Consider the following 72,089-nt stretch of genomic DNA (forward strand, 5'->3'; position numbering starts at 1 on the left):
ATCTTAGATATGCAGATGATACAACTTTGATGGCTGAAAGTGAGGAGGAGCTGAGGAGCCTTCTAACCAAGGTGAAAGAAGAAATTGCAAAAGCTGGGTTGCAGTAAAACATAAAAAAAACCCCAAGATTATGGCAATCAGACTGATTGATAACTGGCAAACAGAGGGAGAAAATTTGGAGGCAGTAACAGATTTTGTATTTCTAGGTGCAAAGATTACTGCAGATGCAGACTGTGGCCAGGAAATCAGGAGACATTTCCTTTTTGGCATGAGAGCAATGACCAATCCCGATAAAATAGTGAAGAGTAGAGACATCACACTGGCAACAAAGATCTGCATAGCTAAAGCAATGGTATTTCCCATAGCAACCTATGGATGTGAGAACTGCACCATAGGGAAGGCTGAGCGAAGGAAGATAGATGCTTGGAGAAAAATTCTGAGAGTGCCAGGCCCGTAGCCAGGATTTCGTTTCGGGGGGGAGAGGGGGGCTGAATTTTTTTTCAGGGGGGGTTTCGGGGGGGGCTGAGTTTCGGGGGGGGGGGCTGAGTCTGAGTGAAAGAGGGTCTAGCCTAGCAAACCTTTTGTAACATTACCCCAATACCCCCATGCATATGGGATATATTGAGTATGGTGATAAGATCATGATAAGAATAAACATAACTGTCAGCTCACAACAGCCGTTCCCAATAATGACACAGGACTCCACTCCGTAATCAATCAGAAACTTGCTGGACATTCAGACACAAAGAAAGCCAGGATTGACTAGCAACCGCTGGTCAACCCTTATATACCTTCCCCCACATTTGAAATCCCCTTTCCCGCCAGCCAAAAGTCCCGCGCAACGTTCCCGCCAAATGCCAACTGCTCCCCCCCAAGGTCGCCAGCTGCACAGTTCTTATCAGCTCTGCATGTCAGGATCCTGGTTTTTAGCGCCAAAACCCAAGGCCTGGAAACCGGCTCCTGACACATAACAGTTTTCGGGGGGGGGGGATTTCGGGGGGGGAGGGTTAAGCCCCTCAAGCCCCCCCACTGGCTACATGCCTGGAGAGTGCCTTGGACCGCAAGAAGATCAAACCAATCCATACTACAGGAAATAAAGCCTGACTGCTCATTGGAGGGAAGGATAGTAGAGGCCAAGATGAAGTACTTTGGCCACATCATGAGAAGAAAGGAAAGCTTAGAGAAGACAATGATGCTGGGGAAAATGGAAGGAAAAAGGAAGAGGAGCCGACCAAGGGCAAGATGGATGGTATCCTTGAAGGGACTGTCTTGATCTCGAAGGAACGGGGGATGGCGACAACTGACAGGGAGCTCTGGCATGGGCTGGTGCCTGAGGTCATGAAGATTCAGAAATGTCTGAATGAATAAACAATTTATTTTTGAAATGCATAATTTAATTGAGCACCGGGATTGTGGCGCAGCTGGCTGAGTGTCAGCTGCATTAAGATCACTCTGACCAAAAGGTCATGAGTTCGAAGCCAGCCCGGGCTGGAGTGGGTGTCCAGCCATTGTGTAGCCCGTTGTCGACCTTTGCAACCCGAAAGACAGTTGCATCTGTCAAGTAGGAAAATAAGGGACCACCTTGTGTGGGAGGCTAAATTTAACTAATTTATGAGGCCATAAAGAAAGAAGACTCCGGGGAATGTGGAATGCGGAAGAACTTCATCGGTGTCGTTGATGGACAATGAAAAGCAGCAGCTCCCCTGGCGGCCAGAAAAAAAAAAGTTAAATAGCCTTTGTCTGTTAAATGTTGTTTGTTAAACTGGCATTGAATGTTTGCCATATATGTGTTTACTGTAATCCGCCCTGAGTCCCCTGTGGGGTGAGAAGGGCGGAATATAAGAACTGTAAATAAATAAATAAATAAATAATTCTAAAATGTGAATTTAGCAAAAACATCCTACATAGCAATTACATTCTGCTCATCATGAACATTTAAATTACAGCCTTAGTATAATCAAACCTCAATTTTTCTTTGTCTCAGACACAAGTACATGTGTGTGGATGTACACACACACACACAGCACACATACTATATTTTGCATGTCAGTACAGATTTCTTATCAAAGTGTTGAAGACAAATTAATTAGATGACTGACCGGGTTTAGTGATTTTACAGCACTTGTTGAACTGACCTTGTTGTAACAACCTTTCTTTAGCGATGCAGCCTGGAATATATTGATTATCTATGCTTATTACATGTCCATGCCAAGAAATTGCCCATGTCGAACTAAATGTGGATTGCAGTGGCTGTCTGGTGTGGAAGCAAATGTCGCTATCAGCTCAAGTTGTCTTGTATTAAGTCGCAGGTGATCTGATGTCTTTGATTCTCATTATTCTCTCCTGCTGCCCCGTGTTTTTGTTGCAGAACAAGGTCATTACTGAGAATGTTTATCACTGGGGAATTTTTGACACGGAGCAGATAGCAATCAATAGCCTGGAAACAGCACAAAATCCCTTACACAAAGACAATCCTTTAAAATCATGTAACGAAAAAAGCCCCACCTGAATATCCAATATTTAACAATTTCTAGCTTCATTGCCTGAGATGGAAAAGGTAAAGAAGGACAAATCTTTGAGGATGGGGAATGTGGGTGGGGATTTTAAGGACAAAAACTTTTCTAACCCCTGGATAGTAGGCAGGGAGGAGTGAATTATTTGCCCACACTGAACTATTCTTCTGTGAATTTATTTATTTACAATATTTATATACCGCCTTTGTCACCTGTCATGTATGCTTCCTTGAATGCTGGTTTCACTAAAATCTCTTGATTTATATTTTGCACATCTGCTGTCTTACACAATATTCAGTTCTTCCAGTATGTTTGCATGTTCTCTCTCACTTCTGTCTGATCATTGTAAATGTTAACATTGGTAAATCACTGAGAAAATGGTAAAAAAAGATGTAATCTTACATCCCATTCGGCTGGGACACTCTGCTATTGTGCTTTTTCCAACATGGTCTAGAATCCTGATGGGCACTGCACTGGCATAATGCCAGATTACTCGGGTGATCGTATTGTTTACATGCATAAATAAATATCTAGGATCCCCTTATGGAAGCTGACCATTCACTCTACAGTACAACAAGCTTAAAGGCTGTCTGTTCACAGACATACCTCTCCACCCTATGACCTGAAAGAGCCATGGGAATGACTCATAAAGGCCTATTGCAATATTGTCACAGCAGGTCATTTGCATAAGTACATTAGTGGAACTTTATAGCTCTCAACCGATGTTGAACAGACCCTTGGCCTTGTTTTTTAACCACGTTTAATTAATGAACAGGGAAGAGTTTCAGCTTTGGGAGCTGAGCACATGATCTGCATACAAAAGTTCCCAGGTTCTCACCCAAAATCTCTGGACTCAACAAGGAAAAACTCCTCTGTGAAATTCTAGAAAGACATTGCCAGATCAATGAATGCGGTCTTGAGCTAGTAGGCCTGGGTAACAACGGAAAAATTTGTTTCTAAAATCGATTCGTTTTCTGGGAGGTTTTGCGTTTCGATATTTAAAAGAATTCCGAAATTTTTCTTTTAAAAAGTTCGATATTTACGAAATTTCGTAAATGTAAAAAAAATTACGAAACATTAACGAAACAAATACGAAACAATAACGAATCGATTCGATAATGGCGGACGCGACCGCACAATATGCTAAAAAACCTCCAAATGGGACAGGAGGAACTTCTGAAGCTTCCCTCTCCCTCTGTTGTTGACCGTTGGTGTGATATTATATTTTTTTTTCACTAATTAAACAAAAAACAACTATAAAACTTGCCCCAGACATGCAGAAATAATAACGAAACAACCTCAAACCGATAACGAAACGAATACATAACGAATCCAAAGCATTTACGAAACGAATTTAAAAATTTGTTTCGTTTTTAAGTTGCTCCAGAATGGTTCGTTATCGCTTCGTTATAAAAAAAAATAACGAATTTTTAACGAATTACGAATTAACGAAACGAAACCGCCCAGCCCTATGAGCTAGCTAGAGCAATGATCCAACACAATATCACGTGCTCCACTCACGTGGACCACTGTAAGCAAATAATAATGAGGGTTGCAGTGTTTTTACAGCAAAGTTGTTGGCAGTAAAAATCCATCAGTCAGAGGAGAAGGAGGTGTCCCAAGCTGTAATCATACAGCAGTGCTCTCTAGAAAATTCAGAAAATAAAGACACGATTAAATAAATAAAATAATATTACCAATGTGCTAGTTCTGTTTTGAAAACAAGACCAAGCAATTTGAAACATGAAAATCTGAGGGGAAATTTAGATGAGGGTTGGTTCAGTGATCAACCCTCAATAATGAGCTAAAATCTCTCCTTCTTAACAAATAGCTTCTCATCCCCAAAACACAATAATCAAGATCTGTCAGATTCAAAACCATTCTGATCTTCTGAGAAGTTCCCAGAATGGAGTGTGGAGGAAAATCAGATCAGGAGCTGGGAACCTTGGTACTGCCAATACAAATGGGAAAATAAATAAATAAATAAATAATCTTTATTTATACCCCACCACCATCTTCCCCAACGGGGACTCGGGGCCAAGCCCAAACAACAAATTACAGCAAAATAAAACCAAGAACACAAGCAACAGCATAATAATTACATAGAAACATATGAATACAGTGAGCAATATAAAAATATATATACAAAATCACAATGACAATGGACGGGCCGCATGTACAGGATAAAATGTTAAAACTAAGAGTGAGATAAAAGAGGAGCAGGTTATTTGCGAAGGAGAGCTCATAAGACGGAGTTGTAAAACTAAACTTACCCACAAGAGGGGTATGTGTACTCCAGTGACAGAAACGTTGAGCGGAGCAATAGTGTGAGGTTGTGTGCATATTCACCAAAGGCGCAATGGAATAGCCAGGTTTTAAGGTTCTTTTTAAAGGTTTCTAAGGAAGGGGCTTTCCTAATCTCTCTGGGTAATGAGTTTCAGAGTTGAGGGGCCACAGAGGAGAAGGCTCTCTCCCTGTGAAACTGGCAGAAGCGAAAGAAGAGCCTCCCCCAAAGATTGAAGGCTGGTTCATGGAGGGAGATACAGTCTTTTGACATTTCATTGTGAATTCTTCTTTTCTGACTCTCACTGTAATGTTGTATTAGTTCCAACATTCTCTCTGTAGCTATAACCATACTGATGCCACTGGGAAGATCATATACAGATAAATATATTCCTGCTATGAAGGAAACAGGACTTCTTAGTATCCAGTACCTTATTTTCAGGTGCTTTATTGAGGTTCCATTTAGATTTGAAAAACAGCACTCTGTCTGAGAGAATTCGGTGATAAAGCATTGGTCCATCCTGGCTCTTTCATATATACAAGTCATCACTCAGTGTTGTGAGTACTGAAAGGAAGAACATTAATTGTTTTGTTCATTCCAAACATAGTCTCTTATCTGCACAAACCAGAAACAGGATTTTAGAATACAGTCTATTCTGTTTGTCTCCAAGGCCTGCTCTGTTCAGATTTTGCAATGTTGAAAAAGATCTCAAAAATCTATTATTATAAATTGTGTTTATTACATCAGGTAAATGAAAAGGTGAGTTGAACAAGCTCAAATTTGGAGACGACTTGGTACACAAAGGGAGAAAGTAGCGGAACCTCTGTTAGACCCATGGCTAATTGAAACAGTGGGTTGTGTGTTTATTTTGTTGGCTGAGAGTTCTCCTGGGATCAGTCAGAAATGCTGAAAGTTTCTGCACTTTTTAAAGCATATTTCTTAAGAATTTCAAAAGCAAACTACATCACTTTTCTACATACCATAGTCACCTATGTTTGCAATGCATTTTTCCAGTGCCATACCAATTTTTTAATGGCACTAAAAAACATGGTTTTGATTGAGTGCGTAGCTACTGTTGTACTGCTGCAAGTCAGTTCCATGGCTTTTTCTTAATTTCTTGTGTTCATAGCTGTTGTGATGGCGCGAGTGGCGCTACCTACGTATAGAACTGTTAGTTGCAAGATACTGTTGTATCATGCTTAATCCTGCCCCCTTTAGCCTGCTTATGTATAGTTGTATGGATTGGTTACTTATAGCTGTCAATCAGTACTGTTTGGCTCCACCTCTTCCTGCAGGAGGGGAGTGCTTCCTTTCTTTTCATTCTGCCATCAGAGTTCTTACCATATGGACATGAGTAAGAGACTTGACTCTAAAAGACCCTGATTTAAGTTACCTCTTAGCACCAGTTCTGAGGTTTTTTACCCTTGAGACTTGTGCTTCATGTTCAGACCAACCTGAACAACGTTGGAAGTCTCAAGCACCTTCAAACCAGTTCTTTTGGCACCAAAGGAAGATCCTGAGTCTTCAAAACATAGGCCATCTGAACTGGGGTTGTGGTTTGCTCCGGCATTCACAGCCACTGAGTAAAGAGGAAACTTGGTGAGGCTTCTCAGCTTCAAACACCTTGGACCCAGGACTAATTGAGACTGTAACGTATATTTTCCTTCACCCCTCTGAAGTTTCCAGCTTATTGCTTTAAGAAATAACTCTTTGTGATCAATAAAACTTATTTTGAGTTATTTTCAGTGTTTTGGGTTTTTAAGAGTTCCAGTTTCCTATAGGAGGGCAAAAAGCAATCCCTATGTATCATGGCACATCTTTTCACAAAAACCAACTGACAGAACTCTGTTCCTCTTTGGTGCAATTTATAAGTTCTACAGCTATCTTCACTACAAAGTGACTGCTCTTATACTATGCAGCAAGGTCAGTCAACTTGCCAGACAGACTAGTCATATGACACTAATCACAACCAAATACTACTCCTCCCGCCGTATTTCTAATAAAAATATAGAAGTGCTGAATCTTTTTAAAGACTCCTCATATAGAATACCAGCCAATATAAACATGGACTTCTGTGTTTCCCCTTAATTTTTTGGTGCCATCTTCTTGCACTGGATGAGTTTCTGGTTAACTTAGCAGGAAAAGATAAATTGGTCTGCATTAGGCTTGTGCATGGATCTGGTTTAGCCATTTTCCTTTGGCTAATCCAGCTTTTCGGCTTGGTTGGATGGCCATAATAGTAAAGGCCCAGCCGTCACGGTTTCCTGTCTATAAGAGGGCCATGTGGCAGCTGATCACAGCTCCTCCTCCCCTTTTTGGCAGCATACGGCACACAAAGAGGCCGCTGCCATGTGTTCTTCCTCAAGCAGGGTTTCCCTATGAGACCTCTCTGTTGGGCCAAATGGAGTAGAATGCCATGACATACATTGTCTATTTAATTTGTCTATTTAGTGGGGCGACCCCCTGCACTGCTGTTGTGGTTCAAACTGATTGCCTTACCTTGATGCTGCTCAGCTTCATTTTTTACCTTGGCCTCTCTATGGAATCTTTTTCGATTTTCCTTTTTAAAAAATCTTTTTATTTAGTGGGACTGACTGGGAGTTGTGAACGTGTGGGATGGGTGGACGCACATGCATTTGGAGACTTGGGAGAAAGAAAAAGCATCACTTTCCCTTTGCTCTTGTGGTGTGCATTTATTTAAAAATATTTGTGTGACTCTGAGAGCCTTGAGTCACCCTTTAGCTTTTCCCCCTCCCCTTCACTCCATCAGAAAATACTTCTAAAAGATAACAACAACAAAAAGAAAACCCTCATTCTGAGGAAACAACTACCTACCTACCACCTTCCTTTGCAAACTAGTTCTCCCTGTGCTGCTCATTTCTGCCTTCTGAATTTTCTAGTAAAATATAATAATAAGTATTGTCTGACTATTGCCACTTGCCAGTAGTACAAAGAACAACTACAACATTTAGTTGGGCTTAAGTCTGTAGAGAAACTTGGCCAGAATTCATTGTCTCCCCTCCTGTCCTTCAGAAAATACTTATAAAAGGTAATGATGATGATGATGATGATGATGATGATGATGATGATGATAATAATAATAATAATAATAGCCTTAGCACAGCAGGCTAAACTGCTTTGCTGCAGAAAAATCCTGCTAATTGTAAGGTCGACAGTTCAAACCCGGGTCAGGGTAAGCACACGTTGTTAGCACCAGCTCACCTGCCCACTTAGCAGAAATGCGAGTAGATAAAATAGGTACAGCTTTTAGCGAGGAAGTAATAAAGATGCCCTTAAGGATATTGATTGGCGGAAATCTCCTCAGCGTGGAAGATGAAGTGACAGCACTTCTCCCCTCCCATAGCCAGAGTTGAGCACAGCCTCCAAGATGCTGGAAATAACATGGGAAAAATAGATATTTTTTGTGGTGTTGATTGCCATGGCATATGCCTTTAGATAAAGCTATATTCAGTTTGACGCCACATGTGTTCTAGTCTCATATCTTCATTTGGTTCATCACTGCTAACTCCTTATAGAACCAAGGAGATGGTTTAGCTCTGCTACTTGAGAGGGGACATTCCAGGCGATCGTGTCGATTGTCCTAGTCATCTCCCTATTCCAGAGAATGAATATAGTATCAACAGGATCACCTACCCAGGCAGTGGGAAATTCCCCAAGAGCTGTTAGGAATCCATCCGGATCCATAAGCCTCCTGGGGCAGACCATTCTAATTGGTCCCTCCACTCCTGGAGACATGGCGGGGGGGGGGGGGGAGAGGCGCAGTAAGCCTAAACCTGATCAGATGATGGTCTGTCCATGGCAACAGAGCAATGGTCAGCTTCTCCACACCCCCACCTTCCTTCCATCCCTGGCAGAAGTCCAAGTCTAGTGTGTGCCCAGTTCTGTGGGCATGGCCAGATACCAGTTTGGACAGCCCCCATGGTGGCCATGGTGGCCATGAAGTCCTGTGCCACTCCTGACAGGTGGTCTCCACATGGACATTGAAGTCCCTCAGCACTACAAATCATTGGAACTCCAATGCCAGGTCTGAGATCACCCTGGTTAGTCCAGGTAAGGAGACTGTAGTGCAGCAGCGGGGTGGTTGGTACACTAGCAAAATCCCTATTCTGTCCCAGTCACCCAACCTTAAGTGGGCACACACAAATATGGTAGACTGTGAAATGGGACACCTGGTCAGGGAGATGGAATTTCTATAGCACACCGTGACTCTGCCTCCCTGCCCTCTAGCTCTTGGCTGGCACTGCACAGAGTAGCCTGGTGGGCAAAGCTGGGTAAGATTGGCTCATCCAGCCTCATTCAACCAGATCTCTGTTATACACCCCAGATCTGCATGCTCACCCATAATTAAATCCTGGATGACAGACCTGGCGTTCAACAGCACCATCTGGCTGCATGCCCAGTTTTGGGAGGCACGTGAAAACAGATATGGGGGTCTACCAGTATTTGGCCAGCAGAAATTGATTGAGGTTAATCCAAAATGCACAAGCCTAGTCTGCATGCTTAGGGGCTGTTGACTTCTTCCTAGCAATATTTATATCTTCTTTGTTGATAATTCCATGTCATTATTTATTTATTTATTTATTTATTTACAGCTTTTATATTCCGCCCTTCTCACCCTGCAGGGGACTCAGGGCGGATTTCAGTGTACACATATATGGCAAACATTCAATGCCAATTTTTGACATACAAACATATACAGACATACACAGAGGCTATTTAACTTTTTCCGGCCGCCAGGGGAGCTGTCGCTTTCATTGTCCATCTGCGACGCTGATGAAGCACTTCCGCATTCCCCACATGCTTCCCCACTGGAATGCTTTGCTGGAGTCTTCTTTATGGCCTCATAAATCAGTTAATTTTGCCTCCCCACACTTTAAGGTGGTACCTAATTTTCCTACTTGACAGATACAACTGTCTTTCGGGTTGCAAAGGTCGACAACAGGCTACACACAATTGGTTGGAAACCCACTCTCACCTGGGCTGACTTCGAACTCATGACCTTTTGGTCAGAGTGATCTTAATGCAGCTGACACTCAGCCAGCTGCACCATAATCCCTGTCATTTTGCCTTCCTAGTTTATTTGGCATTCTCTCACACAACATTTCCTTTCTTACTCTCTAATAACACATTCGTTGCTCACAACTTCTTAATAGAGGGTGACATAAGAAGAATCAAAGGGTGCTTGGGGAAGTTGACCATCTTTGAAATAGAACCTGAAAGTAAATAGATTACTCTTGCCTATCGCAGGAGCTACTAGAATGAAAGATACTACAGCTTTACTGTTTGTGAAATGAGACAGGGAGCTGTCATGTTCCCACATCAACATAGAATCATAGAATCAAAGAGTTGGAAGAGACCTCATGGGCCATCCAGTCCAACCCCCTGCCAAGAAGCAGGAATATTGCATTCAAATCACCCCTGACAAATGGCCATCCAGCCTCTGCTTAAAAGCTTCCAAAAAAGGAGCCTCCACCACACTCCAGGGCAGAGAGTTCCACTGCTGAACGGCTCTCACAGTCAGGAAGTTCTTCCTAATGTTCAGATGGAATCTCCTCTCTTGTAGTTTGAAGCCATTGTTCCGCGTCCTAGTCTCCAAGGAAGCAGAAAACAAGCTACCTCCCTCCTCCCTGTGGCTTCCTCACACATATTTATACATGGCTATCATTTCTCCTCTCAGCCTTCTCTTCTTCAGGCTAAACATGCCCAGCTCCTTAAGCCGCTCCTCATAGGGCTTGTTCTCCAGACCCTTGATCATTTTAGTCGCCCTCCTCTGGACACATTCCAGCTTGTCAATATCTCTCTTGAATTGTGGTGCCCAGAATTGGACACAATATTCCAGATGTGGTCTAACCAAAGCAGAATAGAGGGGTAGCATTACTTCCTTAGATCTAGACACTATGCTCCTATTGATGCAGGCCAAAATCCCATTGGCTTTTTTTGCCGCCACATCACATTGTTGGCTCATGTTTAACTTGTTGTCCACGAGGACTCCAAGATCTTTTTCACACGTACTGCTCTCGAGCCAGGCGTTACCCATTCTGTATCTTTGCATTTCATTTTTTCTGCCAAAGTGGAGTATCTTGCATTTGTCACTGTTGAACTTCATTTTGTTAGTTTTGGCCCATCTCTCTAATCTGTCAAGATAGTTTTGAATCCTGCTCCTGTCCTCTGGAGTATTGGCTATCCCTCCCAATTTGGTGTCGTCTGCAAACTTGATGATCATGCCTTCTAGCCCTTCATCTAGGTCATTAATAAAGATGTGCCGGTCTGTATATTAATGATATTTGGAGCATTCCTCCAGCAAACTATGGCTGGTGGACACTGGTGCTGTTGACATGGACACCTGGGACATGGCTGTCATCTTTTTCTCTGTCTCCCTCTCTCTGTATGTACATATAACACCTGGTATATGTACTAGAAAGCAGTTGAACACCTGGTATAATGGGTTTCAAGAGTAACCAGGTGGTTATCTAGCTCAGAACAAGGTTGTAATAGAAATCACGCCAATTAATCCTGCTCAAACTGTGTGGCAGTGCTGTACATGGGAACTAAATTAAATGTCTAAAGCAGTTCTCTAATCCAGTTTCACTATTCCTTATATAACAGTGCTCTGAACCATCACCATCCAACTTGTGAGGTAAAATATTTATTTTAATCCCCAGAGCAATTATCCTAGGTCTGGCTCCTCGCACCAAACAAAAACAGATTTTAAAGAGAAGGAATAATGGGGGGAGCATTTTAGCGAAGCTAACTGCTTGTAGCTTGTGAGGCTATCCATCAAATTATTTTAAGGTGTCAGTCACAATAAATTCAGTTCTTAGCAACACAACCATTGCCACAGAGATGCAGACCTCTTTTAAAATTGGCTTGAGGAATACACCTCCCTCTTTTTTTGCAGAGAGCAAAGGAATGAAGAAGATATATATCTATCCTTTGCAATTTCCTCTATTTGTGTTTTGTTACATATTGGCATGCATTTGCATCTCCTTTTCATATAAATAACTGGTGCACTTTACTGCAAAATACTGGACTCAATTGCTGCTCTTTGAAAAATACTGAGCCATACATTCTCCAGTTTTGCTTAATGATAGAAATAGGCAGTGTGAGGTCAACAAATATTTACTTTAAACACCACTTTTAAAAAAGATATCTTGTTCCACAATATTTTCTGACACACCTACTGATGTCTTCTCCTTAAATGACCAGTTGCTATAGAGCAGGGGTTTATTTATTTATTTATTATTTACTGTATATTAGGGCTGGGCAACCATGGAAAAAATTGTTTCTAAAATCGATTCGTTTTTTGGGGGTTTTTGCGTTTCGATTTTTAAAAGAATTCCGAAAGTTTTCTTTTAAAAAGTTCGATATTTACAAAATTTCGTAAATTACAAAACAATACGAAACAATTACGAAACAATTATGAATCGATTCGTTAATGGCGGACGCGACCGTGCAATACGCTAAAAAACCTCCAAATGCGACAGGGGGAACTTCTGAAGCTTCCCTCACCCTCTGTTGTTGACTGTTGGTGTGGTATTTATAATTTTTTTTCACTGATTAAACAAACAACAACTATAAAACTTGCCCCAGACATGCGGAAATAATAACGAAACGATTTCAAAACAATAACGAAATAAATACAAAACGAATTCGAAACAATTACGAAACGAATTTAAAAATTTGTTTCGTTTTTTAGTTGCTCCTGAATGGTTCGTTATCGCTTCGTTATAAAAAAAAATAACGAATTTTTAACGAATTACGAAATTACAAAACGAAACCGCCCAGCCCTACTGTATGTTTTATTGACTATTCTAAAGCCTTTGACTGTGTAGATCATAATAAATTGTGGCATGTTCTTGGTGGTATGGGGATACCAAATCACCTTGGCTCTCTCCTGAGGAATCTGTATAAGGATCAAGTAGCAACAGTAAGAACTGACCATGGAACAACAGACTGGTTCAAGATTGGTAAAAGCATACGGCAGGGTTGTATACTCTCACTCAACCTATTCAACTTGTATGCAGAACACACCATGCAATGTGCAGAGCCTGACGAATGCAAGGCTGGGGTGAAAATTGCTGGAAGAAACATTAACAACCTTAGATATGCAGATGACACCACTTTGATGGCTGAAAGTGAGGAGGAGCTGAGGAGCCTTCTAATCAAGGTGAAAAAAGAAAGCGCAAAAGCTGGGTTGCAGCTAAACATCAAAGAAACCAAGCTTATGGCAACAAGATTGATTGACAACTGGGAAATAGAGGGAGAAAATGTGGAGGCACATGACAGACTTTGTATTTCTAGGGGCAAAGATTATTGCAGATGCAGACTGCAGCCAGGAAATCAGGGGACACTTACTTCTTGGGAGGAGAGCAATGTCCAATCTCGATAAAATAGTAAAGAGTAGAGACATCACACTGGCAACCAAGATCTGCATAGTTAAAGCAATGGTATTCCCTGTAGTCACCTACGGATGTGAGAGCTGGACCTTAGGGAAGGCTGAGCGAAGGAAGATAGATGCTTTTGAACTGTGGTCTTGGAGGAAAGTTCTGAGAGTGCCTTGGACTGCGAGAAGATCCTACCAGTCCATACTTCAGGAAATAAAGCCCGAGTCCTCACTGGAGGGAAGGATAGCGGCAAAGATGAAGAACTTTGGCCACATCATGAGAAGAAAGGAAAGCTTAGAGAAGACAATGATGCTGGGGAAAATGGAAGGAAAAAGGAAGAGGGGCCAGCCAAGAGCAAGATGGATGGATGGGATCCTTGAAGTGACTGAATTGACGTTGAAGGAGCTGGGGGTGGTGATGGCCAACAGGGAGCTCTGGTGTGGGCTGGTCCATGAGGTCACGAAGAGTCGGCAATGACTAAATGAATGAACAACAAATATGTATACTGCCCCTCAGCCCTCAGGCGACTTGAGGCGGCTTACAAGGCAAAATTCAATGCCACAAAAGTACAAGCACAATTTATCATATCATATCATATTTAATTACTTATTAATCACCCTCCATCCGAGATGCTCTAGGCGATTTACAAGCTAAATTGTAAAACATTAACATAAGTAAAATAATAACAATAGCAATAAAACATTAGTCATTAATGAATCCTTATTAAAGACATTGTCCAGTGCCATCATAGAGTTGTTCCATTTTCCTACGTCAGCTACTCTGTATTTGCAAACGCTTGTTCGAAAAGCCATATCTTGAGTTTTTTTTAAATGTTAGAATGGAAGAAGCCAATCTGATATTCCTGGGGAGGATGTTCCATAGCTGAGGGGTCACCGCTGAAAAGGCCCTGTCTCTCGTCCCTGCCAGATGTCCTTGTGACGAAGGCGGGACCGAGAGCAGGGCTTCCTCAGACAATCTTAAAGTCTTTGATGGTTCATAAGCGGAGATGCGTTCAGACAGGTAAGTTGGGACAGAACTGTTTAGGGCTTTATAGACCAAAGCCAGCACTTGTGCCCAGTAGCAAAACAGCAGCCAGTGGAGCTGATGTAATATCAGAGTAACATCAGAGTTGTATGCTCCCTGAGAGCCATGCCTGTTAGCAACCTGGCTGCCATGGGTTCTCAAACTGTGCTCCATAGAGCCCTTGGTAGTGAGGAGCTCCATGACACCATGCTGCTTTCTATCTCCTCCTCTTTCCTCCTCCTGAGAAATGCAGGGAAATTAAAGTTTGGAGCTGCCAAAAAAGCAGCAGCAATGTCTTCCTGAGCCATGAACTCTTTCACCTCACCTACCTCAGACTCTTTTTCTCATCACCCAGATCCTCCCCTCCCTTGTTTGGTTGTTTTAAATCAGAAATGACTTGAAGACACAAAACAGCCACACTTTTAAAGTGATAGTTACATTCTGATGAGGGGTGACATGACTTACTTTCCTGCCTTCATTGTACCATGAGAGGGCTGCGAAGTGGAAAGGGATTATGGGAAGCAGAAAGAATGGTGTGGGGAAGGAGTATCATTCTGATAATATTTCTGTCAAGACCCAGAAGCCTCAATAACGCCAAACACAGTGTAAAAGGTCCAAACACAGATTTATTATACACAAAAAAGGCTTTAAGACACTTACTTCAGTGTCTTAAGCATGAACTAAGAGTTTGTAGCAAATGCAAAGTGAAAAAAAGCAACTGAAATATAATCCGGATTATCCTAGCATATAATCCGGTATAACAGAAACATGTAGCAATCCGCTTGAAATTCACAATGTCCAAAGAACGTACAAAAACAAGTTGGGTTGAAGCAAAAACAGTGTCCAAAGGCAGTCCATAGTCTAAGCACGTTTCAAACAAGATGAAATAGTCCAAAAGCGTAGTCGTCGTCAAACACAGTCCGGAGTCAAAACGGGAGAGTAGAAGTCGTGACTTACGGAGTTTCAAGAAGGAATCACAGAAACACGGAAATCTGTAGTCCAAGGACCCAAGCTCAAGAATAATGGCAGGAACAAAGATTCACACCCAAAAAGACACTTTGCCTTCTGCAAAGACCCATTGAAACCCAACTAACTTATATCCTAAAGTTCCTCATCAGAAGATGAGCTGCTCCCCACTCTTTCATCATTACTCTCAGCTGCCCCATTCCCATCTCTCCACCTTTGCCAGTGTCTGTCAAGACTTAGATCTTGCCAAGTGTTCCCAGATTGCCACTCTTCTGTAAACCCCTCAAACTTATCACTAGAGGTAGGTTGGGTACATATATCCCTAATCTCCTGTACACGGGTCCAGTCAAGATCATCCTCTCTCCCCCATGTCACTCTCAGACCCATCACTCATTTCAAAACCCATAAAGTCTTCATCCTCTGTTGGAGCGCTAAGTATATCACGGATACGCTTCCTTTGAATCTCCTCATCAGATTCTTGTTCATGGGTAGCCTGCTTGATTCCCCTGCTTTCCTCTCCTTCCCCCATTTCACAGTCTGAGAAATCCTCGAAGGATTCAGAATCAGTTGAGGCCATGAAGATATCTCTAATCCTCTTTCGCTGCTCCTCCTCCTCCAACACCTGCACAGCTCTCTTCTCCCTTCTACCAGTAGTAGTAACGTTACTATCACGCTGTACTACAACAATTTCTGGGAAAAATCAGCTCCCCCGGAAAAGCAAAATAGCATTTTCCAAGAGCTTTGGGATGGCTGGGTGATGAATATGTCCATCTGCCACAGGGAGTAGATTCAGAGTTTTCCCCATTCCCCATTTTATCTTTGACCCCAAATGCACTCCCTTTTCAAAATTTAAACAGACTACTCTTCAAGGGAAAAAATGGCTCAATTTTACTGAAAAAATGTACATAGATAAAAATTGCATGCTAAGTGCATCAGGGACCCAAGGACCTAAGTAGAGATAACTGAGAATTTAATTTGATTCATTTTCTGATAAGAACTTTACAAAATGCTAAATTCTGTATAAATGGGAGGGAAAGAAGCTTTAAAAATAGTGTGGAAAAATGCCAGATTTGCCAAACCCAGTCTGAAGCAGAAAGCTCATATTTTGTCACCCTAGAGCAATCATGAACACTATGGTGGTTCAGGAGCAGACTGGCATGCAATATGAAGTCCCTGGGTCGACCAAGCTATGTGAAAATGAAGGTGACTGGTCATTTGATAAAGACAGAAGTATTGACCATATGCTAAACCAAGTTTGGTCATATGGTCAAAACAGAGGTATTGACTACATGCTAAGGTCATTTGGTCAGAAGAGCAGTATTGACTATATGCTAAGCATTTGCAACCTTAGAAGTCTCAGATGGAGAGTGACTGCCCTCAGCGGAGAGCTGAAGGACATGGTGTATACTGGAAAGGGTAATAAAGCATGCCTTTCTTATTCGTGCATGATTTCACTTACCCATATAGCAAAACATATCCCCTCCCCTGAAGTATCTCTGGGCTTCTTTGGGTCCAACTGTATGCTATATTTCTGGTCCAGGTATAGTCAAAATATAGGGTTTGCTATTGTGTGTGATTTCAGTATCCATGGGAGATCTTGGAAGAATCCTCACTGGATTTGGAAATCATACTGTATAGTACTAATTTCTTTGAAACACTGAATTTCCGTTCCGAATTTCAACTACCATCGTATTAATGCTTCCTATTTCCCTATATCAATAGGAATGAGTTCTATAATTTTCTGTAAAACATACAGACAGCAAAAGTTGTTAATGATACAACAGCCCAACTAGAAACTAGAAACAGATGATTCTGGCCAAAGTGGTCCATGCCTTAATCACCTCTAGACTGGATTACTGCAATGCTCTCTATGTGGGTCTGCCCTTGAAAACGGCCTGAAAATTTCAGATGAGCCAACGGGCAACAGCCAGGTTGTTAACTGGGGCTCCTTACAGGGAGCGGTCATCCTTCCTGTTCAAGGAGCTCCACTGGCTGCCATTCATCTACCGGACCCAATTCAAGGCGCAGGTTCTTACCTACGAAGCCCTGAACGGTTTGGGACCCGCCTACCTGCGTGACTGCATCTCTGTATACGAACCCACGGGATCCCTTCGATCATCCGGAGAGGCCCTGCTCTCGATCCCACCAGCATCGCAGGCGCGATTGGTGGGGACGAGAGAGAGGGCCTTTTCGGTGGTGGCCCCTCGACTCTGGAACTCACTCCTAAAGACATCAGACAAGCTCCAACTCTGACAGTCTTCAGGAGGAACTTGAAGACGTGGCTGTTCCAGTGTGCCTTCCCAGAATAATGATCCCATAGCACTTTGTCCTTCAAAGCACTTTACATTTCTTTAGGTCTGCTCGTATGCCCTCCACAAACACCACTATCATCCATGTCCCAGCATTATTTCCAATTTAACTCTACATTTGGTCTTCCCACTGTTTTTAATTGTGTGTTGTCTTATTGATAATGTTGTATATTTTATTGTCTATGTTTTTTTTAATTGCTTGTATTGTTGTTATTATTACTTGTATTGTTGTGATTGGGCTCGGCCTCATGTAAGCCGCACCAAGTCCCTTGGGGAGATGATAGCGGGGTACAAATAAAGTGTTATTATTATTATTATTATTATTATTATTATTATTATTCTCCTACACAATTTTTTTGTTGTTGTTGTTCATTCGTTCAGTCGTCTCCGACTCTTCGTGACCTCATGGACCAGGCCACGCCAGAGCTCCCTGTCGGCCGTCACCACCCCCAGATCCTTCAAGGTCAGTCCAGTCACTTCAAGGATGCCATCCATCCATCTTGCCCTTGGTCGGCCCCTCTTCCTTTTTCCTTCCACTTTCCCCAGCATAATTGTCTTCTCTAGGCTTTCCTGTCTCCTCATGATGTGGCCAAAGTACTTCAACTTTGTCTCTAGTATCCTTCCCTCCAATGAGCAGTCGGGTTTTATTTCCTGGAGGACGGACTGGTTGGATCTTCTCGCAGTCCAAGGCACTCTCAGAACTTTCCTCCAGCACCACAGTTTAAAAGCATCTATCCTCCTTCGCTCAGCCTTCCCTAAGGTCCAGCTCTCACATCCGTAGGTGACTACAGGGAATACCATGGCTTTGACTAGGCGGATCTTTGTTGCCAGTCTGATGTCTCTGCTCTTTACTATTTTATCGAGACTGGACATTGCTCTCCTCCCAAGAAGTAAGCGTCTTCTGATTTCCTGGCTACAGTCTGCATCTGCAGTAATCTTTGCGCCTAGAAATACAAAGTCTGTTACGGCCTCCACATTTTCTCCCTCTATTTTCCAGTTGTCAATCATTCTTGTTGCCATAATCTTGGTGTTTTTGATGTTTAGCTGCAACCCGGCTGCAACCTACACAATAGGTTAACCTACACAAACGGCTCCTACACAATAGGTTCCACCAAAAGGGTGCAGTACAACATGCCACGAATCCATGAAATGGTATCAACGTTGTGGGTATGACCTACTTGCTTTTATGAAGTAGATCCCTTCTTAATAAAGAAACCTCCACATGAGTGGAATATACATGTAAATAACAAATACACATTATATTTTCAAACAATTCAACTAATTGATTATATTAAACACCTTAAGTTAGAACTACCAGAGATGGTATTAAAAATAAATCCCATATTATTTAGTGTGATATTAAGCATTAAAATACTGTAGCTACGCATTAATAATTTCCAAAAATATTAAGGAAGGAGGTGCAGATTGGCTTTCATGCTAACTTAAAGAAGCCAACATAATGTTGATTATTGGTTCAGTAATTAAAAGAAAGCTACTTACAAGACCCTTGTACATATCTGTTATGATCTTCTCCCCTGGGATGAATTAACTGAGTGTTCTGGACAGGCCAGACAACAAAAGACCAGTTCTTCTCTCCTCCTACAACCCTGTAAACATAATCCTCAATTGATTGGTCTCTAATTCATCAGACCTGAATGAAAAATTAATTAGTTTGGCTGTAGCCCCACACTGAGCACTTTAGCATCCTCTTGTTTTGTCCATTGGATCATTTGATTTATGGTTAAAGTGGAGGATATGGGGGGAGAGGATAGCAACTAGACATTCACAGGCTCCAAGCAGGTTTCCTTGCAATTAAAGGTGTGTAGGGGACTGATATGGAAACATGGTTTTCATAAATCAAAGAAATGATTTAGTAATACTAAATGGACATTTACAAGTTTTGATCTTGATCAACAAAATGGATAAATGGGATAATCTTTTAACAGGATGTCACTAAGGTCATTGGAGAAGACAGTGATTGCTGAATTCATTAGAAATGATCTGAGTCAAATCAAGATCACTGTAAGTAGTACTGAAAAGTTTATCAGCTCCTCGTAGATATTTTATCATGACTTCCTTTTCAGTACTACTGGTTGCACATCCCTTATCTGGAATTTCAAAATCTGAAATTCTCCAAAATCCAGATTGTCCATGTGAAAGGCTGACATATTTTCACTTTTGCATTCTGTTGACTTAATGTACTCAAACTTCATTTCATGCACAACATCATTCAAAAATATTGTATAAAATTATTGCCATGCTATGAGCATATGGTGTATATGAAACAGAAATGAATTTGGGTTTAAACCTGGGTCCCATCTTCAAGATATCTCATTATGTACATATATGCAAATACAGGTATTCCAAAGTACAAAATAACAACTTGAAATCTAAACCATTTCTATTTCCAAGCAGTACTCAGTTTAATGTATTGTCGAAGGCTTTCATGGCTGGAATCACTAGGTTCTTGTGGGTTTTTTCGGGCTATAGAGCCATGTTCTAGAGGCATTTCTCCTGACGTTTCACCTGCATCTATGGCAAGCATCCTCAGAGGTAGTGAGGTCTGTTGGAATTAGGACAATGGGTGTATATATCTGTGGAATGGCTGGGGTGGGGCAAGGAGCTCTTCCCTGCTGCAGTTAGGTGTGAATGTTTCAGCTGATCACCTTCATTAGCATTTGAAGGCCTGCCTGAGCCTGGGAAAATCTCTTGCTGGGAGGTGTTAATCTGTGCCTGGTTGTTTCCTCTCTGTTGTTTTGCTGTTGTAATTTTAGAGTTTTTTAATACTGGTAGCCAGATTTTGTTCAGTTTGTAAAAGCATAGCTCTCTTTCAATTCTGGGAGAGGGTTTTTTTTAATGCAAAACTATAAATCTGTTTAATTATTTTGCACCACTTCTTTTTCCATATAGCAACCACGGCAAGACTGGTATTGGCCAGAAAGTGGAAAAATAAAGAAATACCAACGGTAGAAGATTGGAAATTAAAATTAATGGATATAATGAACATGGACTCATTGATACAGCATATGAGATCTAAGCAGATGACCGGGGTAAGCAAGACCGACTGGTCTCCAATCAAGAGATACCTAGGAATCAGCTAACTATAGATATAGAAGAGTCGAGATAAGAAGACAGCTTTAGTAGAAGACAAAATCAACACTAACAATGCTATAAGGGACATAATTAGTAAATAAGAATACTAACACTCCACGTCTCACTTTCCAATCCCCACACAACCCTCCTCTCCCCCTTATTTATTTATTTATTTATTTTATTCCTTTCGTGGCAGATACTCGCCTCCCATATCCATCATACCCTCGTCCTCTCTTTTATTATAATAATAGATATGCCAATGATTAACACCCTTTTGATGTATCTCCAAGGCAAAAACTTCAATAAAAATTATACAAAAAAATATTTTGCACCACTCCCCTGGAATGGGATTAAAGGTGGCTATTTTAATTGTTTTAATTGACCAATTAGATATTGCTGAAATAATTTATATTGGCATATTTGTTTATATCATCAATATAAAATGTTCTTTAGTGAACCAACCTCCATGTCACTGGTATGGTGATTCCCCTCTAGGTTTCAATTCACACTTTAAACGAGTTGTGCAAAGCATTAAACGTTATCTTTCAAATAGGTTCAGTACTTTGGATAACTAATTTAATGTTAAGGTGAAAACCCCAGAGTAGATTCACCACATCACTATTTTGGAATCCACCTGTTACCAAAGACAAGGGCTGTATCCATGTTGAAACTAATGAAAACAAATAATAGAATCATAGACTCAAAGAGTTGGAAGAGACCTCATGGGCCATCCAGTCCAACCCCCTGCCAAGAAGCAGGAATATTGCATTCAAAGCACCACTGACAGATGGCCATCCAGCCAAGCTTCCAAAGAAGGAGCCTCCACCACACTCCGGGGCAGAGAGTTCCACTGCTGAACGGTTCTCACAGTCAGGAAGTTCTTTGTAATTTTCACTGAATGATACAAATTCCACAATGCATTGCAGTATTTTCTATTTAAAAAAACCCAGTAGATTGGGTTAGGATTGTCAACCATCTAGTATTTCTAAAAACTTTTATGGGCAGCCTTTCTGTTCCATGGAAAGGATCGTATTGTTATGTTGCCATCAAGTAGATGGTAACCTGAACAGAGAAGCCTAGATGTAGCTCAATCCAGAGGGATCTCTTAATTTCTTTGAACTTGATATTCAGAACATATATACACGAAGTACTAAATCCTGACTAAGAACCTTTCTAAACTGACTATACAATGCAGTTTGAAGATGATTTGAGGCTTGGCCTTAAATTGGTTCCAGGCATGGCAATCCGATTTCCCATTGAACAAAACCAGTTCCTCCCAAACTGGTTCACAGATTATTCACAATGTCTGTGTAGAAGCGCCTGAAAAGAGGAAAGTACTCAGGCAGGAAGAAAAAAGATTAAGTGAGGGGAGGAGTCTTTGTGTGATCTCTATACGGCTCCGGCCCAGTGTACCTGTCCAAACGTATCTCTTTCTATGCCCCACCTCGGAGTTTAAGATCTTCTGGGGAGGCACTGCTCTCAGTCCCGCCTCTATCACAAGTGAGGTTGGTGGGGATGAGGGACAGGGCCTTCTCAGTGGTGGCCCCTCGCCCGTGGTTTCACTCCCCGGGGAAATTAGGTCATCAACATCCCTCCTCTTCTTCAGAAGGAAGCTGAAAACATGGATATGGGACCAGTCTTTTGGGTAATCTGGCAGACTGACAAGGTAATGACGACCAGAATTTGGAAAGGACTATGGAAATGCTGAATGGACTTACGGATTTTAGAACTCAGTGAACGTTGGCCACTAGATTGGCGTTTTAGTTGTTATTGTATTAATTGAATGTTTTAATTATTGTGGTTATTGCTGTCATGTATTTTATCTGATGAATTGTTGGCACCGAATTGTGCCGGTTGTAAGCCGCCCTGAGTCCCCCCTAGGGGGTTGAGAAGGGTGGAGTAGAAGTGCCCGAAATAAATAAATAAATAAATCTCAGACACCTAGAAGTTCCTGGGGTTACATGTAAAGGTTGTTTAGATAGATGTATTGATGATAGTCATATACTGTATTATAACTGGTGGTAGAGCAAATGGGGAAATCTTGAAAGGGAGAATAAATGCACTTGAACCACGCAGGAAAGTCCTATTGTCTAAAATTGCCATCGTTCTAATAGCAAATGGGAGAAAGGGGTATAAAAAGCATATTTGATTGAGCCACATTTTTCTAAAAGAACTGAAGAAAAACCTCTTCCTAACATAAAGGAAGTTCAGGTCTTAATTTCCTACTCCCAGCTCTCTACAGTTTTACATAGTATTTATGTCAAATGTGCCATCTGGAATTAAAATAAAGAAATAAAGGCACTTCTCACTTTGCATGGTACATTATTTGTGAAACATTCTTCTTCCAGCTGCAAGTTACTATGATCAAATGCTCTTGCTCATGACCCAATTAAGATTTAAATTCAATTCATGAGAGGTAAATGATACTGATTGACTCATTAGATAACCATGTGTCCTTGAAACAAACTGACTTGTTATTTTTGGGCAGGGAATCCTTTCCTTTCAATCTGGTAGTGATTACTGCTGGATCTAAGTTGATACCAATTTAGTTTTCTTATGTAAGTGAGCATTTTTTTCTTTCTTCCAGCCAGTCATATGGCAATGAAATCAACTCGCTTGAGATTGATAAAAGCAGGTGGTCATAAATGAAGCAAAAATACACCAGTAATCTGTATTTCACAGCCTTTTCTCTGCTGATTTGCAACTGCAAAGTTGCTGATACAGAACAGAGAACATATATGAGTGTGCATGAGTGTGTATTCTTAGATGAGGCAGAAAAGAGAAAAAATAGCAATGTGTTCCCCATATCTTTAAAGGAAGCAAATCTTAATATTCTGACCAGTTTAGATTAAAAAGCCTAATTGTGTGTGTGGACAATTCTCAGTTTAATACAGGCGGATCCCTTATCTGGAGTGCTTAGGACTAGAAGAGTTTTGGATATTACAATTTTTTGTTGATATTGAAATGTGTGTGTGTATATATATATATATATATATATATATATATATATCAGGCCCCCGGTGGCGCAGTGTGTTAAAGCACTGAGCTGCTGAGCTTGTTGATCGAAAGGTCGCAGGTTCGATTCCGGGGAGCGGCGTGAGCTTCCACTGTCAGCTCTAGCTTCTGCCAGCCTAGCAGTTCGAAAACATGCAAATGTGAGTAGATCAATAGGTACCACTCCGGCGGGAAGGTAATGGTGCTCCATGCAGTCATGCCAGCCACATGACCTTGGAGGTGTCTACGGACAACGCTGGCTCTTCGGCTTAGAAATGGAGATGAGCACCACACCCCAGAGTCAGACATGACTGGACTTAATGTCAGGGGACTACCTTTACCTTACATATATATATATATATATATATATATATATATATATATAGTCATGTCAGGAGCAACCACTCCTGTTGTGAGAGAATTGGCCATCTGCAAGGACGTTGCCCAGGAGACGCCCGGATGATTTTTGATGTTTTATCATCCTTGTGGGAGGCTTCTCTCATGTCCCCGCATGAGGAGCTGGAGCTGATAGAGGGAGCTCATCCGCCTCTCCCCGGATTCAAACCTGCGACCTGTCGGTCTTCAGTCCTGCCGGCACAGGGGTTTAACCCACTGGGCCACCGGGGGCTCCATTTTAATATATGTACATTATATATACATAGCCTATAGATGATTGTTGAACTCATCAGATTCAGAGAGAGGAGTGTCTTCTCTCCGCTGCCACAACTGAATCTCATGGACCCCATCACATGACGCAGGGCAACTTCCAGTGGGACAGAAGCAGAACCCAGAGTGCCCCTGGAGGAGGACTCTTAATTGAAGAAAGTTAAGAAAAGTGGAGAAAGACTGATCTTGTGGAGTCCCTCAGTACTGTCCCCAATGTTATTTAAAATATACATGAAGCCGCTGGGGGAGATCATCGGAGTTTTGGAGTACGATGTTATCTGTATGCAGATGACGTCCAAATCTGTCACTCCTTCCCACCTGTTACTAAGGAGGCTGTTCAGAACTTGAATCAGTGATTGGCTGCTGTGTCGGACTGGATGAAGGCTAGCAAATTGAAACTAAATCCAGACAAGTCAGAGGTCCTCCTGGTCAGTCGAAAGGCTGAACAGGGCATAGGGTTACAGCCTGTGTTGGATGGGGTTACACTCCCTCTGAAGATGCAGGTTCGCAGCTTGGGAGTGATCCTGGATTCATCGCTGAGCCTGGAACCCCAGTGCAAAAGCCATGGGAGCTTTTGCACACTTAAAACTTGTGCACCAGCTGCGCCCGTACCTTGGGAAGTCTGATCTGGCCATGGTCGTCCACACTCTGGTTACATCCCGAATAGATTACTGCAACGCACTCTATGTGGGGCTGCCTTTGAAGAAGGTTCGGAAACTTCAGCTAGTCCAATGAGCGGCAGCCAGATTATTAACTAGGGCGACATACAGGGAGCAAACCACCTCCCTGTTGTGCCAGCTCCACTGGCTGCCAGTCCATCTCCGAGCCCAATTCAAAGTGCTGGTTTTGACCTATAAAGCTCTATACGATTCTGGCCCAGCTTACTTGTCCGAGCACATCCACCCTTACTTCCCATCTTGTAATCTAAGATCATCCGGGGAGGCCCTGCTCTCGCTCCCATCAATAGCGCAAATGCGTCTGGTGGGGACGAGAGACAGGGCCTTCTCGGCGGTGGCCCCTCGTCTATGGAACACACTCCCAAATGAGGTAAGATCTGCTCCCCCCCTCCTGGCTTTTAGAAAGAAATTAAAATCATGGTTTTGGGACCAGGCCTTCAGACAGTAGATGTATGTAGAGTTTTAGAGGACATGGACTAGAATGACAATACGACTGGCGAGACTGTTTTTATTATTTATTATTTTAATAATATTTTATGTACTGTCTAATTATTATTTATGCTTAATTGCTGTTTTATTATTGTAATTGTTATGGATTGGCATCGCGTCAGTGTCCAATGTAAGACATTGAATTTTGCCAGCTATGTGTAAACTGCTTTGAGTCCCCCTAAAAGGTAAAGGTAAAGGTAGTCCCCTGACATTAAGTCCAGTCATATCTGACTCTGGGGTGTGGTGCTCATCTCCATTTCTAAGCCAAAGAGCCAGCGTTGTCCGTAGACACCTCCAAGGTCATGTGGCCAGCATGACTGCATGGAGCGCAGTCACCTTCCCGCCGGAGCGGTACCTATTGATCTACTCACATTTGCATGTTTTCGAACTGCTAGGTTGGCAGAAGCGGAAGCACACGCCGCTCCCCAGAATCGAACCTGCGACCTTTCGATCAACAAGCTCAGGAGCTCAGTACTTTAACCCACTGCGCCACCGGAAGCTCTTTGAGTTCCCCTAGGGATGAGAAAAACGATATATAAATACTGTAAATAAATAAATACTGTAAATCTGAAGGGGGGAATGATATGGGAAGATGGATCCCAATGGAAGAGAACAGAGCCTGACAGTTCCCTCTGCTATTCCCCGCTTTACCCTTGCCCTTCTAATGAGGTCCCTAGTGTATGCTTAATAATAGAAAGCAATTATGTTACTATCTCTACCACCCATCTGGATTCTGTAGTATTTTGGAGCAAAATTCCAGATAAGTGATGCTCAGTCTGTACCGTCATACCATTCTCCAGCCAGCACAGGGTTAGGATGATGGGGATTTCAATCTAACAACATTTGAAGAGTTGCATGATTCCTATCCTAAATGATGACATTGCTTCATTAAACTGCAACCATGAGGCTTAGAATCTTGCCTTCTTTAATGAAACTTTAGGTTTTTAGTAATCTGGGATCTCACTGCCACATGTAAAAGTCTTGGGGTTGTTCCTTTTTCAAAGAGAGCTATGCTCAATATGCTTCCAGAATGAAAACAATCTCTCTCTCTTTTTCTATATAAATAAAAATGTAATGTTCGTTTGTGGGATTGCCATAACTCAAAAACCACTGGACGAATTGACACCAAACTTGAACACAAGACACCTATCAGACCAACGAGTGACCACCACTCGAAAAATTGTTTTTGTCATTAGGGAGTTGTAGTTGCTGGGATTTATAGTTTATTTACAATCAAAGAGCATTCTGAACTCCACCAATGATGGAATTGAACCAAATGTGGTACACAAAACTCCCATGACCAACAGAAAACACTAGAAGGGTTTGGTGGGCATTGACCTTGAGTTTGGGAGTTGTAGTTCATCTACATCCAGAGAACACTGTGGACGCAAACAATGATGGATCTGGACCAAACTTGGCACGAATATTCCATATGCACAAATATGAACATACATGGAGTTTGGGGGAAATACAGCTTGACATTTGGGAGTTGTAGTTACTGGGATTTATAGTTCACTTACAACCAAAGAGCATGCTGAACTCCGCCAACAACAAAATTGGGGCAAACTTCCCACACAGAACCACCATACTTAAGGCCATCCAGCCCAACCCCTTCAGCAGGGCAAGAAAATGTAATCAAAGCCCTTCTGGCAAAGAGCCATCCAGCTATAGATAATATATATGATTCACACACACAGATATAGTATTATAGATTTGAAAGGGACCCCTAAAGAAGGCTCTATCTTCTTTAGAGGTCGCTGCTCTATCCCCATTGCCTACCTTTAAGAACCTAGGTGTCGTTTTGGATTCGCAGCTGACAATGGAGGCTCAGGTCGCTGCTGCCAGCAAACAGGCCTTTTTCCATCTACGACAAGCGAGGCAACTGGCACCTTACCTGTCGGATGAGGCTCTGGCAACTGTCATCCATGCCACGGTCACATCTAGGCTAGACTATTGTAACTCCTTGTATGTTGGCCTTCCTATTTCTACGACCTGAAAGCTCTGTATTGTCCAGAATGCTGCAGCCAGGTTACTCACAAAAACGCCCATGAAATGCCATATAACACCAGTGCTGCGGCATCTACACTGGCTCCCAATTGAGTATCGTGGTTTGTATAAGATGCTGGTCCTGACCTTTAAAACTTTATATGGCCAGGGTCCATTGTATCTTAGAGACCGTCTCTCCTTCTACCATCATCGGAGATCGCCACGACCATCCCAACGCGATTTGCTCTATATACCGGGTCCTAGGGAAGTGCACTTGGAAAGCACCAGACGCAGGGCCTTCTCTGTTTCTGCCTTATGGAATTCCTTGCCTCCCTATTTGAGAGCCATGCGTGACTTAAGGCATTTTATCCTAGCACTTAAGACCTGGCTTTTTACTAGAGCATTTGACCCATGTTAATTTTAATATTTGCATGTATGTATAATTTCTGCTATGTAAATTGCCTGGAGCATCTCGGATGGAGGGCGATTAATAAATAATTAAAGATGTAAGATGTAAGATGTAATTATATGTTGCATGTTCCAGAGTAGGCAAACCAGACAATCTCCACATCAACACTGACAAAGAAACAGCAAGAAATACTGTTTACCCACAAGCATAAAGAAATTACATATATTAGAAACCAACACTTTCGAATTACTTTATTTTCCAGATCACCAGACTGGGCCACACCAACATGTGGCAGGGGACCGCTAGTTTTAAATAAGAGGGATGAAGACAACTTTCTATTTTTATCATTTCCCAGTGGATAAGCAATAGACAGATAATTTCCAAGGTGGAAACCCAAAAGATGTATCAAAATATTTAATTACTGGATATGAGTATTTCCCCCCTGGAATTTATGCCTCTTTAATTTCTGATATGGCCAGGACCAAACTGGCCATAGGGAAAATATGTTCATTGACCTATTATTGGGTTATGAATTATAAATCTAAGAGGAGGAGACAGCTTGACTGGACCAAAATTATGTTACAGGAGATGGCAATGAATGTCCTCCTTCAGTGGCATTACAGGACTTCTACTTTTTAACAGTCATTCGGCCATTGCCAGCTCTTTCTTATCAATTTGCTCCATCAGCCTTGACTCCATGCCAGTAGCTGCGCGCCCCAGCTGCTCTTCTCAGTGCCTCATTAGCAGCATTCCATTGGACAGTTCCCATAAGAGCTATCCAATGGGATGCAAGTGACATACGGCAAAGGACTGTGACAGAGTGAATCTGAATTACGGGTTCAGGATGTGAAGCAATAAAGGCAGGACAAACAGATGCTTGGAACCACAATTAAGGGGTATTAAATGCACACCTTTGCCTTCGCAGCTCCTGTGATAGGAAATGCGGATCATAGAGCCTAACAACTTATTTTTGTAAAATGTGTTCTTTTGCATGTTTTTTGTGGATTGTTTTAAACAGTTTTTATGCATTTATTTATTTTAATGTTGTATCAATAATTTTAGCATATTTAATTCTATTTAAATATTTTCTTTTTGTGTTTTTGACTGGGTAGTTTTTGTAAAAGCTGGGAGCTGCTTCAGGTCGTAGTATTGAGAAAAATGTGGGGAACACATAAATATACTTCAACTACGATTATATCCTGAATGCATTAAAAATCTGAAATATTTTTGGAACCATGGAAAACCAATAAAGCATTGCAAGTGAAAGGAAGGAAGGAAATTTACAGTAAGCAATTGGAAGTATGTTAATTAAAGAATGCTGAATGTGCAGGTACAGCTGTACCAGGAGCTCCAATTTTGTTTGCTTTGCATTGAATGTTTGTTGTAGTCCTAAGTTTCAGGGACTCTGCAGATAGGTGGCTTCCTTTGGCTGCAATCATAGGGCAAGCCACCTGTCAGTTATAGTTAGGTTCCCTGGTCCCGCTCCTTTTTTGGTTTTGGAGGGAATAGGAGCCAGTTTGGGTTCAATCCACACATAGATGCTTTCCATGCAGGACATAATTCCACGAGCTCCTGTAGAAAGCTTCATCTTCTACAGCTTGGCCGGGGAGAAAGGTCCCATAGCTTGGCCGAGGATTATACAGCCTTACAGCTCCTTCGCTGAGGGACTTCAGTCATCACCGAAGCCTGGATTCCTTCTTTTTTCCCCTGGAAGTCTACAAAGCTCTGCTTGGTAAGGGTCACTCGAGGAAGCCAGACGCAGTTGGTACTGGGTGCAGGGGCTCCACGCCAACAGAGGCAAAGACAGACTGCCCAGATTAGAAGTTAAGGATTTCCCCATTCGTTACAGTTATGAAGATGGTGCCTGTTCCCTGTGGACAAGATTGAGAGAGAGCCAATAGACTGTTAAGAAAACCTAAAAGTAACTTTTTGTTTTCATTAATAAAGAACTTTGTTGAACCTTTGAGCAATCTAGAGACTCTGTTTTAAGGAAATTCAAAGGCTTTTAATCTGAGGCAGCCCCGGTGTCCCGTTGGGCACACAGAATTTATGTCCTGTCTACAGTCTTATGTACAGCCCCAGTGTGCAACAGCACACTGAATGTTGACCATTTTAGTGATGTTTTATATTATGGTTTCAGCAATGATAATCTAAGGTAATGTTGTTCACAACCTTCTAAGTGGGTCAGAGATAAAGCAGTCCCAAGCCCCTGGTGGTTCATATGGTAGCATATTTATCTCACTTGGAAAACAGTCTTTGGGAGATAAGTGGTTATTCTACACAGCTTACACATTCACTTATTTTGCTGGCTGTATCCTAGATAAAACTATATTGGCATTCAGAATACCTCTGAGGAAGAGAACTGAATGTGAAAGAAACCCTACCTATTGTTCAACTGTCAAGGTCTCAGGCTGGAGGAAAAACTGGTTATTTTGAACATGTCTCACAATTCTGTGGCTTAGATCTGCATTCTTTGGCAACAAAGAAAAGACCAATTTTATGGTTTAACTTTGTGCGACACTACCTATTATCTAAAATTTAGTTATTTTTTAAAAAGAAATCCATAATGCAACTTTTTACTACAGATGTAAAGCCATGACTATCTCATCACTGCATGTGAGGATGAATAATTATAGTAGATTTTCCCCTCTTTGCTGCAGGAGAATATGAATGTATATTTGCAGTATTCTCTACAATAATTTGGGATGTTTGAATACTGGGAGAAAACTGCCCAGAATTCTGGTGGGTCTATTACTCTTCCCAACAGAAAATCATTTTTTTCCCATCTGGAAATTTGTTCCTAATCTAAACCAAGAACTCACACCTAAAGTAACATAATCAGGGGTACCTGTGTTGGCCATGCAGCAAAATACAACCAAATCCATAGTGACAACTTTATCGAGCCAAATAAAATGTAGAAAACACATCTTGCAAACTTTTGAAGCATAACTCCATCCAGCAAATATGCTCAAACTCATAGCTTTTCTCTCCCAAAGCAGTATGCACCTCTCCAAATAGAAGCTTGCAGTTACCTCTTGCTTGTAGGAATGGCTAATGCTGTTTTGGCTAAAACTGACTGTCACTTCAAAATTTGAGTTTGTTATGTGATTAATTAAAGCAGGAGATTCCCAATCTTTGGCCCTCCAAGTGTTTTGGACTTCAACTCCCAGAATTCCCAGCTAGCTTATTGGCTTCTAGGAATTGTGGGAGTTTTTGCAATATGAAGGAAGGCTGAAACTAAGACAAGTCAAATCTGCATTCTGGACTTTAGGAGAGCTGACTTCCAAAATTTTAAGGAAATACTGAGCAGCATTCTGTGGACGCCGATATGAAAAGACAAGGGAGTTACGGAGGGATGGGAGTTTTTCAGAAGTAAAATACTCAAGGCATAAACAGTGTCAACAAAGAGAAGAAATACGTCAAGTGCAAAGAAGCCAGAATGGATGTTCAAAAGAACTTCTAACTGGGCTAAGACTCAAAATAGAGATGCACAAGAAGTGGAAAAAGGGAGAAATCACCAAAGAAGAATTCAAACAAATAGCCAACTCCTGTAGGGAAAAGGTTTGCAAGGCTAAAGCTCAAAATGAGCTAGGGCTTGCCAGGGACATTAAAAACAATAAAAAGGGCTTCTTTGGTTATGTCAGTAGAGAAAGGAAGAACAAGGAGGTGATAGGGCCTCTGCAGGAGGACAATGGGATAATGCTGACAGGGAAAAGGGAAAGGCAGAACTACTTAATGCCTTCTTTGCCCCAGTCTTCTCACAAAAAGACAGTCACCCTCAACCTCACCAATTTGGAAACAATACACCTATCAGGCCAATGTATGTCCTTTACTCAACCCTCCCCCCCCCTCCCAAATACAGTGAAAGGGACTTTAAAACCCCTCCTGCATGAGCAGGGAGTGTTGACTGCTCCGGTGAGCTGGGCAGACAGACCCTTGGCTTCCCCAGGCCCCCAATTTGGTGTCTCCCTTTCTCTCTCCCACTAGCCACCCCCACGGGTCCCCTACCATCCTTGCCTTTGGGCTTACCCTCCCCCATCATGCCAGGGCTTTGCGTGGGCCCTCCTTCCTTCCCTCCTTCCCAGTCTCCTTCCTCTCTTTGTCGGCCCCACCAAACACAGGCCTCTCCTCCTTCTTTTCCCCCTCGAGAGGCAGGCAGGTGGCTGCTCCGTGTGGATGCTGCTCGCCAGACTTCATCTTCCCTTGCCTGGGCACCTACGGGAAGGGAGCTTTGCAGCTCTCAGCCTTGCTGGGTCCAGCGGGGATGGGAGGCATTTTTCGAGACGGGCCTTGCTCTCCCAAATTGGCCTCTTCTTTCTACCACAGCCGCAGGGTGCCTTTCATATGACCCTGACTGTGTGCCCACCCACCAAACAGGGAAGGTGCCCCGCAGCCATGGCAGAAAGAAGAAGTGGTTCTGGGTGAGCGAAGCCTGCCTCAAAAAGTGCCTCCCATCTGCCCTGTGCCCAGCCCAGCAAGGCTGAGGGCTACAGCAAGGCTCCCTTCCTGCTGGTGCCCAGGCAAGAGGTAGAGAAGGGAAGGAAAGAATGGGGGAGAGAAGAAAGGATTGAAAGAGGGCGGGAAAGAAAGAAGGAAAGAGAGAAGGAAGGATGGAAGCAAAGAGCAAAGGAAGGAAGGAAAGAAAGAGGTAGAGAAGGAAGAAAGGAGAGAAAGAAGAAAAAAGGGGGGAGGGGGGAATGAAAGGAAAAAGGAAGGAATGAAGGAAAGAGGGAGGGAGCGAAGGAAGGAGAGAGAGAGAGAAAGGGAGGGAAGGTTGGCCACAGCAACACTTGGTGGGTACACCTAATGAAGAATAAATAATGTTTGCATTTAGACTTGGTTCCTGCTTCAAGATTTCTCATTATATAGATAAATACAGGTATTCCAAAATCTTGGAAAAAAATCTAAAATCCAAAATATTTCTGGTCCCAATCATTTTGGATAAGAAATACCCAACCTGTGCAAGAGTTCTTCAGAGGAAGCCATGGGCTGTAAACTAGGATGCATTGTAGATCTGTCTAAAGCAGTAACGGGAAATATGTAGGTCTATGGGCATTGATCTGTAATTTTCTTCTGAGTTAGCCAACACAGTCAGTGGCCAAATTCTGTTCCAGTGTTTGACTTCCTGGAGCAATGGTCTAAAAAACTATGTGGCACTTTGTGTGTACTCTCATCAATTTGAATTTGTTTCTTTCTTTATTCTGTGAAACTTCAAGGGACACTTCCAAGATTCACATCTGTGACTGGCAGATACTACTTGCATGACTTCCTGCAGACATTGTTTCCATTTCTCAAGGCTGTCTGCTTCTTGGACTAAAAGGAATGGGAAGGCTTCATTTAACTGGAGTACTCCATAAACATTCAAATTGCTCAGTGTCTCGTCCCTGTTGGTTGCTTCTTACTTATTGGGATTTTTGAATCACTGCTAATCAGATTGTGAAACTGTTTAATGCATGTATGGGAAAGTCAATTGGCAAACCTTCAGCACTCTGGCAACAGTGATTCATGGGCTCCTCAGTTTACTCTCCATTCCAATCAAGAAAATAATTTGCTCTAGATCAAATTTCTATCCCTCCTGTACTGAAAGTGGAGTTCCTTCCTAATCAATCCACTCCCCACTTCTGCTGTCTCTGCTGCTAGGAAATTACTGAGTGAATCCACTAGAGTGATAACACTGGGCATCCCCTTGTGGCCCTTTGCCGTTAGTTTTACAATTCTCTCAGCTTCTCACTGTGCTTTTTATATTAAGGGATGATATAAACCAGCCCTGCACAATGCTTTCAGGAACAGAACAAAAGCAGGAGCTTGGTGCTTCCTGTGAACTTGTCATGCAGAAAGTGAATTGCAGAAAGTGATATACAAAATTATAGATACCATGGATATTGTTGGAATTTCATTATTTGTATCCATCATGGAATGCATTTTGCTAGCTTACTTTTTTATCAGTTTTAACACAAACAATCTAATTTACAACTGAAAGAATATATATTCAAAATATAGAGCAACAGAAATAAGAAACAGAAGAGTGGGGAGATGAAAATGCATTTTTCATGGGAGATTTGGGTGATCTTCACATAGATTTCAGAAGTGTGCATTCACAATCCTGCCTTAGCCCCAATGTTCATACATCCCAGTAAAAGAAGCCTGTAATGAAAAATGAGGCAGCTCCCAAAAAGTTGAATAGGTGCAAGAAATAACAAGGCAATAGAAAGTGGGGAAGGGAAAGATCTAGGGCCAATTCAGACACAGCTGCAAGAGGCAGAACAGTTGCCCCTTCTTCTGAGCTCAGGGTGATTAATTTCCATCCTGCAGTTCTACAAGCAAAATTCAAATGATTTTGGTACCCCATCTAGTGTCAGTGCGCACCTGAATATAATCTAGAGCAGTCTATTCAAAGTGGTGGTCCATGGACTAGTGCTTTTTGAAGAATGAAACAATTATAGACAATGAGTACAGATATGATATGTGCTCTGTCACGCGCTGGGCCTGTAAATAGTTGTCTTTAAAACAGGACGTGCAACCTTTGCCCAATGGGAAGCCAGGGGGCCTAAAGAGAAGTTCTCAGAGGTTTCCACCACAAACAGTCTTTAGATGGTTTGAGAAGTACAACAAAGTCTTTTATTAATGAACAATCAAACAGAAACTTCTCTTGTCTTCAGTAAAGTTAAGTAAATGATTCCAAGCTTTTGGGCAACTGGTGAATTCCTAAACTTGCCCACGACGGACAGGCAACTATCTTCAATCACTTCTTCTTTAAAGGAAAATCCCCTTTTTAACTTCTCCCAGGCTGACTGAAACTTAAACCTAACTGATGTGGGCACCACTACTGGGTTGAACTGCATCTCAAAGCACCGAGTGGACCTACCAGCAAGGCCTGTAGGCTCTTCAGCTAGAGTTCTTTGATCTTTAGGGCTGTTTCCCTGGAAAGTCTTTGGAGACTCTTTTCCTACTGTTTCTGTTGGAATTACTGTAACCCTGGAAATTCTTAAAGGTTGAAGCTTTTGTACAGGGGACGTTTACACACGTCCTGTACATTGGCTAACCTAGCTGAGACTAACTAAAAATGGTTTCCTTCCCAATTGCCCTGAGCAAGGGGCGGGACCAAAACTTAATGATGATGGATGATGGGATAGGTGGCTTGCCCTATAACTGCAACCAAAAGAAGCCACGTATCTGCAGAGTCCCTGAAACCTAGGACTGCAAACAAACATTTAATGTAAAGCAAACAAAATTGGAGCTCCTGGTATAGCTGTACCAGAACAATATGCAAAATGCCTTATCAGATATCTTGAGCAGAACCTGTCTAGTGCAAGGATGGGTACCTGCCATGGGAGAAAGATAAATAAAGGGAAAAGATAAATAAAACAAAAGGAGAAGACCAGCACACCAACTTAAAATACTCTTTTACCACATCCAAATAATAACCGATTTTACATAAAGCAAGCCTTTGCCTATTAATAGAAAGAGAACTAGAATGGGCATCTCCGTATTTCATGGGACAAAATTCCAGAACCCACATCCTCATCAAACATGCATGTGGTTGTAAGACTGAAAGAATGCTTTCCTCCAAAAGATCTTAAAACCCAGACTGTTTGTAAACAGTTGGATTGGTTCCAAGGTTTAACTGACCACAACTGTTTACATGAGCATCCTGTGTTTTCTGGCCTTGGGCAGTTCAGGAATACAAGGTGGCACCCACTCTGCTCCCTATTCTTTATGACATGGGTTGTGCTAGTTGGCCGGAGTTACCTGGAGTTATGCTAGCCAGATTGATGAGGCAAATCTGGCTAGCAAATCTTCCCCTCCCCCTCCTCCATTGCTCTGGTGCCCTGACTGACATTACTGCAGGAGATGAGTGACTGACATGATCCATATTATGTCTGCTTGTCACCACAATAGGGAGAATGGAAGGGATGAAAAGGGTGATTATCTAGTGGTGTTGAACTAGGTTTCATGCCACTGGATGGTCAGGATTCCTTCCCACCTCTGTAGCAGTTGGCGACTGTCAGTCTAAACCATCCTGGGGCAGTTCCAGCATTTGCTGTGCTGGATTGGCCCCATGCTATTTGGTCAGTGTAGATCCATGCAGGGATTGGTGGATTCTCTATCATAGGAGCAAATATTCTACTAAGAATTATAAAGGTGCTGTCTGAGGTGCTGAACCCAAGTCACAATACAGGTTCATCGCCTTGTATAGCTCTTCACCTTTGTGATTAAAAGTTCGAACAATGAAGGCTTTCATGGCCTGAATCACTGGGTTGTTGTAGGTTTTTTGGGGCTATATTGCCATGGTACCTAACTGACCTAACAATATTGCCAAGATACCTAACTGACCACCTCTCGGCCTATGAGCCCACGAGGACTTTGAGATCTTCCGGGGAGGCCCTGCTCTCGATCCCGCCTGCGTCACAAGCACAGCTGGCGGGGACGAGAGATAGGGCCTTCTCGGTGGTGGCTCCTCGGCTGTGGAACACCCTTCCCGTAGACATCAGGCTAGGCCCCTCCCTGTTGATATTCCGCAGGAAGTTAAAGACCTGGTTGTTTGAGAAGGCATTTGAATAGTAGTGCAATGACGGGTAACTCGACTATAGGAATGGAACAACGGAAATGATATTGGATTGTGAACTTGACAATGAGACGACTCGGAATGGCTTGTAGTAATATTTATGTTTTTGATGAGATGTTTTGATAATGATGTACTGTGTATTATTTTTTTGTATGTTGTATTTTTTGCACCTGTTTTTCCATGTTGTACACCGCAATGAGTCGCCATTAGGCTGAGAATTGCGGTATATAAGCGAAGAAATAAATAAATAAATAATAAATAAATAGATGGTCTAGAGGCATTCTCTCCTGACGTTTCACCTGCATCTATGGCAAGCATCATTAGAGGTAGTGTGGTCCTCAGAGGTAGTGACCTCACTACCTTTGAGGCTGCTTGCCATAGATGCAGGCAAAACATCAGAAGGGAATGCCTCTAGAACATGGCCATATAGCCCAAAAAAAACCTACAACAACCCAAAGTTAGAACAGATTAGCTGCTTCCACTGGCATGGGAACCATGGGATCCATGATACCAGGCATTTGAGTCTCAGTGCCAGTTGGCTGTGTCTTCATATGAACTGCATCAGATGCCATCTTCCACACTCTATCAATGACAAATATTTTTTCCAACTGCTACGATGCATCAAAACATGGGATTCTTGCCACATTTGTTTCATGTTAATTGACAATGAATAACACCAAGTTGAAATCAACAAATGGATATCTTTGTCATGTTGTTAAAACTCAATCTGCCCAGCTATGACTGAGAGCTTCTGAAACTCCCTCAACTAAAAACAATCTGTCAGCTTAATTTTTTTTAAAAAATCACACCTCTGATTGAACACATTTCCCCCAAAATATTGCTAAAGGAGCAATTGATATATTAGAAGTGAATGTGAATGTTTGAAACTGAAAACACTTTGAGTGGAGCTATTTCATGTCTTGCCAGGGTGGGTGGGGGGGTGGGCTTTCAGTCTTCCTCGCTTGTTTGTCAATATGTTTGTTGAACAAAAAAAAGGAAGAATTAGATGAAGTTCAGATAGGTAAACAGTCAAATAAATTTCCACTCCAAATTATGCAAAGATGATGATGAAATTCCATAACTTGGAATTAGATGACTCAGAGATCAAAATGCAAACTGAAAAGACTTCTCAGTAGACATGGTTAGGTACTATTGGAATCTTCATAATTCAGAATAAAGTTGGGAAAATTACCTTTTTGAAGCAATTGTGAAGTTTTTAAGGAAACCGGAAGTCCCTATGCCCTTCTGAAGCTTGTCTTGCCATTTTTCTTCCAACTCAGGAAGTGAGTCGGAAGTGACTCAGTGTTTGGAGGCAAGCAGCTTGCATGCTGGGATGCTTGCCTCGCAGCCAATGAGGCAGGCCCGTAGCCAGGATTTCATTTCGGGGGCGGGGGGGGGGGGGCTGAATTTTTTTTAGGGGGGTTTCGAGGGGGGCTGAGTTTCGAGGGGGGGGGCTGAGTCTGAGTGAAAGAGGGTCTACCCTAGCAAACTTTTTGTATCATTACCCCAATACCCCATGCATATGGGATATATTGAGTGTAGTGATCAGATCATGATATGAATAAACATAACAGTTTAAGTAATGCACCAGTAAGGCCTTTTTGCGAACCACCATGAGAATTTGGGGGGGGGGAGTGAAGCCCCCCAAGCCCCCCCCCCCCCCGCCGGCTACATGCCTGCAATGAGGGGAGAAGTTTTGGGGATGGGAGGGGCAGGGTTTCGGCACGGCAGCCATTGAACGATATAAATAGCAGCACATGGCTCAGAGGCTCATTGTGAGCCTGGGAAGGGAAGGGGAAAGAGAAAGGGGAGGGAGTTTGTGAAGGGAGGTTGGAAGAAGAGCGGTTGGAAGAGCAGAACAAGTGGAGAAGAGCTGGGAGCAGGGCTGTTGCCTTCCTGCCTTGCAGCTGTTTGTGTGTTTTTGCTGTTGGGGTTTGGGATAGGTGGGTGACGCATGGGTGAGTAATATTGGGGTGTGAGGGTGCAGTTTGTTTCCTCTGTCTTGCACTGCCAAATAGTCAAAATATTATCCTTCCTAAAGTTGTGAAATCAACTTCAAAAAGCCAAAAAGGCCTCTTCCTGCTCTTTGTGCCACAGTGGCAAGTTTTGTCAGGATTGGTCTAAAAATGAGGAAGAGAGTATCCCCTGAAGTTTGCCCAGTGCCATTTGCTGTTTTTTTTACATATTGCGCAATTGTGTCTGCCATTAACGAAGTGATTCGGAAATTTTGGAAATTTTTGAAAGTTCCAAAAATGTTTTTGAAAAAAATCAGAATTTCTTTCCAAATCGAACCACCAGCTATATCCGAAACGGGTTTTGAACCATTTTTTTTATCAACCAAGCCTACTTCTCAGGCTATCAAAGTAACTATATAATTTCTTTAAGCTGACATAATAACACCACTCACACTTTGCTACTTATTAGGGCTGGGCGGTTTCGTTCGTTAATTTCGTAATTCGTTATTAATTCGTTATTTTTTTTTATAACGAAGTGATATTGAACCATTCTGGAGCAACTAAAAATCGAAACGAATTTTTCAATTCGTTTTGTAATTGTTTCGTAATTGTTTCGAAATCGTTTCGAAATCGTTTCGTTATTATTTCCGCATGTCTGGTGCAAGTTTTATAGTTGTTGTTTGTTTTCTCAGTGATAAAAAAAAATATAATTATCACACCAACAGTCAACAACAGAGGGAGAGGGAAGCTTCAGAAGTTCCCCCTGTCCCATTTGGAGGTTTTTTTAGTGTATTGCGCGGTTGCGTCCGCCATTAACGAATCGATTCGTAATTATTTCGTAATTGTTTCGTAATTGTTTCGTAATTTCCGAAATTTCATAAATTTCGAACTTTTTTAAAGAAAAATTTCGGAATTCTTTTAAAAATCGAAACGCAAAAACCCCCAAAAACGAATCGAGTTTAGAAACAATTTTTTCTGTGGTTGCCCAGCCCTACTACTTATCCTGAACAGCAGTGAGAGAAACAGCAAACCATGTCAGTGGAACAGGCTCTCAGTGAGAACGAGGAGAAGGAAACAGAGACCCCTCCAGCTGGGGAGGAAACACTGTTATCCCCATATGGTGAGACGGTGGTTGGCAGAGCAGTTGCTGGCATGCAGTGGACATATACACAATTCCCTGCTAACGGTGCAGTGGGGGTGACTGTGAGACAGGGGGATGGAGCACCTCAGTGGTAAGGAGATGAGACCCCACAGGGCCTTCGTGTTTTGGAATCCGAGGTTGACTCAATGGAAACCATGCTACGAGAGCTTTCTTTTCATTTGAAAGGAGTGCAGACTGGGGATGGCATGGGGACGTCAGATGCCAGCTTTGAATCCCTGACAGGAGTGGAAGGAGGGGCAAGAGAATAACAGCTGAGCAATAGTGGAGGATTGGTAGTGGGTCAAAAAGAACAAAGAAAAATTATGCTAGATAATCCTGAAATACAAGAATGGGGAAACTACAGTGGTCCAGCTGTTGTTGGACTATACATCCCACAATTCTGCACCATAGATTATGTTGGCTAAGGCTAAAAGGGTTGCAATCAAATAGTACAGGATTCACTGAGGTTTGGTTCTGTAACACCTTTCCCATGGATACCAAAATCTGTGGATGCTCAAGTCTCATTATATACAATGGCATAGTGAAATGGTGTATTTTATATAGAATGGCAAAATCAAGCTTTTTTTTTTTTTTTTTTTTAAAAGACAGATTGCTGGGGATTATTTGAGTGGGATTAGGGGAGCTGTGTAGTTTGGTAAGTATCATTTTAAAAGTATTTTAATATTCAGTCACGTGACACAAAAATATAATTGTTTTTATATTCCTATTTTAATGTCATAGAATCATAGAATCATAGAATCAAAGAGTTGGAAGAGACCTCATGGGCCATCCAGTCCAACCCCCTGCCAAGAAGCAGGAATATTGCATTCAAATCACCCCTGACAGATGGCCATCCAGCCTCTGTTTAAAAGCTTCCAAAGAAGGAGCCTCCACCACACTCTGGGGCAGAGAGTTCCACTGCTGAACGGCTCTCACAGTCCGGAAGTTCTTCCTTATGTTCAGATGGAATCTCCTCTCTTGTAGTTTGAAGCCATTGTTCCGCGTCCTAGTCTCCAGGAAAGCAGAAAACAAGCTTGCTCCCTCCTCCCTCTCACATATTTATACATGGCTATCATATCCCCCCTCAGCCTTCTCTTCTTCAGGCTAAACATGCCCAGCTCCTTAAGCCGCTCCTCATAGGGCTTGTTCTCCAGACCTTTGATCATTTTAGTCACCCTCCTCTGGACACATTCCAGCTTGTCAATATCTCTCTTGAACTGTGGTGCCCAGAATTGGACACAATATTCCAGGTGTGGTCTAACCAATGCAGAATAGAGGGGTAGCATTACTTCCCTAGATCTAGACACTATGCTCCTATTGATGCAGGCCAAAATCCCATTGGCTTTTTTTGCCACCACATCACATTGTTGGCTCATGTTTAAATCAGCCATCCAAAGACCTAGTTATTTATTTAATTACTTCCTTTATTTTTACTTTATCTGTTTATGTCCTGTTTTAATTGTTTATTGTCATGTTTGCTATTTGGCCCTCCCCCCCCCCCCCCCCACACTGAGAGATAGATAAAGTAAAAATAAAGGAAGTAATTAAATAAATAACTAGGTCTTTGGATGGCTGATTTTTGAATGCAGAACCATGAAAAAGGAGAAACAACTGTATTTGCCTATCCTACATTTTAATTCAATTATGTAGCCCAAATAGAGAGAGCTTGTTTTAGAACTACTCTATTGGTAAAATTTATAATAATCACTAATTCACATATCTGTTTCATCCTTCATAAAATACAGACGTAGTTGATGTTTTATGTGCTTCATTAGGGGTGTAAACCCTTGCTTGTTTCCTTTACATAGGTGCAAATGAGTAAACATATTTATTTCTTCCACACCTATGAGAGAAGCAAGATATTTTCTGTCGGTCTTGAGAAGGTTTCTGTATTTGCAAAAGTATTTCCATAAAGTATGCAAATGGCATAATTAATCTACAATAGCTACTGCCTTGTTCCATGGATTTTTCAAAGTTAAAACATTGGAAGAATTGTTTACAGCACTTTGATCAATGAAATTGTCCTTCTGTTCTTTCCCTTCATTTTTGTAGAAATTAAAGAAACCATATCATAATACAAAATGTAATTTTCCAACTCTCTTTCTCAAGAAGGCTGGCCATTTTTCAGCACACCATGTCAATGCATCAGACAGTGTCAAGCTACATGTTGAAACAGCCTCTCTCATCAAGAGTGACAAATTTTGCAGAAGTTCTTCTCTTCCTTTGCTTGAATGACAGATTAAATATCTATGACAGTGTGATGTTTTGGTTTGATTGCTAGACTAGGATTTGGCAAAATGGGGTGCTTGTCTCTTCTGAGACCTGAAACTCTCTAGGTGGCTTTGAGCCAATCACATTACCTCATTCTGGTATAATTTCCAGGGGTATTGTAAAGATCAAGTAGGGAGAAGTGCCATGATTGATGCCTTGATCTAGATAGAGCTCCCAGTGGTGAAATGGGTGAAGCTCTTGTGCCAGCAGGATTGCTGACTGATAGATCAGTGATTCAAATCAGGGAAGAGTGAGTTGAGCTCCCTCAGAATCATAGGATCATATAATCAAAGAGTTGGAAGAGACCTCATGGGCTATCCAGTCCAACCCCCTGCCAAGAAGCAGGAACATTGCATTCAAATCACCCCTGAGAGATGGCCATCCAGCCTCTGTTTAAAAGCTTCCAAAGAAGGAGCCTCCACCACACTCCGGGGCAGAGAGTTCCACTGCTGCACAGCTCTCATAGTCAGGAAGTTCTTCCTCATGTTCAGATGGAATCTCCTTTCTTGTAGTTTGAAGCCATTGTTCCGCGTTCTAGTCTCCAAGGAAGCAGAAAACAAGCTTACTCCCTCCTCCCTCTGGCTTCCTCTCACATATTTATACATAGCTATCATAACTCCTCTCAGCCTTCTCTTCTTCAGGCTAAACGTGTCCAGCTCCTTAACCCGCTCCTCATAGGGCTTGTTCTCCAGACCCTTGATCATTTTAGTCGCCCCCCTCTGGACACATTCCAGCTTGTCAATATCTCTCTTGAATTGTGGTGCCCAGAATTGGACACAATATTCCAGGTGTGGTCTAACCAAAGCGGAATAGAGGGGTAGCATGACTTCTCTAAATCTAGACACTATGCTCCTATTGATTCAGGCCAAAATCCCATTGGCTTTTTTTGCCGCCACATCACATTGTTGGCTCATGTTTAACTTGTTGTCCACGAGGACTCCAAGATCTTTTTCACACGTACTGCTCTCAAGCCAGGCATCGTCCCCCATTCTGTATCTTTGCATTTCGTTTTTTCTGTCCAAGTGGAGTATCTTGCATTTGTCCCTGTTGAACTTCATTTTGTTAGTTTTGGCCCATCTCTCTAATCTGTCAGCTCCAGCTCCCCTTGTGGGGACATGAGAGAAGTCTCCCACAAGGATGGTAAAACATCAAACATCCAGGCGTTTCCTGGGCAACATCCTTGCAGTCGACCAATTCTCTCACACCAGAAGCGACTTGCCGTTTCTCAAGTTGCTCCTGAGATGAAAAAAAGTTAGATAAGGGGTAGACCTAAATGTAGGTTTAAATAAATATCATAATCAGAAGTTTCATTTTGATTTTGTTCATTTCCTATCATATTATCTAGGTTTGGTATACTGAATGCTTCTTATTGTACATGTTTGGCACAGAGGTGACGTGGGAGAAAAAGAAAGTAATTATGTTAAATCTATGGGAGCTATTCCCATTCTTTTGATCTACATGAAGATGGGAGGGATAGCCAATAGTCCAGAGGACAGGAGCAGAATTCAAAACGATATTGACAGATTAGAGAGATGGGCCAAAACTAACAAAATGAAGTTCAACAGTGACAAATGAAAGATACTCCACTTTGGCAGAAAAAATGAAATGCAAAGATACAGAATGGGTGACGCCTGGCTTGAGAGCAGTACGTGTGAAAAAGATCTTGGAGTCCTCGTGGACAACAAGTTAAACATGAGCCAACAATGTGATGTGGCGGCAAAAAAAGCCAATGAGATTTTGGCCTGCATCAATAGGAGCATAGTGTCTAGATCTAAGGAAGTAATGCTACCCCTCTATTCTGCTTTGGTTAGACCACATCTGGAATATTGTGTCCAATTCTGGGCACCACAATTCAAGAGAGATATTGACAAGCTGGAATGTGTTCAGAGGAGGGCGACTAAAATGATCAAGGGTCTGGAGAACAAGCCCTATGAGGAGCGGCTTAGTAAACTGGGCATGTTTAGCCTGAAGAAGAGAAGGCTGAGAGGAGATATGATAGCCATGTATAAATATGTGAGAGGAAGCCACAGGGAGGAGGGAGCAAGCTTGTTTTCTGCTTCCTTGTAGACTAGGATGCGGAACAATGGCTTCAAACTACAAGAGAGGAGATTCCATCTGAACATGAGGAAGAACTTCCTGACTGTGAGAGCCGTTCAGCAGTGGAACTCTCTGCCCCAGAGTGTGGTGGAGGCTCCTTCTTTGGAAGCTTTTAAGCAGAGGCTGGATGGCCATCTGTCAGGGGTGATTTGAATGCAATATTCCTGCTTCTTGGCAGGGGGTTGGACTGGATGGCCCATGAGGTCTCTTCCAACTCTTTGATTCTATGATTCTATGATTCTATGATTCTATGGTTGCTTTTGTATCCAAACATCGCAAGGAGCTATTCCAGGACCATGAGTTCTAAGGGCACTTTAATCTGTCCTTGCCCTGCATAACCCAAACTCTGAGGAAAGTCCAAATTCTGGCCAAAAAGTGTGTGCAGAATTCTGTTTGACGATTTGGGATTCAGTCTAATTTTGCGATCCAGCAGCCAGATTGGCAAAAATGGACTGGGCAGGACGCAGTCAAAGTCTTAACTGGAATGGATCATGAGCAGCTGAATCTTTCGGCTAATAGAGCAATGAGGCAGAATGTCACTCTACCTGAGGTTGAAGCTGCCGTGTGTGAGAGGCCTCGCAAATCAGCCAAGAGCAGGCACTTGGTGACACCGGCTCCTCCTCTTCTTTTTTTCCCTGGCAGCCTCTTCCATCTCTTCCCAAAGCCACACTCCTCCCCCCCCCCACCCATGGAGTGCCTCTTGAGGCAAAAAAAAAAAAAAAAAAAAAAGCAGGAAAGAGAGAGAGAGAGAGAGAGAGAGAGAGAGAGGAAAGGCTCCCCCAGGCCTCTTCTTCAGAGAGATCCTTACCGGGAACTCATTTTCCCAGCAACATTTTGCACAGCACAGGCATTGAAGGAGCTTCTGTGCTCATTCCCAGGGCACAATGGAAATTGAGGTTTCTCTCTGTGTGTGTTTCTCACATTTCTTTTTTGTTGAGATTAACTTCACAATTGAGCAGCAGATCAGTTACACAACTTCAGCGCTTTCCAGTAGCTTCTTCCTGCACAGTATTTTCAGTCAACTGCTCCCACAGCCTGCAATCACTCTGGAACCTTTTAAAGACACTTGAGCACATGCCCGACCATTGTCAGTTTTACCATTGTCTTTCCCCTTAGTCTAGATGACATTACAAACTTACCATAGCATACAGTTATTTCTTGTCTTAGCAGACAGGTTCTTTTTATCAATTACGTAGAGCCTTCGGCGAACAACATCACAGCACAAGGAGAGAAATATACACTGTACATGACTTCCTTATATACAATTCTATACAATTACACATAGCAATCTCTGATTGGTTCCCAACTCATTAACTTAACTCAGACCCAGGATTACATCATTCACAATCACCTGGACTAGGTCAGAACACATTCCCCAAATGATTCCCTATATACAGTTAATGCATGACTCAGCATTTCCAATAGAAGCCCATTAGCAGTGCACGACTCAGCTATATTACATTACAATACATTGTACAACCTGACATTTTTCAACCAGTCAGAGGCCTGCTTGACTGTGTCTGTTCTCCTCCCCACTTGTGGTGCGCACTGGTTGGTATGTCAATTCCCAGAACCCCCTCTTATGATTTTTTCTTTTAAAAACGTTATTAAAAAAATTCCCAAAAATCAGTAGTGAAACATTCCAAAACTTGGCAGACTTGCAGTTGCAAATGTGGCCTACAAGTTAGGATAATTTCATCCTGATAAGTCTAAAAATGTCAGCAAAACAAGCCTCCAACTTTTCCCCACTTACATCAATGGAATGAATCTTACCAGAATGAATATGGCATCCCTCTCCAGATTTTGGGAATTTCCCAGAAAATGGAATGGAGAGGTAGCTGAAAATACAACCAGAAAAGGTACCGTTTTTGGACATTGTGCACACCCCTATCCCTTGACTTAGGACCAGTGGAAATAGTTATTATTATTATTATTATTATTATTATTATTATTATTATCTTTATTTGTACCCTGCTAACATCTCCCGAAGGACTCAGTGCGGCTTACAAAGGCCAAGGCCCTCGATAAAACAACAGCATAACAAATACAACAATAAAACTCATAAAGCAAACCAATAAACATTAAAGCAGTAACAGTAAAACATTAAAACAATAACATCACGACACATTTAAAAACTAAAGGCTGGGCCAAATGTAATGGATAAAATTAAAAGTGCTGGACATGACAGGTGGAATGTAAGGATTTTAGGGGTAGGTGCAATGTGCAGGCAATCTTAAATCTCTAATAAAGTGTGTTTGGGACATGATGCTGGGAGTTTCCTATTCTGGAAAGGCACACTGGAACAGCCAGGTCTTCAAGCTCTTCCTAAAGACTGGCAACGTTGGGGCTTGTCTGATGTCCTTGGGGAGAGAGTTCCAGAGTCGGGGGGCTACCACAGAGAAGGCCCTGCCCCTCGTCCCCACCAAACGCGCTTGCGACGCAGGTGGGATCGTGAGCAGGGTCTCTCCAGATGAATGGAGGGATGTGTGGGTTCCTATACGGAGATGCGGTCACGCAGGTAGGCGGGTCCCAAACCATTTAGGGTTTTGTAAGTGAGCACCTGCACCTTGAATTGGGATTGGAAAATGAACGGCAGCCAATGGAGCTCCTTAAACAGGAGGGTTGACCTCTCTCTGTAAGGAGCACCAGTTAACAACCTGGCCGCCGCCCATTGGACAGTTAGAATTTCCGAGCCATTTTCAAGGGCAGCCCCATGTAGAGCGCATTACAGTAGTCCAATCTAGAGGTGATGAAGGCATGGACCACCCCAGTTGTGAAACAGAATTGGCTACAGCTGGTCGCCATTGTCATCCACTATTTTCCAAACCCAGCCAGGCCAGGGACACAGAATGGCAGTTTTCTTCCCCATCTGTCCTTGTTGGAGTATGAGCTAATTTTACCCACAAAGCAGAAAAAATAATAAAATGCAATAAACAGAGATCCAGAATTGGTGAGGCAAGAAGCAACATAACCAGATGTGCTTCATTTCCATCCATTTTTTTGTATTCAGGAGAGGCTTTAGAAGTCACAAAAGTCAAGACCTAGCTTACATGTGTCTACTTTTGAGGATGAATGTACCTTAAAGGTTCACCTATAAAGAAGCAGAATGCACATGTGTGTAGACTCAGATTTATTCATCCTGGTGACTCTCTATTTTGATGACATATATGAACATGAATACTACAAATCCTGCTCCCCTCCTTTCTTTCCTCTTTATCAATGTGTTAGAAGATTTGATAGATTCTCATTTACAAAGTCCTTGCTCAGGTCATTTTAAAATGAATGAGTTAGGAAATATCCATGATGAATAGCCCAAGGGGACATAACCTCCCTGTTCACCAAGGATTTCTAGCCAGCTATGAAAATTGAGCAATTACCTGAGGAAATGCTTTGCAAAGCTATGACCTCTGTCCTTTGTAGTATCCATGGAAACCAACAGTAAAGTAAATCTTATGCAATGGATGGAGATATGCAGGTGCTGAGAAGCAGGGGAAATGTCCATGCCAGTGCCCTTTCTGCATTTCCCCACTTCAGTTGATAATTCTTCCTTTTTAAATCTTACTCCAAAATACCTACCATGCCTTTTTATGGTACCCTTTAGGTGGCCTTTCACTTAACAATAAACCGAAATAAGCTATATTTATGTAGTGTATATCACAACGAAAATTCATGCTGCGGTTCTATATATACTGTTGTACTCAGTGGACCTTCTTGCTTTAAAGAATTATGCAAGAATGTTGCAATTTTAATAAGAGCAATATTCTTGATAAAAGCCATAGTTGTGTCTATTTTATTTATTAATTAATCAATTTTATATACCGCCACTCCCCGAAGGCTCGGAGCGGTTTACAATATACATATGCAATACATTACATTTAAAATCAAAGAAAATTTCAATCAGCAAGATTCAAATGCCAGCCTAAATAAATAAGTTTTACAAGCTCTACGAAAGATAGTAAGTCTCGGAGAGCTCGTGTTTCCGATGACAAGGCATTCCACAGGTAAGGAGCCACCACCGTGAATACTCTACGCCTAGTAGACATCAGGTGAAACGTCATAAAAATTGGGAACTTCAAGGAGATTCTGATCGTCTGAACAGAGTGATCTCGGGGGTTGGTAGGGGGTGAACCGGTCCCTCAGGCACTCCGGCCCCAGACCATATAAGGCCTTAAAGGTAAGAATCAGCACTTTGAAGGTAATCCGGTGCTCAATCGGCAACCAGTGCAGTTGCTGCAAGATTGGAGTGATATGACACCTCGCTAGGACCCCCGCGAGAAGGTGGGTGGCAGCATTTTGCACTAGTTTAAGTTTCTGGATCAACAATAAAGGCAGGCCTATGTAGAAGGCATTACAGTAGTCCAACCTTGAGATGACTGTAGCCTGGATCACGTGGTCAGGTCGTCTTTGGACAGATAGGGAGCCAGAAGCCTAGCCTGACGCACAAGGAAAAATGCGACTGCTCGCCGAGGAGGCGTGGGCCTCCATCGTCAGCAGAGGGTCTACAAGGACTCCCAGACTCTTTACCAAAGATGATGGGCATAATGTCACGCCAACCAGGGTAGGCAACCGGATCACTCCTCCAGGTTTTGAGATCCTTCTTGAAGGTTGCTAGCATGGGGGCTTGCCTAATCTCACCCGGCAATGAATTCCAGAGTCGTGGGACCACAGAAGTGAAGGCTCTCTCCCCCGTTCTCACAAATCGGGCTTGTGAAAGAGAAAGGAGTGAAAGGAGGGCCTCTCCCAAAGATCAAAGAGAGCAGGCCGGTTTGTGGAAGGAGATGTGGTCATGAAGGTAGGCAAGATGAAGTATTTAGAGGCTTTAATCACTTCAGCTGAAAGTGGATGTCAGAAAGAAATAACATTCAAATCAGACATAAAGCAATGGATACATATAGAGGCATTTATAGAGACTTGACAATTATTCAAAGAATGAACTTTTGCTACTCTGGGTGTTGATTGATGCAAGTTACAATCTTCATGCAGATTGATGAAGATGCAGCGTCTTCTGCTGGTGGGTTTCCTTGTCTGGCAGGAAATTTAATAAATTGTTATTGCTCAGTTTGAAGCTTGTGACAGCTTTCTGTGTCCACCTTCTTTGGATGAATGAGGAAAGGAATGTGGGCAAGGTTTGAACTTGATGGTCTTTGATGAGTTTGATCCTTTCAGCAGGGATTTTGCAATGGGTCCAAGCTGGGGAAACAGGGGGTGCCAAAACAGGGTTTCTAGGGAGAGACAAAGTTGGGTGACTCAGTGACCTTTCTGACTGGCAAGGGATTCATTCATTGTTGGCCAGGAAGAACGAGTACCAGGTGATTGTGTTAATCATCTAGAGGAGTAATGTGTTCCCTATCAGGATGCTTGTGCAACTAGGTGTATGGGAGAAAGGTCATCAGCTGGCAGGATCTTCTGTGGCCATCTAATTGAACATCTCCAGGGGTCATGGGTTTTGATACCACAATGGTCAGAAATTCTGGGAACTGAAGTCCAAAACACATAGAAGACCACAGGTTGTGTGGGCTTGGAATAGAGCTTCCAGGAATGATGTGGTTTTTGTTACAGTATGGCCAAGAGAGAGTCACGCCACTCTGTTGTACAGTTGCTGCCATGATGTAACAAGATAGCTAGATATTTGTGAGACAGTCTCTTTCACTTAGAACATTATCACATGAGGAAAACAAACCAACATTGCAGCTTGACCTATCACATGAAACCATGTGCATTTGACTACTGGTCTGTCTTCCACGCATGGTTCACCCATCTCCAACTATTCATAGGTAAAACCCATTACTGAGAGGTGGAGGTAAAATGAGAATCAAGAACCTCATGTCCTACTGCTCAGTTTCTTAGGATGAATTAAAGTAAAGGGAATTTGCCATCAATTTAATTGCTATGGCTCAACACTATGGAATTCTGGTATTTGAAGTTTGCTATAACTCATGATTCCATAGCATTGAGCCACAAAAATTAAAGTGGTGTCAAACTGCATTAATTCTACAGTGTGGACACACTCTTAATCTCTTTACTCCATCAATAGCCCATTTCCATTAGTGTTTCTCTGATCTTCTAATGTAAGTATAAGACAAAATGGAAACAAACTCACCACCACAGAATCAGTGCATAGAACTCTTTATCAATATGCTCCAGGCACTTTCAATATCACTTCATTATACAGTGAATTATTACAACTTGCCAACATCTTTTATTCTACTCTATTTTCATAGTGCACAGGAGAAATGATACTGCTCTCTGAGATATTACTGTTAATGGCTAAAGTTAATCAGTCCACCCCCTTGATAGAGAAATGAAAATATACGGATGATATAGACATCGCTTATGTAAAGAGAGAGAATATTTCCTGTTCTGCTTATCTTCATAGTACTCCCAGGGCACTATCTGTAGTGGTTCTTAGAGATAATTTATTTCCAGGGTTGAGAAAAGGGTATTCTGTTTGTTACTGTCAGTATGTGCTATTTTATCCAAGTAATGCAAACACAAGTATCATATATGCAAATATATGGGATATTTTTTACTATTGTATAGTCAATGTAGGTATAAGACAGAGGGCAAATCAGCAAGTCAGCAAGATAGGCTCTTTTCATAGTGCAGACTAGGAATAAAAACTGAGTTGGAAGCATTCATAGGGGTTATACAAGGAGATTTAGTAGTTTGTTTCATGAGGGAGGCAAACTGGCATTGCAGTTGGACAAACAATTTTGGTAACTGTCCTTATCACAAAATTTCTGTCTATATTCTACAGTCATTCCGCCTCCTCCCCATGTTTATCCTGCCACTCATTATGGATGTCCATCAATAGCTTCTAATTGCACAATCTACCATTCTGCTTCTGTGAAAGAATGCCAGCAATAAAGTGATGTCAGGGGGTGGGCTTCTCCTTCTTTCCCTCTCTGCTAGCCCCAATCTGCCAGTTTTCCATTTATTTTATATTTTATACTAATATTTCCTTTTTTGTTTTTTAAAGCTAAAATGGCAAAAATACTCTTAATTAAAAAAATACAGAAAAATTGCAGTTCGGAAAGGGTTGATGAGAGCATGCAGAAGTACAATCATGGGACCACATATTGTTGAATAAATGCAAATAGCACCACTGAATAGAGGTGGGATATCGAAGGTGCTCAAGTCTGTATGTATCCACTTTCAATAATAATGTGACTGCAGGGGAATAGCATGTTTGTGCAAGTGAGTCCCTTATTCAGTTCAAATGGATTGTTTCCTTGCAGGTCCTTTTCCTCTCCAAGAGTTAGCCATGGCATACAAACTTGATTCTAGCCCAACATCGCTTTGTGCAAGATCAGCTGCAGGCTGACGTCCCAGAAATGTGCCTTTTTATACATTTACTAGCTGTCTCCTGCCACGCGTTGCTGTGGCCCAGTTTGGTGATCTGGAAAATAAAGTAATGAGAAAGTGTTGGTTTCTAATATATGTAATTCCTTTATGCTTGTGAGTAAACAGTATTTTTGTTCAGTTCTTGTGGGTTTTTTTCGGGCTATATGGCCATGTTCTAGAGGCATTTCTCCTGACGTTTCGCCTGCATCTATGGCAGGCATCCTCAGAGGGTGAGGTGTATTTTTGTTGTTTCTTTGTCAGTGTTGATGTGGAGAGTGTCTGGTTTGCCTACTCTGGAATATGCAACATATCATAGTCCTTCTTTAAAGGTCTCTTTCAAATCTATGATACTATATCTGTGTGTGAGAGAGAGAATCACATCTATCTATCTATATTTATGACTGGATGGCTCTTTGTCAGGAGGGCTCTGATTACATTTTCTTGCCCTGGTGAAAAGAGTTGGACTGGATGACCTTAAGTATTTTCTGTTGGTCATGGGGGTTCTGTGTGGGAAGTTTGCCCCATTTTTATCGTTTGTGGGTTTCAGAATGCTCTTTAATTGTAGTGAACTATAAATCCCAGTAAGTACAAATCCCAAATGTCAAGGTCTATTTCCTCCAAACTCCATCTGTGTTCATATTTAGTCATATGGAATTTTTGTGTCAAGTTCGGTCCATATCCATCATTGTTTGAGTCCACAGTGCTCTCTGGATGTAGGTGAACTACAACTCCCAAACTCAAGGTCAATGCCCACCAAACCCTTCCAGTGTGTTCTGTTGGTCATGGAAGTCCTGTATGCCATGTTTGGTTCAATTCCATCATTGGTGCAGTTCAGAATGCTCTTTGATTGTAGGTGAACTATAAATCCCAGTAAGTACAAATCCCAAATGTCAAGGTCTATTTCCTCCAAACTCCATCTGTGTTCATATTTGGGCATATGGAATATTTGTGTCAAGTTTGGTCCAGATCCATCATTGTTTGAGTCCACAGTGCTCTCTGGATGTAGGTGAACTACAACTCCCAAACTAAAGGTCAATGTCCACCAAACCCTTCCAGTGTGTTCTGTTGGTCATGGAAATCCTGTAGGCCATGTTTGGTTCAATTCCATCATTGGTGGAGTTCAGAATGCTCTTTGATTGTAGGTGAACTATAAATCCCAGCAACTACAACCCCCAAATGTCAAGGTCTATTTCCCTTAAACTCCATCTGTGTTCATATTTGGGCATATGGAATATTTGTGCCAAGTTTGGTCCAGATCCATCATTTTTTGTGTCCACAGTGCTCTCTGGATGTGGGTGAACTATAATTCCCACACTCAAGGTCAATGTCCACCAAACCTTTCCAGTTTTTTCTGTTGGTCATGGGAGCCCTGTGTGCTAAGTTTGGCCCAATTCCATCATTGGTGGAGTTCAAAATGCTCTTTGATTGTAGGTGAACTATAAATCCCAGCAACGACAATTCCCAAATGACAAAATCAATTTTTTTGAGTGGAGGACATAAATCGGACTGTTAGGTGTCTTGTGCCCAAATTTGGTGTCAATTCCCCCAGTAGTTTTTGAGTTCTGATGGTAGCACGAACTAACATTACATGTTTATTTATATAGATCATGTGTTTGTGAAGTATGGTATCTTTTGCTTTGCAGGGCATCTCTAGGTTAAACAGAATTTCCGTACAAAAGGACCATATTAGCAGTATTTCATATTATTTCTGATAAGGTAGGATACTTGGTCTTTTGAAAAACCTTCCAATGTTCATAGCAAAAAAGTTTACCATGCTGAAATATCAGTTGCTCGAGGGGGTGTCCTTGAAACCCCCTGCTTGTTGAATCATGCTATGCAAAACCATATGGCTAGCGTCTCATACTGCCTTTCTTTGAAATGTTTTCACGCCATGAGATTTGGAAGGTGGGAGGGAAGGATCAGACAACAGATTGAAACAGATGGTGATATATGTATTTAGACCTTGCAGCCAATCCTGAAGTGCATTTTAAAGTAAACCTTCCATATGCAAACTATTGTCTTATTTAACTGTGATTCGTTTATAATTAGGAAGCTATATTTTGCTTTTCATAGCTAATTAAGAAACCTGCAAATATTTTAAAAGGTTAAAAGTGGCAAGTAAGAAATTGCACTTAGGTAATAAACAGGATATTGCCTTTCCTTCCTCAAAAATTACTTGGAATTCAGTGTGTGAATATGTGCATAAAGGAAACATATAGCTGCAGCATATTATATTTACTTTTCTTTAACTTATTGCAAAACGTACATTATGACTTTGTACCTTTTGTTAAGAAGATGTTTTGGGGGCTTACCTCACTTAAGACTTTCAGTGCTAATGTGAAACAGGTGCTATATTCTGGCTTTGACACATGAGTTTGGGTCAATTGAATCATAGAATCATAGAATCAAAGAGTTGGAAGAGACCTCTTGGGCCATCCAGTCCAACCCCCTGCCAAGAAGCAGGAATATTGCATTCAAATCACCCCTGACAAATGGCCATCCAGCCTCTGCTTAAAAGCTTCCAAAGAAGGAGCCTCCACCACACTCCGGGGCAGAGAGTTCCACTGCTGAACGGCTCTCACAGTCAGGAAGTTCTTCCTCTTGTTCAGATGGAATCTCCTCTCTTGTAGTTTGAAGCCATTGTTCCGCGTCCTAGTCTCCAAGGAAGCAGAAAACAAGCTTGCTCCCTCCTCCCTGTGGCTTCCTCTCACATATTTATACATGGCTATCATATCTCCTCTCAGCCTTCTCTTCTTCAGGCTAAACATGCCCAGTTCCCTAAGCCGCTCTTCATAGGGCTTGTTCTCCAGACCCTTGATCATTTTAGTCGCCCTCCTCTGGACACATTCCAGCTTGTCAATATCTCTCTTGAATTGTGGTGCCCAGAATTGGACACAATATTCCAGATGTGGTCTAACCAAAGCAGAATAGAGGGGTAGCATTACTTCCTTAGATCTAGACACTATGCCCCTATTGATGCAGGGTTTTGTGTTTGTGATGTGAATTGTAGAGCTGGAAGGAACTAAAAAAACGGGTTGTCTAGTCCAGGGCTCTTAATTTCTTTCCCACTTGAGTCCTTTTTTTTTTTTTGCCTGATTTTTTTTTTGGTGATACCTTTCAGCCTGATAAATTTTACATGACCCCAGGTATAGAGATACGTTTTGGTGTGTAGCTTTTATAAAGGTTTATTTATTTATTTATTTGTCGTGTCAGAGCAAACAGTCCATTATATATTACATTTCTAACAGAACAAGCAAACAGACAGAAAAATACACAACTTGTGAGTTTGGTAGTTGATTAAATGTCCTTTGACCAGTATCTGGCCACTTGGAGTGCCTCTGGTGTTGCTGCAAGAAGGTCCTCCATTGTGCATGTGGCAGGGCTCAGGTTGCATTGCAGCAGGTGGTCAGTGGTTTGCTCTTTCCCACACTCGCATGCCGAGGATTCCACTTTGTAGCCCCATTTCTGAAGGTTGGCTCTGCATCTCGTGGTGCCAGAGCGCAGTCTGTTCAGCGCCTTCCAAGTCGCCCAGTCCTCTGTGTGCCCAGGGGGGAGTCTCTCATTTGGTATCAGCCATTGGTTGAGGTGCTGGGTTTGGGCCTGCCACTTTTGGACTCTCGCTTGCTGAGGTGTTCCAGCGAGTGTCTCTGTAGATCTTAGAAAACTATGTACATTTTAATATGTGTATTGGTGATGTTTTTGCAGTGTTTATGCATTTTAATTGTTCTGTAACCGGCCTCAAGCCATGAGGAGAGGCGGGTAAAAAAGTGTCCAGGATTTGTCTCTGAATATCAGACTCTTCCCAAGGGCCTAGGACAGTGTTTCTCAACCTTCCGAATGCCGCGACCCCTTAACACAGTTCCTCATGTTGTGCTGACCCTCAAACATAAAATTGTTTCTATTGATGCTTCATAATTGCAATTTTGCTACTGTTATGAATCATCATGTAAATACCCGATATGCAGGATGTATTTTCAATCACTGGACCATTTTTGGCACAAATATCCAATATGCCCAAATTTTAATACTGGTGGGGTTGGGGGAGGAATCGATTTTGTCATTTGGGAGTTGTAATTGCTGGGATTTATAGTTCACCTACAATCAAAGAGCATTCTGAACTCCACCAACGATGGAATTGAACCAGTCTTGGCACAGAGAATTCCCATGACCAAGAGAAAATACTGGAAGGGTTTGGTGGGCACTGACCTTGAGTTTTGGAGTTGTAGTTCACCTACATCCAGAGAGCACCGTGGACTCAAACAATGACAGATCTGGACCAAACTTGGCACGAATAATAATATGCCCAAATGTGAACACTGGTGGAATTTGGGGAAAATAGATTTGTTATTTGGGAGTTGTAGTTGCTGGGATTTATAGTTTACCTACAATCAAAGAACATTCTGAACCCTATTAACGGTAGAATTGAGCCAAACTTCCTGCACAGAACCCCCATGATCAACAGAAAATACTGTTTTTTGATAGTCTCTGGCGACCCCTCTGACACCCCCCTGCGACCCCCCTCAGGGGTCCCGACCCCCAGGTTGAGAAACACTGGCCTAGGATGTTAGAAGTATTTTCGCAGAATGTGTACAGTTCCGAGAAGTGCTGCCTTCTGTGGATGCGGATTGATGTTCTGTCCAAAATAAGGCTTTTCCAGTGCTTTTCAAGGTTTCTTGGAATGCCTCCAAGCGCACCAACCACTATTGGTACCACTGTTGTTCTCTTTTGCCATAGTTGTCCAATTTCAATGTGTAAATCCTTGTATTTCGTGATATTTTCCAGCTCTTTGTCCTCTACTCCACTATCTCCTGGTACTGCAATCTATATAAATAAAAATATAATGTTCGTTTGTGATACCATCAGAACTCAAAAACCACTGGGGGAATTGACACCAAATTTGGACACAAGACACCTAACAACCCAATGTATGTCCTCCACTCAAAAACATTGATTTTGTAATTTAGGAATTGTCGTTGCTGGGATTTATAGTTTACCTACAATCAAAGAGCATTTTGAACTCCACCAATGATGGAATTGAGCCAAACTTAGCACACCGGGCTCCCATGACCGACAGAAAAAACTGGAAAGGTTTGGAGGACATTGACCTTGAGTATGGGAATTATAGTTCACACACATCCAGAGAGCACTGTGGACTCAAACAATGATGGATCTGGACCAAACTTGACACGAATATTCCATATGCCCAAATATGAACACAGATTGAGTTTAAGGGAAATAGACCTTGTCATTTGGGAATTGTTGTTGCTGGGATTTATAGTTCACCTACAATCAAAGAGCATTCTGAACTCCACCAATGATGGAATTGAACCAAACATGGCATACAGGACTTCCATGACCAACAGAACACACTGGAAGGGTTTGGTGGGCATTGACCTTGAGTTTAGGAGTTATAGTTCACCTAAATCCAGAGAGCACTGTGGACTCAAACAATGATGGATATGGACCAAACTTGACACAAAAATTCCATATGCCTAAATATGAACACAGATGGAGTTTGGAGGAAATAGACCTTGACATTTGGGATTTGTAGTTACTGGGATTTATAGTTCACTACAATTAAAGAGCATTCTGAAACCCACAAATGATAAAAATGGGGCAAACTTCCCACACAGAACCCCCATGACCAACAGAAAATACTTAAGGCCATCCAGTCCAACTCTCTTCACCAGGGCAAGAAAATGTAATCAGAGCCCTCCTGACAAAGAGCCATCCAGTCATAAATACAGATAGATAGATAGATAGATAGATAGATATGATTCTCTCTCACACACACAGATATAGTATCATAGATTTGAAAGAGACCCTTAAAGAAGGACTATGATATGTTGCATATTCCAGAGTAGGCAAACCAAACACTCTCCACATCAACACTGACAAAGAAACAAAAAGAAATACTGTTTACTCACAAGCAGAAAGGAATTACATATATTAGAAACCAACACTTTCTCATTACTTTATTTTCCAGATCACCAGACTGGGCCACAGCAACGCGTGGCAGGGAACAGCTAGTGTCTATAATAAAAACATGTTCATTTTCCACAACCGTTATATCTGGTGTGTTATGTGGCAAGTATTTATCTATTTGGATTCTAAAATCCCAGCGTACTTTTGCTCCTTCATTTTCTGTGGTCTTTACTGGCTTGTGCCCCTACCAGGTTTTACTGCAGAGTAGGCCATACTGTTTGCAAAGGTTCCAGTGCATCACTGCTTGCTAGCCTGTTGTGACATTCAGTCTGGTCTATTTTTTTGCAATCACAAATGAAGTGTCCACTGTCTCATCACTCTCTTTGCATAAATGGCACTTTGGGTCACTGTAGGACTTTTCAATTCTTGTTTTTCATAAGGCTTGTTCTTGTGCAGCAAAAAATCAGTCCTTCGGTTTCTTTTTTAGGGTTCCCCTTCTAAGTCACACCCATGTCACACCCACTACACTATTATAATATAGGCACATAAAACAGGTATAAAACCAAACATATTCTTATGAGAACATGTTACTGGATTAATTTCTTAATGAGTAACTTTGCTGGTTACATCTGTCACATGATCTTTTGTTCCTTACACATATTAACCACTTGACAAAATGCTAGAACTCTTTTGTACATACATGACATCATGCTTCATGCTTACTCATAAGTAAGGCCCTCTGCATTTAATGAAACTTGCTTCCAGGAACTTGCTGCATTTAAGTTATGAACTTTACATCTATAGCAGTCCCTTGAGTTCCAGAGTGACTAATCTTAAAACTTCATTAACTCATAACAGATGTAAGTCATCACAGTAGTAAAAGTTATCCATAAACGTTTCATTGTAGTGATTTTGCTTAAGACACCCTCTTAAATGGTTCGACCACAATCTTTTGACCCACCGCCTTGCTGCTGTTGGAGTTAGAGGGACAGCTTTAAACTGGCTGTCCTCCTTTCTTCACAACCGTGGACAGCGAGTGGAGAGGGGAGGCCTGGTCTCTGAGAGGTCCCCTCTATCTTGTGGGGTTCCTCAGGGGGCCATTCTCTCCCCTCTGTTGTTTAACATTTATATGCGACCACTTACTCAGCTGGTTCAAGGTTTTGGGCTTGAGTGTTACCAGTACGCCGATGACACTCAGCTAGTGCTGAAGATGGAAGGCCGACCGGACTCTGTACCCGATTATTTCCATCAGTGCCTCGAGGTCATGACTGGATGGCTGCGTGCCAGCAGGTTGAGGGTGAATCCAGCAAAGACGGAGATCCTATGGCTGGGTCAACCGGGCAGTGGGGATATCCATCTGCTTACCCTGGATGGCGAGGCACTACGCCCGTCATCATTGGTAAAGAGTCTGGGACTCCTTTTGGACCCTCTGCTGATGATGGAGGCCCAGGTCTCCGCCATTAGCAGAACCACTTTTTTTCATCTGCTGCAGGCTAGACGGCTGGCCCCCTACCTGTCCAGGGACGACCTAGCTACGGTGATCCAGGCTACGGTCATCTCAAGTCTGAACTACGGTAACGCCCTCTACATTGGCCTTCCTCTGTTGATGATCCGGAAGCTCAAGTTGGTACAAAATGCAGCTGCTCGGCTTCTTGCGGGAATTCCGATGAGATGCCACATAACACCAATCTTACTGCAGCTGCATTGGTTACCAATTGAGCACCGGATCACTTTGAAAGTGATGGTACTCATCTTTAAGGCCTTGCATGGTCTGGGGCCGATGTACCTGAGGGACCATCTCACCCCCTACCAACCCCAGAGATCCCTCCGTTCTGAGGACCAAGATCTATTGGAAATTCCCAGTGTCAAGACCTTGCGTCTAACAGCAACCAGACGCAGAGCCTTTACAGCAGTGGCACCATCACTCTGGAATACTCTGCCACTTGAAGTCCATGCCTTGCGGGACTTATCAGCTTTCCGCAGGGCTTGTAAGACATACCTTTTTTGACAGGCCTTTGATTTTTGATATTGCTGTTTTTAAATTGTTTTAAATTGTTTTAAATTGTGTTAGATTTTAACCGTTCTTGTAAGCCTCTCCGAGCCCCAGGGGAGTGGCGGCATATAAGTTCGAATAATAAATAAATAAATAAATAAATTCCTGCTCCTCTAATTTATTACATTGTCTCACTCTCTTCAATGCTAGAAATTTGTGGACTGAAGAAAACATCATTGGTTAGGCACAGTTGCATGGGGAAATTTCCTCAAATGCTACATTCTTGTATCAGAACACATTTTGTACCTGGATATTTTAACCAGTGTACAATTCCCATCCCTCCTAGACATCATAGACAATGTAATCCCGTCACATCTGCTTTAAAGCAGTGCAGGATGCTTTGGATGAGATATTTCAATCAACTGTGAAATGATTTCATACAGAATTTTTTATTAGAAGCCAGTTCTCAATAAATTGGTCCAGACAGTCAACAAGCTGATTCCATCTTACATCTTGGAGGGGAATTACCATCTGTTTTGATCACCCTACTCTCTTCCATGATGCCAAAGCAAATTAGTTGTTATGAAAGTATTTTAATCTTTAACAATATTTCCTTTATTCCAAGCGACATATTGCTTAAGTCTCTCAATTGAAGATGTATGAGTATATTAAATGAGCACTGCAAACCATGTGTTATTAGATTCAACTTCTCTTCATTTTCTTCTGTTAGATAAATATTTGCTCATCTTTGTTACATTTGCAGCATTGTATGCAACAAAATCTCATGCTTGGCACTGTCATTTCTGCTCACAATTCGTTACAACTATTATAACTATTTCTTTTATATATTCTGTTGTGTAGCATTTTCGGATTTGTCACCTGTTTCTGAAGGATGGGAAATTCAATTTTCTATTCCACACAAAGCATAGGTTATTTGATCATTATTTCCCTGTCCATCAAGACTTAAGCAGGTACATTCTACAACTTGGATTTTTTACACACTTTTCCATTTCCTTTACAGAGCAGTTTGTAGCCTGGCCATACTGATTGAATCATGCAATTACAATTATTTACTGTGATAGATTAGAGGTGTAAATGATCGGAAAATTACTTCTTAACATTGTTTTTAAACATCTACATGAAACTGCTGGGAGAGATCATCTGGAGTTTTGGAGTTTGGTGCCATGTCTATGCGGATGACGCCCAACTCTACTGCTCCTTTCCACCTAATTCCAAGGAAGCCCCTCGGATGCTGGACGAGTGCCTGATCGCTGTGATGGTCTGGATGAGGACAAATAAGCTGAGGATCAATCCTGACAAGACAGAGGTTCTCCAGGTCAATCGTAGGCCAGATCGAGGTATAGGATGGCAACCTGTGCTTGACGGGGTTGCACTCCCCCTGAAATCACAGGTACGCAGCTTGGGAGTCCTCCTAGATTCAGCACTGACGCTTGAAGCTCAGGCGTCGGCGGTGGCTGGGAGGGCCTTTGCACAATTGAAGCTTGTACGCCAGCTGTGACCGTACGTCGTGAAGTCGGATTTGGCCACGGTGGTCCACGCCTTAGTTATCTCTAGATTGGACTCTACGTGGTGCTGCCCTTGAAGATGGCCCCGAAATTCCAACTGGTCCAATGGGCGGCAGCCAGATTACTAACTGGTGTGAATTACAGAGAGCAGTCAACCCTCCTGTTTAAAGAGCTCCACTGGCTGCCATTTATTTTCTGGTCCCAATTCAAGGTGCAGGTTTTGACCTACAAAGCCCTGAATGGTTTAGGACCCGCCTAGCTGCGCGACCACATTTCCGTCTACGAACCCACACAACCTCTTCGATTTTCTTCTCTTGCTCTCGCCCTCATCGCAAGCACAACTTGTGGGAATGAGAGAGAGGGCCTTTTCTGTGGTGGCCCCCCGGCTCTGGAATTCACTCCCCAGAGATATTAGGCAAGCTCCCACCCTAGAAATCTTCAGGAGGAGCCTGAAAACTTGGTTATTCCAATGTGCCTTCAATGATTGAATGTAAGATACCCCTGACCAAACTCTGCATAAAATGATCACAGAAGCACTTTATTTTATGTTTCGTGCAGTTAAATCCTACCTCATCCTCAGATCCTCTCCCTGATTTTTACTTTGTCCTATCTCCCAGTGTTTTAAATTTTATCTTTGAATTTGGCCCTGCCCAGTGTCATTATTTGTGTTTTAATGTTTTAAAGTCTGTCACTGCCTCCACGTTTTCTCCCTCTATTTTCTCCTTAAGCATTACACATGTCTAATTAATTTAATCATGCAAAATTTTGATTAATTTTCAAGCATTTCAATCTATGTGATGAATCAGTTTGAAAGCCATGAATGCTCATGCTAAAATAATTCAATTTATCTCAAAGATATTACTGGATTTGTTCATCTCTTCTCCTTTTCCATTTAATGCTGAAACAGTCTAATATGGCTGTCTCCCTGAAAACCTTTACTTCACTTCACTTCACTTTATTTCTTAATTAGTCGCTCTCCACCAAGGCGCTCTGAGCGACTTACAATTTAAAATAGCATTTACACAAAATACAAGCAAAAGCATGTGCCACGTGTCTCTGGATAATCAAAGAAGGCTTGGGATTGGTAAAAAAGAATTGATGCTAAAATGCAAATGCAAGACGTTTCTAGTAGGGCTGGGCGGTTTCGTTCATTAATTTCGTAATTAGTTATTGATTCGTATTTAAATTAGCTTATGATCTGATATTGAGCCATGCAGGAGCAACTAAAAATTGAAACGAATTTTTCAATTTATTTCGTAATTGTTTCGTAATTGGTTTGAAATAGTTTCGAAATCGTTTCGAAATCGTTTCGAAATTGTTTCGTTATTATTTCCGTACGTCTGGTGCAAGTTTTATAGTTGTTGTTTGTTTTATCAGTGATAAAAAAATAAATTGTCACACCAACAGTCAACAACAGAGGGAGAGGGAAGCTTCAGAAGTTCCCCCTGTCCCATTTGGAGGTTTTTTTAGTGTATTGCGCAATCGCGTCCGCCATTAACGAATCAATTCGAAATTTACGAAATTTCGTAAATAACGAAATTTTTTAAAAGAAAAATTCGGAATTCTTTTAAAAAACGAAACACAATGGACCCCCTAAAAACGAAACGAGTTTAGAAACAAAATTTTCCGTTGTTACCCAGCCCTGGTTTCTAGGTATGTTGTTTGAAACAGGTAAAGAGAAGTGTAGCCACAGGTCTTATCAATAAGATCCTGCGATAGGTTCACACTATTTATTTATTTTTTATTTCCCACATGAGGGTTGCCATTTATTGGAAATGACTTGAAGGCACACCACAACCATAACAGCCAACACATCTGAGACTCCAGACTCAGACACAAAAGAGATATTAATTGAAAGTTGCTTCTTTTTATATAATGAACAGCAATTAATGACAGTACAGAGTAGTTCCAAAATGCATCTTAAAACGGTAATAAAAAAACAATAATTTCACATTGAAAAGCACACATTAATCCTGCTTTCGAGATTTCCCTGCCTGTTATTTCTCCTGAGGGGCTTTTGAGTAGCATGAGAACACAAAGTAAAATGGTGGCGCTTGTTGAGAAAGACTCACTTCAGACAAGCTGATTAGCCCTGGCTGTTCGTAGACCTTCAGAATGATATTTGCTTAGCTCTAATCAAAAATGTTGATGCACTATTTATTTGCTCTTTTCTTCTCCCACAGGCAAATTTTCCTGTAGCAATCTGGCCCCTGAACTGCTCTGTTTTGTGGATATGCTTAATAAATGACTCCCATCCATTCCAGATTAATTACAAAGGGTGAGATACTGTTGGGTAAGTTACACAAAGCAAAGCAAAATGGCAGACATGAGATGGTGAAAACATTTGTGTAGTGCAGTTTATTTAAATCACAATAAAAGAGGAAGCATTGTCTCTCCAGGCTCTGAAATTTGTTTAGTAGCCTGCCTATCAACTGTGTGTTTGAACAGGTTTTATTAAAAAAAGTGCAAAGCCCTTGAGTATTGTTTAAAATATGCTAATCCTTTCTTAAGCAGAAAATGGAGGAAGGGGTAAAGCTCATTACCCTTTTTATTCCTGATGCAAATGGCTTGAAGAACCTTGTGCAGGAACATAAAATAGAAGTATGAACTAAAAGAAAAGTATTTTTTCATAAGTGATGAGAGTTGTTAGCACTGCCAATAACAGAATTTAATATTGGGTGCTTGTACACTACCAGAAGGAGCACAGCAAAGAAATTTGATATAGGTGCAACCAATTTAGATGTTGTGATTTCCATCATTCTTAACTAACAATGACAGTGGCTGGCTTCTGTGTCAATGTGGAGGTCAATCTACTCTAGATTGTGGTTCAAAATATTTATTTCGGTCATTGACCAGCACAGGAAATAGTGTCACATTTCCAGACAAACCTGGCATGCTTGGTACATTAAAAATATAAATATAACTACTAAAAACACAATATGGGTGAGGGAGCAGAAGGGAAGGGGAAACAGGGTAAAAACATACAATGCCCAGATCCATCACCAAATTGCAGATTCAGGGAAGAAGATCACCGGACACACAGTTGACTTTTGGAACTAGTCATTCCCTGGCGGACTCTGCATGCTGCTGCACAGAACCTCGCAACACTGTGGGTTGTAGCTGAATTAGCATCTGCAAGTAGCAGGGAGGTATAAAATTGTCCCGAATGGCCTGGGTGCTTGTCTATGAGAGGTAAGATAAGCCTGGCACGGATATCCCTGTAGAACGGGCACTGGAGGAGCACATGTTCTATTGTTTCTACGTGACCCGAGTCACAGGGGCAGAGCCTCTCTGGGAAAGGGATCTTCCGGTAGCGGCCTTCAAGTACAGCTGATGGGAGAGCATGGCATCGGGCCAGGGTGAAAGCCCTTCGATGAATAGGAACCTCTAGGTATGTTAAATATGCCACAGGGGCGGCAAGGTATCTGCTGTCTTCACTGATAAGGAAGCTTGGAGCCGAGGCCAGATCTAGTTGGCGCTCTGTGTCTGTGATACGTTGTTTAATAAGTGCTTTGGCTTGATTGTAATCCATAGCTAATAGTAGATCTGGAGAAAATCCCAATGAGGAGATTTTGGATGCTACCGCCTGCTTCCATGTGGATTGGAAGTCATCCTCCATGGTTAGTGGGGCAAGGCCAAGGGGTACACGGGACAGTCTGAGCCAGAGGTTAAGTATGGCCACCCACACCCTGGCCTCCACTCTCATAAAACCCGTCTCTAGTCGCAGGGTGGCATTAGAAACGCATTTAGGTACCTGCAAGGCCGATCTCAGAAACTTGGACTGAACCACCTCTAATGGGGCAAAACTGGGGAAGGGGCCCAACTGAGCACCATACAAGAGCAGAAAATGGAGGAAGGGGTAAAGCTCATTACCCTTTTTATTCCTGATGCAAATGGCTTGAAGAACCTTGTGCAGGAACATAAAATAGAAGTATGAACTAAAAGAAAAGTATTTTTTCATAAGTGATGAGAGTTGTTAGCACTGCCAATAACAGAATTTAATATTGGGTGCTTGTACACTACCAGAAGGAGCACAGCAAAGAAATTTGATATAGGTGCAACCAATTTAGATGTTGTGATTTCCATCATTCTTAACTAACAATGACAGCGGTTGGCTTCTGTGTCAATGTGGAGGTCAATCTACTCTAGATTGTGGTTCAGATTTTAATGTAGTTCAGCAATTTAGCATTCAGCAACTCAGATATCTTCTTTAGTATTTGAACTATGAGTTCAGCACAAAGGCCAGGTGAAGCATCTGGCTTTGCATGGCTTCACCATTGGACAAGGGGGGGACAACAAGGTGAATCTGTTGGCCCACGTGCTGCTCCCTTGTGGTGATGATTTCCACATCATACATGGGTAGAGTCACCCTCCTGGTGAGGACCCATACTGGTTCCATTGGAGCCAGCACAACATATGCAGACTCCTGTGTTGTGGGAGAGGCATCCATGTTTCCACTCCAGGGGGCAGAGCCTCTGCAGGAAGTCACTTGACATTGTGTGATAGTTGGCATGGGGCTCCATCCCCAAGGCAGTGTGGAAACATTCTAGGATGCTAAATCCGATGAGTCCCCTAAAAACCAAGATAGTTTCACCACTGATGTGGGAATCACTAATCAGCACTGTTAACTAGTAGGAGGTATGCATAGTCATCGTAAGTTGGATCAAATTTGTTAAATTTGGTGATTGAACGGACAGTGGCGGGGCAACTACAGCAATTCTTAGATGAGACTGCGGGTTTGGACCCCTTTCAATCAGGCTTTCATTCAGGTCATGGGACAAAGACTGTCTTGGTAGCTATTACTGACGAAATTCATCGTCAGTTAGACCGAGGCGGATCAGCGCCATTGGTACTCTTGAACCTCACAGCTGCATTCAACACCGTGGACCATGACTTGCTGATTCATCGATTGGCTATGTCTGGTGTATGAGGTTTAGCCCTGAAATGGTTCAATTCGTTCCTCCGGGACCGGAGACAGAGGGTGGAGTGGTTAGGCCAAAGTTCTGAGAGCCCTTGCCTCTGCTGTGGAGTTCCCCAGGGTGCTATCCTCTCGCCCATTATTTAACATCTACGTCCGGCCACTTGCTGGACTGGTGCAGAGCTTTGGCATAGAGTGCTACCAGTATGCAGATGATACCCAGCTACTCTTGCGTCTCGAACCTGGGACAACCGCGATTCCTGAGAACTTTAGGCTGTGTTTGGAAGCAGTGATGAGTTGGCTGCGAACAAGCAGACTAAAAGTGAATCCTGCTAAAACTGAGATACTCTGGCCCGGCCAGCCGCCAGAATTAATCCAGACTCTGCCTGATTTCGATGGGGAAGCTCTGGTGCCGTCTGCCACTGTTAAAAGCCTTGGGGTTGTGTTGGACTCATCGCTGACGATGGAGACCCAGATAACTGCCATAAGTAAGCAGGTCTTTTTCATCTTCAACAGGCAAGGAAATTGGCATCCTACCTTTCGGTAGAAGCATTGGCAACAGTAATCCACTCAACAGTCACCATGAGGTTGGACTATTGCAACGCCTTATATGCCAGCCTTCTGAAGTCAACAACCCAGAAGATTCGGATGGTCCAAAATGCGGTGGCCAGGCTACTAGCGGGATCATCTATAAGATCCCATATTACACCGATTCTGCAACAACTGCATTGGCTACCAATAGAACATCGGATCTCTTACAAGATACTGATCCTGACAGTATGAGGGACTGCCTCATTCCTTTTCTCCATCAGTGGTCACCTCGATCTCCTATATATGCCAGGCCCTAGGAGGTACACCTGGAAGCTACAAGGCATAGAGTTTTTTCGACCTATGCTCCAATTCTGTGGAACTCATTGCCTCCATACATTAGAGCAATGTCAGAGTTGCGACCTTTTGTAAAGGCACTCAAGACTTGGCTGTTTGGTTGTGCATTTAAGTAATCAGATCTAATTTGCCAAATAGTCACTGTTGAATGTTTTTATGTTAAATGTTTTTATATTGTGTAAATGCTATTTTAGATTGTAAGTTGCTCGGAGCACCTTGGTGGAGAGTGACTAATTGAAATAAAATGAAGTGAAGTGAAGTGAAATTCATACTTACGAGGCAATATCCGACACGTGAATGTGGCCTGCAACAAAAACTAAAGTGCAAGCAAGCAAAGCCAAACCAAAAAGGCTGCCATTCCTCCTTATTAATTAATTGCCCCTCTTCATTAGGAGAGGGCAGCAGCATAGGGAAAGCAAAATTTGCTGGGAAAGAGACTGCGAAAGCACAGGACTCTGGAAAATGTAGTTTGGGAAGGCAAGGAGCCCTATGCCAGAGAATTCAAAAGGCCCTGCCCTAAACTGTCCTAAACTTCATTTCCCAGAATTCTGCTCAGCATCAGAAAGCCTCAAATCAGGACAGAGGAAAGATTTGTCCCTCCATAACAGCAGCCAGCCAGAGTTTCAGTACATTGTTGAATTAGCAAAGAAGAGGACTGACTGAAACTTCTAGTATGTAAATCTGTACTGGCCTGGGAAGAAATCCCTAAATTGAAGTTCTATTGATTTATATGAGTGACATTCAATGAGATAGATGTTGTGGGTTTTTTTTTAAAGAAATGTTTTGGCAATTTTTAAAATAAATTCTCTAACATCAGTAGATATATGACTATTCCCAAAAGTTGCGGAAAATGACTCCTTGTTATCTTGTGTCATTGTACAGAATATTCAAGAAGATAGCTCTTGCAGTTCTTTTTTTTTTTTTTTTTACAAAAATGTTGTTTATAAAAACTTTGAAAATTCCCCCAAAATCTATGGATAAGTGTTCTACTATGTGTGTTCTACTATGTAGTGGTAATAATAATAATAATAATAATAATAATAATAATAATAATAATAATCTGCCTGCGACAAAGAACTGGTGGGATCACAAGCCTGAAAAAGTTACAGAAAATGAGCATGTCAAGCTACTCTGGGACTTCTGGATTCAGACAGACAGAGTTTTGGAGCACAATACTCCTGTCCTCATGATCGTGTTAAAAAACAAAGTATTGATTGTCAATGTTGCAATCCCAGGTGACAGCAAGATTGAAAAGAAACAATTGGAAAAGCTGACACGATATTAAAATTTAAAGATTGTACTGCAAAGACTCTGGCACAAGCCAGTCAAGGTGGTCCCAGTGGGATCGGCACACTAGGTGCAGTGCCTAAAGACCTTGGCCTGCACTTAAACACAATTGGCGCTGATAAGATTACCATCTGCCAACTGCAAAAGGCCACCTTACTGGGATCTGTAGGCATTATTCGCCAATACATCACACAGTCCTAGACACTTGGAAAGTGTCCAATGTGTGATCCAATACAACAGCCAGCAGAGTGTCTGCTGTGGACTCATCTTGCTGTGTTTCAAATAATAATAATAATAATAATAATAATAATAATAATAATAATATCATCATCATCACAACAACAATATTCTAAATAATATAAAATGTAAACTAAATAATAATAATAAGAGCAACACAACAATAATAATACAACAGCCAGCAGAGTGTCTGCTGTGGACTCATCTTTTTGTGTATCAAATAATAATAATAAATTTTATTAGTACCCTGCCACCATCTCCCCAAAGGGATTTGAGGCAGCTTACAAAGCACTTCGAAGTGCTTTGTAAAATAAACAATACATAGAACTGAAAACAATAAAACACGAAATTACAATCACCTACACAGATCCACACAATTGCCCACACATAGATAATCACATAATAAAATTAAAATGCATAAAATGTAGTCATAACTGCAGATAAAACTGATTGTTTACGATTAACGAACGGAATGCTGAAGTTAAGTCAACACTAAATCTGCTTCTGCTTCCTTGTAGAGAACTGAGTAGAGAAGAATAGAGTGGAAATAGGGGCCCTTCCACACAGGGCCCAAAATGCGGGGCCTGGCATACTTTTACTTTGTCAAGGTCGAAACCGGTCATGGAAGTTCTCTACAAGGAAGTAGAAACTCTCCATAATCAAAGCCTTCCTGACAAAGGGTCATCCAGCCATAGATATAGATAGTAGGGCTGGGCAGTTTCGTTTCATTAATTCGTAATTCATTAATAATTCGTTATTTTTTTAATTACAAAACGATAACGAACCATTCTGGAGCAATTTTTTAAAAAAACGAATTTTTAAACACGTTTTGTAAATGCTTCGTATTTCGTTATTGTATTCGTTTCGTTATTGTTCTGAGGTCGTTTCGTTATTATTTCCGCATGTCTGGGGCATGTTTTTTGTTTAATTAGTGAAAAAAAATTATAATATCACACCAACAATCAACACCAGAGGGAGAGGGAAGCTTCAGAAGTTTTTGGAGGTTTTTTAGCGTATTTCGCGGTCGCGTCCGCCATTAACGAATCGATTCGTTATTGTTTCGGAAATCAATTCGTTAATGTTTTGTAATTTTTTTCACATTTACGAAATTTCGTAAATATCGAACTTTTTAAAAGGAAAATTTTGTAATTATTTTAAATAACGAAACGCAAAAACCCCCAAAAAACGAATCGATTTTAGAAACAAATTTTTCCGTTGTTACCCAGGCCTAATAGATAGATAGATATGATTCACACACAGAGAGATATAGTGTCATAGATTTGAAAGGGATTCCTAGAGAAGGACAATTATATGTTGCATGTTCCAGAGTAGGCAAACCAGACAATCTCTACATCAACACTGACAAAGAAACAACAAGAAATAATGTTTACCCATAAGCATAAAGAAATTACATATATTAGAAACCAACACATTCTCATTATTTTATTTTCTAGATCACCTGACTGGGCCACAGCAACGCGTGGCAGGGGACAGCTAGTTCTGTGAAATAAATATGTTTTGTAAGCAAAATAAGCACAAGATGCATGCCGTCAGGCTTTCCTTAGTATTCATGACAAGTTTGAGGTTTTGCAGTTTTAGAGCTATGGCAGGGACAGAAAGACAGATACACTTTCTCACTCTTCCACCATTACAGAAATGAGTCGCATTTCACTTTCACAGTATTCTCAGAGCACACAGCAGATGTCTGCCTTTGCTTTCTGCTCCTTCTTCCCCCCTCTTCCCTTTCCCCCTTTCGTTCTAGATATTTTCCCCGCCTTTCTGCCTTCAGTTCCTTGCAAAGGGTTTCACTGCAGTACTTTGCCTTGCAGGCTTTGCTGCGCCTGCGTGCCTCTGACCCTTGATCTGTGCTTAATGTATCCTCCCAGCGCCTGGCCACTGGGACCGAATTTCAAGGCATATCTATATTAGATTATTGTGATGTTTTTATCTTTTCGTGATTGGGAACCATCCTCTGCAGCCAAAACAGACACTTCTCTGAGGGTGTTGAGTGAATTTTTAGCTCTCCTCGGAGGAATTGGCTTCAATAAAACATTAGGCTCCTACTGGCGTGGACGTGCTTGAGTGATGTAACATCTCATGCGGTTCATGCATTTCTCTGTAAGTTTACACTAGTGTGCACATTAGTCTTGCCAGACTGTGTTGCTTTAAGTGAAGGTTTGCACGCAAACATGGCCTCCACAAAAGTTACCTCAGGCTAAAGCACTCCCGTCATCGACAAAATTAAGCATTACACTGGGTCTCTGGTGGGCAACTCAGCCTGTGATTTGACCGTCCCCAATGTTTTATTAATGGCGCGAGATTGTCCTTTTATTTCCAGGTTCCCACAGCAGGTGAGCTTGTCATATCCACTAAAGAAAAACCAGAGCAGATTGCCAGCCACTTGCATGCATTGTTTCCACAGTTCTTAATTTCTGTTGAGAGGCACGCAATATAAACAAAGTTTTGCTTAAGTGCTGGAACATTTGTCTAAGGTTTGATACACGCAGTCCTCCATGAAAACACACTGGATTTCCTCTTCCCATTAACTCAGTGTGTGCTGAAGCTCATTTGGTGATGCAGTAATACAGCAGATTTCCCTAAAACACAATCAACTACAACCTCTGTCTTTCACTCTTGCTGGGTTATTGATTGAGAGCATTCCATCCCTTCTGATCCGTTTTTTATTGATAATTTTATTGACAAAAATTATTTACAAATAACTTAAATCGTGGGCTTATATAAACTGCTTTTATAGATTCAATTCCCCTTTACTCCTGCTTATTAATTTTTTTGTCAGCAATTTTTAAATTTTTCATTTGTCTTTTTATTCCACTGGGCCAAAACTAACAAAATGAAGTTCAACAGTGACAAATGCAAGCTACTCCACTTTGGCAGAAAAAATGAAATGCAAAGATACAGAATGGGTGACGCCTGGCTCGAGAGCAGTACGTGTGAAAAAGATCTTGGAGTCCTCATGGACAACAAGTTAAACATGAGCCAACAATGTGATGTGGTGGCAAAAAAAGCCAATGGGATTTTGGCCTGCATCAATAGGAGCATAGTGTCTAGATCTAAGGAAGTAATGCTACCCCTCTATTCTGCTTTGGTTAGACCACATCTGGAATATTGTGTCCAATTCTGGGCACCACAATTCAAGAGAGATATTGACAAGCTGGAATGTGTCCAGAGGAGGGCGACTAAAATGATCAAGGGTCTGGAGAACAAACCCTATGAGGAGCGGCTTAGGGAACTGGGCATGTTTAGCCTGAAGAAGAGAAGGCTGAGAGGAGATATGATAGCCATGTATAAATATGTGAGAGGAAGCCACAGGGAGGAGGGAGCAAGCTTGTTTTCTGCTTCCTTGGAGACTAGGACGCGGAACAATGGCTTCAAACTACAAGAGAGGAGATTCCGTCTGAACATTAGGAAGAACTTCCTGACTGTGAGAGCCGTTCAGCAGTGGAACTCTCTGCCCCAGAGTGTGGTGGAGGCTCCTTCTTTGGAAGCTTTTAAGCAGAGGCTGGATGGCCATCTGTCAGGGGTGATTTGAATGCAATATTCCTGCTTCTTGGCAGGGGGTTGGACTGGATGGCCCATGAGGTCTCTTCCAACTCTTTGATTCTATGATTCTATTCTATGATTCTATGATTCATAGTGGGGTTAAATGCACACATACACATACATATAGATACACTGTGTACTAGGCTTGGGTAACTACGGAAAAATTTGGTTCTAAACTTGTTTCGTTTTTAGGGGGGCCCTTGCGTTTCGTTTTTTTTAAAGAATTCCGAAATTTTCCTTTAAAAAAGTTTGAAATATACGAAATTTCGTAAAATTACGAATCGATTCGTTAATGGCGGACGCAATTGCGCAATATGCTAAAAAAACCCTCCAAATGGGACAGTGGGAACTTCTGAAGCTTCCCTCTCCCTCTGTTGTTGACTGTTGGTGTGATAATTTATTTTTTATCACTGATAAAACAAACAACAACTATAAAACTTGCACCAGACATACGGAAATAATTACGAAACAATTATGAAACAATATGAAATACATTGGAAAAATTGTTTCGATTTTTAATTACTCCTCAAGGTAGTCCTGCATGGTTCAATATTGGATCGTAAGCTAAT

This window comes from Anolis sagrei, chromosome 6, assembly GCF_037176765.1.
Source record: "Anolis sagrei isolate rAnoSag1 chromosome 6, rAnoSag1.mat, whole genome shotgun sequence".
Classification (NCBI taxonomy): domain Eukaryota; kingdom Metazoa; phylum Chordata; class Lepidosauria; order Squamata; family Dactyloidae; genus Anolis; species Anolis sagrei.